The sequence below is a fragment of the Eschrichtius robustus genome, chromosome 21, assembly GCF_028021215.1.
Source record: "Eschrichtius robustus isolate mEscRob2 chromosome 21, mEscRob2.pri, whole genome shotgun sequence".
NCBI lineage: Eukaryota > Metazoa > Chordata > Mammalia > Artiodactyla > Eschrichtiidae > Eschrichtius > Eschrichtius robustus.
This window is the reverse complement of record NC_090844.1, coordinates 7,607,003-7,679,091: the sequence shown is the minus strand read 5'-3', so window position 1 is coordinate 7,679,091 and position 72,089 is coordinate 7,607,003.

Below are 72,089 nucleotides of genomic sequence, written 5' to 3'. Positions count from 1 at the left end.
TGACTAATGATAGCGAGAATCTTTTCATTGGTTTATCTGCCATCCATATGTATTCTTTGGTGGCGAATCTGTTTAAATTTTGGCATTTAAAAAAATGAAAAAAAAAATGTTTTTTTTGAATCATTGAGTATTGAGAGTTCTCTATATATTCTAGATATATCCTTTATAATATGCGTGAATTAAAAATATTTTCCCAACCTGTGGCTTGAATTTTAACAACACTGTCTTTTGAAGAACAAACATAATTAATTTTCATGAATTCCAATTTACTGGTGTGTTATTTTATGGAGAGTGTTTTGGCTGTCATGTTAAAGAAATATCTACCTCATGTAAGTTCACAAAGATTTACTCTTAGTGTTATTCTAAAAGTTGTCTAAGTGAAGGTTTTACATATAAGTTTATGACCAATTTTGGATTATTTTTATATAGTGTGAAATACTCATCAAAAATCACTATTCTGTATATATAAATCCAATGATTCCTGCATCATTTCCAAGAAACACTATCCTTTCCTTTTCCCTCTGATCTGGCTCTGTACCTTTGTCAAAAATCAGTTGTCTATTCAGGTACAGATCTATTTCTGGACTCATTAGATCTAATCCATTTATCAATTTCTCTAGCCTTATCCTAATGTCACACATTTTCATTACCTTATCTTATAGTAAGATAAAGTCAAGTCAAGTCTTAAGATCAGGTAATGTTAGTCCTTCAAACTTCTTATTCTTTTCCGTAGTTGTTTTGGCTATTCCAGGACTTACTTATTTGGTGGCAGGGGTTTTGATTGTGTTCATTCTAAGATCAATTTGGGAAGAAGTGGCAGCTTAGCGGTACTGAGTCTTCTGACTGGCAGTGTTACTACTAATCATCTGGGTGGTGCGTTCCCCTGATTGGTGTAGTTCCCTCACACACGTGAGTTGACCCCTACTCAACTGAATACTCAAGGCACCTTCTGCCAATATCTGGAGTTATTTCCCTGTGCGTCTCCCTCCTCCCAGTTCCTCTGCCCTGCAAATCTAGGCACTCTGTCCCTTCATCAACGCACCTCAACACAGAGACTCCGCCAGGCTTGACTTCAGTGCCCTCCACCTGCACTGCAGGCTGGAAACTCTTTCAAAGAAGCAAACTAAGAAAATTACAGGGCTCTCCTTATTCTTTCTGGTCTCTCGATCATCACTGTCCTTCATGATTTGATATCCAATGCTTGCAACCATGATGTCACATTTTGTGTTCATAGGAAATATTTTATTTGTTGATCTGGACCCTGTATCTCCATCTTAGCCCTAAAGATTGCTTTTGCTTGACACAGAGCATTGCATTTGAAGTAAAAAGACTTTAGGCATATTAAATTGCTTATTCCCTACATTTATAGGGCAGGGGACTTTAAGTGTTCTGTGCCACACCTTATTTACCTGTGAAATAAGAACACTAATAACTGCCCTGCTTAATTCTGGAATGTTTGGCAGATGCAATGAGTGATGTTGTGGGACAAAACTCTGAACTGTAACACTTTATGTAACTAAGGATGAGGATAAAGAAAAAGTTAATAACAATTTGTACTCTAGTCACTCACAAGGGAGGGAGAGTTATGATCTTCCTGTATCCCTCTCAGCTTAAGCACAGAGACACTCTCACCCACTGTATAAGAAGACTGAAAATGTTATTCAGTATAATGAGAATATCAATGCTACTTTAACAGCTGGTTTCCATGTGAATTAGATATACTTGGGGGAATAAAATAATTCCTTTGGGAATTAAAAGAAAATATGGCTCAAAAAAATGCTCTGCAGTTTAGGAAAGAAAACACACACACACACACACACACACACACACACACACACACACACACACACACACACACACACACACACACCCCCGAATGAGCCCTTTGCTTCTGTGGTGCAAAGAAAGTAAAAAACTAGATAGGATGTATAGCACAGGGACCTATATTCAATCTCCTGGGATAAACCATCATGGAAAAGAATATAAAAAAGAATTATTTATGTGTATAACTGAGTCACTTTGCTGTACAGCAGAAATTAACACAACACTGTAAATCAACTATACCTCAATAAAAAAAATAATTAAAAAAAAAACCAAGAAGATGAAGACAAAAGAAAAGTTAGTTGCTAAATACAGTAAAGATGGGAGATTTGGAATTATTCCATGAGACCAAATCATCTTAAAACTTCATCAGGTGGAGCTCATCACCCTCACTTTCATAGAGGGGAAAACTGAGAGTTTTATTAAAAAGTCTGCTATATGTCACAAGCAATAGTGATGGGTGAAGACCTTCTCCCAAGTGTATCTAACTGCTGGGACACTCCTTCAACCATGGGATTGAACCCTTTGCTCACTTAGGACGGAGACACAAGTTGTGGAAAGAATATCAACTAGCTTGAAAATTCACATGATATTCAGAAATCCCCATTTATTTTTTTTACTTGAATCAAAAATCAACCCATATGCCAGAAAATAAGGTATTTCTTATTTTCTTTAAAACACATCCACAGCAGAAATTTATCTTCATATGTATTCATTTAGCAGAACCTAACGTAAAATAGGTACATAACAAATGTGGAAATTAAGAAAAGTAACAGCAACAGTGTATGCTGTGGGGGCTTATAATCATCATGGACTTGCCTAACTTTTTAAAATCCAGATCATGCAAATAATTAACTAGAGCTTGAATCTCTTCTGAGATTATTTTCCTGAATTATAACTATCTCGTTCAGCAATGAGTGCTATATTTTGACTTAATGTGGAATTTCATTATTTTCTTCCCCTGACATAAGACATATAAATTTTAATTTTAAAAGGCCACAATGTTAAACAAAACATTCACTACAAATCTTTATATGAACAGAACCTAACCACAGCTCTGGATTCAGCTCTAACTGTACTCAAATAGCTGTTCTGCTCTTCTTATGTGTTTGTGTTCTTGAGTTTTTAATTTAAATTTTCTGCCCTGAGGTTTTCTCATTTGTATATCTGCCTTACAATATTGCTTTGATGATCCTGGGACATGGAGAGTGTTTACTCAAAACTGGTCCCCTTTCTTCCTTTTGTGAAAAAAATCTAAACCACAGAAGATCTGCAGATGGCATAAAAACTTTACAGAGCAAGACCACCAAATAGCAACTTCTTCCTGGCAATTCTGCTTTCCTGGATGTGAGAAGAATGAAGATACGATTATTTCTCAAGATAAAAACCTAAGTAGATAAGTTAGCAGATAAGGCAACAAAGGGGATGTGTATTATAGGGGAGCAAAACGTGCCACCCCAAAAGGGCTCTTTGGTATGAGGATTATTTAGAGCCGAAAAAAATCACAGCCCAAAAGACTCGAGAGGAAACTCTGACCTTCCCGACTGCCTCAAGGATGTAGACAGAGGACCTGTTCCAGGAAGGGAGCCATCACCAGAGACAACTATAGTGTGAACCAGGCATGCAGACAGGGAGGAAGGCAGCAACGACTGCTGGAATCCCTCTCTGTGGCCACTGTCGGGCCCAGCAAACCCTCGCTCACCAAACACGTCTCCATCCCCATGCCAACTGCTTCCCTACCCCTTGAGCTCTGGAACTGCCACCTCCAACATCCTCTATTGCCTTTAGCTGAAAATGGCACTTATGGCGAGGGCTCCAGATATTCCAATGAGCTGCCTGGTTTCCCTGGGTCTCTCCCATGTATACATGGGATTAAACTTCTTATTTTCTCCTGTTAATCTGTCTCAGGTCAATTTAATTCTTAAACCAGCCAGAGGAACCTCCACCTTGAAAATATGGAGACGCTCAACTAATAAGAAAATAATGACAATAATAATAATAATAATGTTGTTATTTGCTAAATACTTATTGGAAAATCAACCGTTTTGTCGTTGTGATACATCTGAACCATTTTTGGGGGGCAATTATCAGCACTAGCATAAGGGCATGGCACACATGACTTCTGAAGCCAAATCCGATTACATGATTGAGGTTTTACAAATTACTACTACTTTGCAAATAGAGGAAACATACATGAAAATATTGTATTTACTTTATAAACAATACAGGGAAATAGTTACATGAAATTTTCCATTTGCAATTCCACAACTTTGTAGATAAATATGCATTCTACCTCTAATTATTTTTTAAAAATTAATATAAATTTGCCATTATTTGTAAATAAAAAATGGCAGCTTTCCTTCCATATCTTTAAACCTAGAGCAGACACGATTACCCTAGAGTGCCTATGTCATTTAAAATATATGTACATTTGTTGCTATATTCAGATAATTAAACTATTTAAAAACTTTAAACCTGATATTATTTACTATCTTCTTTCTGATAACGTGCCTATGTGCCTTGTTTCTCGTAAGTGTTAGGTTTACGAACAGAACATCTTCTCATTTTAAATTAAGTGGCAAATGTAATATTTTCAAATATTAATATAATTTGAATTCATGGGAATAATTTCATTTTAACACTGGACTTGCACTGACAGTTTACTGTTTTGAAGTTGATGGTCATGTTTTTTTAATGGGAAAAGGAAGCTAAACAGTGAAACATAAATAGGCAAAGAACTACAAAAATCACGTAATCCACTTTACAGTATTCATTAAAGTAAGAAAAACTAGGCACTAGATACTGTTCAAGAAAATATTCATATCCACATAAAGACTTGCATGCAAACGTTCATGGCAGCAGTATTCAAAAAATAGCCTGAAAGTGAAAGGAACCCAAATGTCCATCAACTGGTGAATGGATAAACAAATTGGGGTACATTCATACAGCGGAATATTATTCAGAAATGAAACGGAACAAAACACTGATCCCTGCAACAATGTGGAGGAACCGTAAAAGAAGCCAGACACAAAAGACCACGTAGTACGCGACAGATATATATGAAATGCCCTGAAAGTGCCAACCTACTGAGACAAAAAATAGGTTTGTCATGATCTGAGACTAAGGGTGGGAACTCCAAGTGGGCATGAGGAGCTTACTGGGGTGATAAAAACATTTGAAAACTGGATTATGGTCACAGTTGCACAACTCAGTAAACGTATAAAAATCACTGAATGGTATATATAAAATGGGTAAATTTTATGGTATGTAAATTATACTTCGATAATGTTTTTTAAAAAGTTAAAAAACTCATTCAAAATGGCCGTATTTCTATGACTGGTTACAAAAACTACTGTAGGGATTTTGTTTGTTTGGGTAGGTTTTTTTTTTTTTTCATCAAAATATGATCTTTTCCTAAGTATGTTCAAACAATTTTTTAGGGCTGATAAACACAAACTTCGATTTGTATTAACATGGTTTATTTATCAATAATGAACTCTTCTGCAATCTAGAAATGTCTAAAAGAGATCTGAGAACACCTTTTTTTTACGTCAATAACTTCTTGAAACTAGCATTCAACATAATAAGTATTAAATAAAAAGATAATGTCTAATACTGTATGTGAGAACATTTCTTAAACTACATGTATAAGAATCTCTAAGATTCTGAATTTCAACAAGTGAAAAGAATGCTAAAGAAATCAATGCAGATGACTAATGTGGAAAACAAATACCCACACCGTAGAGTAATATTTCTGAATTGCCTTTTTTTCTTTAAAACAATCAGATCATATCGAGTGATACTCTATCCTAAGTATTATGCAACAGTATATTTGAATCTGATAGACAAGCTATTAATTCAACAAACATGTTATTTTTCAATAACCTTTACTCAGCCTCTCCGAATACCAACATCTCACATAGCCACAGTGCAGTTATCCGTACTAAGGAATTAGCACTCATAAAACACACACAACTACAGACTTTACTCATCTGACATCCATGATTATGATTTCTGACTCTCCCATTCACAGCAGACGTTATACCTGATTGGAAGAGCGAAATTCAGGTTTTCATACAGAAATAGAAGGCAATATAGTATTTAGTTAGATCAGAGACTAGCAGCCTTAAGTGCACTTTGGATATACAGGAGAATAATTTAATGTGTAGCTATGGTTTGTCAATAATTCTAGCTTCTATAGACCTTTAGTCAGTCTACTAACGTATATGCATACAAACAAAGAGTATCAATGAAGATTCAGAGTCTATATCAAGTATTGATGCAGTCTGGTTTCTAAATTATCTTTCCTGTAAAGAATGGTACTTAAATGCCCAAGGAACATTTTCCTTAATTTCAATATTCTGTCCTAGTTTTAGGGTTACCATCTTAGAGTAATTGCAGCCACATCCAACTATAATGCTGGAAACCTCTAAGGTTTTTACTGAAACATTATTGACTGTGTGACTGACACCCTTGGACACTGGGTTTGTAATTCACTAATTATTTGTTTGTAATTAAACAGATGTTTATTAAGCCCTTGCCTACAAGGGTGGTGACTGGGGTATTATCATCTTGTTCAATCTCTAAAGAATCCTGTGATAAAGGTATTTTCTTCATGCTTTTACAGCTGATTGAGTCTCAGAGAGCAATGTAATTACCCATGCCATGTCCATGTCGTTGGCATGTGATAAACAGACCCAATACTGAATGTTGGCAAATCCAATCCTCATTTAACTGCATCACAGAATCTGTCTGATCTTGTAACACTATTACAAGGCACATATCAATTTTCCAGGTCACTACTGTCCTTTCTTGAAATTATAAATTGCATTTTTCACCAGGATCTCTTCTTAGGTGTGTTTCCCAACTGTATGTAGGAAAGAGTTGTACATAACACTGAAAAAACAATGCAATTAGCATAGATGTCTCATTTTTTGCACAATTCTTTTTTTTTTTTCCCCCCACTGATGACCTGAAAAATCACACCAGTATTCCTCTCCTCCCTCTTCCTTTTCCCTGCATGCGTTTTGTTATTCTCTTGTCTGGACTGACTGTCTTTTATCAGCATCTTCCTTTTCCTCTGACATTACTGTTTCCATGATCTCCCTAAATCTGAGGCCAGGCTCTCTATCATCTTTCAGCTTATCTTGTCTTTCCTTTTAAAGCCACCAAAGCCATGGTTTTCACCTGCATATTTTCTGTATCTTTCTACATTACTGATTCTTACCAACTTTTGTTTTTCTGCTGTTCATTTCACACCCTGTCATGTCTCTAAACGGCACACACTCATTATTTATTGCAATGTGACTGAATAGTATTTTTCAGGAAAAATCCAGTAATGATAACACAGGTAATCAAGATCAAGATCATTTGATAGATAATAAGCAAACACAGGTGTTCATGTATATACTCTATGAAAATGAAATTAGGGGGAAATACTCTTAAAACTGAATATGAATTATAAGATTTTTATGTATTTTACTATTTATTAAGCATAAGAAGAAGATGAATTTTTTAAAGTGGGAAAATACAGGTTCAAAGAACTCTTGTCCCATATGGAAAACAAAGTAAGAAATAATTCACTATTATTATATGCTGAGTAGTACTGCCTAAATAGCACATGTGCAAATATGAGATTGCCACACAAAATATGCTATACATAAAATTATGCTGTATAAAAACGTTCTTGCCAATTTGAGCAATTTTTCAAAATCAATACTGGGGGGAAAAGGATTTCTTCATGTGAACACTGATATATCCTATTATTATTAGTTCACAGAGAAAAGTGAAGCCTACTGAGATATTCTATATCCAATAGTAAATTGACTTTTTAAATTAATATGTATTAAATAACTTAAGTGACTTCATGTCTAGAAATTAAAATCCACAGATTATTACACATGACACCAATAGCTCAAGCACAAAAGAAAAATTAAATAAATTGGATTTCATCAAAATTTTAAAAAAATCTTTAATGCTTCAAAGGACTTGTTAAGAAAGCAAGGACAATGTGCAGAATGAAAGAAAATATTTTTAATTCATGACATATATCTAAAAGGGAACTGTATCTGGAATATATAAAGGACACTCACAGCTCAGTAATAAAAAGACAACCCAATTTAAAAACAGGCAAAGGATTTGAAAGACATTTCTCCAAAAGATAGGCAAATTGCCAAGAAACATGCACTAGCATGGCTAGAATCAAAAAGTCTGGTAATGAAAGTATCGCCAAAGACATAAAGACATTAGAGCTCTCATGCACTGCTCATGGGAATGTAATATGGTGCTGTCAATTGGCAATAAAATCTGGAAGTTCCTCAGGTGGTTAAACATGGAGTCACCGTATGACCCAGCAATTCCACGCCTATCTACACGTCTATCTCAATAAAGCTGTTTAAAAAAACTCAATTCAGCAAGTTTTAAATGTCCAGTATCAAATTTCAATATATACAATAATGTAAAGTGGAGCTCTCACTAATACATTTTAATAGATAATTTTGTTAAGTTTATTAAAATTATTTCACTAGATCAATCTAATGAAAGCAACAATAATAACTAACACCTTTGGGCTCTTAGGTGGCAGTCACTATCCTAGAAATTATGAACATAATAACTAGTTTAATCTGAACAATTACATGATACTCCATTTCAAACAAGAGCCTACTAACGCACAGAGAGCTTAAGAAACACATATTTCAACTGGTGGAGTCTTGAGATTATTAAAAAAGATACAATTTGACTTTTTTGCATTTCTTTCTATTCAGAAGTTAAGTTTCATTGAGTTTTTTCAACATTACCAAGTATTTGACGTCCATGGTATATTAAGCCATAGGCATTGTAAGTCTATATTTGCCAGAATTTACATATTATCTGGATAAACTGGCTTTATGGAAGTCATTTTAGATAAATATCTATTATTGACACAGCTGCATATGTCAATAAAATGACACAGGTTTTCAAAACAAACTATGATATTTTAAAAGACATCAATATAAAAACAAGTGAATACAAACCAAACAAAATGGAGAAACATTTCAGAATCTGAGAAAAAATGAATTGCAATCCAGAGTTTTATGGCAGGAAAAATTATCAATCAAATATAAGACAGAATAAAGACATATTCAGTTCTGCAACATTCACACTTATATATCCCCTTTGGGGAAGTTATTGGCAGCGGTACCTCTCCAAAATGTATTAGAAAGCCAGGGAAGAGTAAGTTACAGGATCTAGGCCCTAAGAGATCCCTGGCAGGTCAGCAACAGAAGGAATTACAGGATGTAAGTGAAAGGAAATATAAGGATGACAAAAATTCAGCAGACTTGGAGAACAGCTGGTCCAAACTGAGACTGAAATGGAATTGATTCCATTGATTCCAGAAACCTGGTTTCTCCATGATATTCAAACTGAGAGAAAACCCAAAATTTGAAACAAATCAAGGAGGGTTATTTTTCAAATAGATTTGTTAGGAAGGATAAATTATTGATAGCTACGTAGAAAACACATACATGATTGCACACACACACACACACACACAAAATGAGAGAATTCTATACTACACAAACAAAATTTTTAAAATTAAATGAATTGTAGTACATTACATAACTCACCCGTGAATAATATTTACATAGTCATAATAGTAAAAATATTGTATTATTGTCAGCAAAAATTAATGTAAAATATTAAAAGGATGGGATTAAAGACGATGCATGCGGCTATTTTTACTGGTATGTGTGACGGGGGAAAGGTAAAAGAGAGCTAAATCCATACCTCCCACTGTAGGAAGTCAAATGATAATGTATTTAACTGAAAAATCAGTAAATCTCAATATAATCCTGTTCTAGGTATATGGATGGATGTGTGTGTGTGGATATGTGGATATGGTGATATGTATGTGGGTGTGTATCAGCTATCATAGCCGAAAGGAAAGACTTCTGAAATTGGGGGTGAGGAGGAGTAGGAGAAATAGGTTTTTTTCATTATATGATTATTTAAAGTATTTGCCTCTTACATCTAAGTATATTTATATGTTTGATAAAAGTAAACATTTACAAAATCAAAAAATGAAGTTGTAGGAATTCACAAAGAAATATGCACTCTCCCTCAGAACTGGACAGTTTTTACATTTTTGTTTGGATACTTTTTAGTTTATTTTTTTGTTTTGCTTTTAAGAAATAAAATCTTAACAGATAAATCTGAGGCTCCATCTCTTCTCTCACCTTAGAGATGGCTATTATCAGGAGGATAATGTGTGCCCTTCCTAGTCATAGTTTTGTATTTTAATATATGATCTATCAATATATAAACTATAGATTGCCATATAATTTTTAAATTTTTGTGTGAATGTTAAACAGTTACAACAGCGAATCAAAGGTTTTCTCAAGGAACTAACAGATTGAGTTATGGATTTTGAAAGCCTATTTCAAGTATTTAGCACCAAATTTCAACTATGGTTTCATGATATTATACTATATAATAATTCCACGCATTTTATTTATAGTGAGAGCCATGATCTCTCACTTTATACTTACTAATTCTTATTTTATGCAATGGAAATATCTTGCTGACTTCATTCCTGAGCTCAAGAGCCGATTAGCACCTAGGAGGGCTGTGATAACAGCAAGCAATAACAAACCAACTGTAAGAAATAAGACTGATAAATTACCCAACAAAGGCATGAGAAATCTGTTGTCTGGAATCATTTAGTGCACAGGCAAACAGCCCTAAGCGCCACAGTAGGAACTGAGTTCCTGCCAAAAGTTATTTGATGTCCAATGATAACAGAATCACCAGTGATAAAATGAATGTAGTTCCACACACTCAGGGGAGATAGAAAACTGTGTAACCATGTTTAAAATGAAGGATCGACATTTTTAAGTTGATATTCCCAAGGTAAAACTTCAAGGTAGTTTTTCCAAGAATGTCAGAAAAACAAAATGTCTCTGTAACAGGCAGGAGTTTTAGAAAAGAAAATGCCAACTGAAGAATACAGTGCATATGCATAAGATCCAAGGCATGAAGTAGAACACTTAGAAAGACCTTGTAAAAGTAGGAAACACGAATCTTTGAACATTCTTAAAGTATTACAAAGCAGGCCAAGCCTGTGAAGTAACATGATCCATAAGAGCAGATCCATGGAAAAAAAGATGCAGTTAGCTTTGTGAAAAGGTATTTGTTATAAAGCATTATTGCAAACAAACCCAATTCACATGTGGAAATAGAGAATTACCTTAAAAATCAGCCTTCAACTTCTTATTTCTGTTTTATCAATGTCAACTTCTATCCTATGTTTCCATCAAAAAGGACATCAAGAGATTGGCTCAAGCAGCCAGACAGGGATCCCATTCATGGCTCTGGTGTCTAACCCTCTTCTGCCCTGGAACTGTCGGAGAATCTGAAGAAGGTGTAAAATCCCAACCCAGAAACTATACTATCACTAAATTAAACAAAATACGTTTTCATATAAATTCAGGCAAATCAAGAACTCGCCAAATGCCCCCTGCAGATTCCAGGGTATCTTCTTTCAGCTTCTGATGGTTGAAGTAAAGTACTCCCCTGATTTAAAAGCAGTATGGTTTATTAGGGAAACTTCTGTTTGACTTAATACTCATTTTTTATTTTGAACAGTGAGAAAGCAAGGGGACACTGCTCAGGCACAGAATCAGCTACAGTATCTTTACTCTTAAACCCTTCTTGCTTCCATCTTCACAGGTGTTAAAGTCTTATTTTTTTTCCTTGTTGAATACTGTATTAAACGGCTAGTATACTTTCCTGAGCTAACTGAAGAGATGAATACTTTGAACAAATAATATAGATCCATCTTAAAAGAAAAAAAAAACGGTCAGCCTATGTAATTGTCATACTCCTCCATCACGTGTTAACCAAAGCTTACAAAAAGAACCATGGAATTAACTTGAAAATTTCTAATTACTTTTTGCAACTGAGCCTCTTCTGTTTGTCAGTGAAATGACTAAGACTGGGAGGGAGAAGGACAGAAGCGGATGAGGAAGAGGAAAGGAAAGCGAAGATAAGGAAGAAACAAAACACTCGCAGCATGCACACCCCCAACCTTCTAAGGGTCTCACACCATCTTACATAGAAAGCTCCACATGGTACAGTAAGAAAAAATACAGTGAACAATACTGACCCTTTTTAAAATTACTCGGAGCAATACACACATGGATAAATATATGGTTAAATAGAGATTTATTTCCAAACGGCAAAATGACTAACATGTGCAAAATGGCAGTGTGTCTACATAGGGGAATCACACAGGATTGTTTCTGTCTCTATTTCCTAAATTTTATTTATTCTATTCCTTTTTTTCATTTAATACAAGATGGAGAAAACTTATTAGCAATATATGAAAAGCCAGGCACTTCAATAATCATAACCAAATAATAATCTTTTCTAATGACTTTTCATGTAAAAAAAATTTTAATATGTGAAATAAAGTATTTTTACCAATATTTTTTAAAAAGAAAATGCTCCTACTTAGGCACCCTGAACTGTATGTAGTTCAAAGTTCATCAACTGATGTTGAAAAAAAAGGGTCTCAGAGTAATTTCTAAGGATAATACACAGTACACAAAAATGGATATGCCTAAACTACATCATTCTGTGGAATATCATATCTCTTTTTAAGATTGTATACATGGGTGCTTCCCTGGTGGGGCAGTGGCCGAGAATCTGCCTGCCAATGCAGGGGACACGGGTTCGAGCCCTGGTCTGGGAAGATCCCACATGCCGCGGAGCAACTGGGCCCGTGAGCCACAACTGCTGAGCCTGCGCGTCTGGAGCCTGTGCTCCGCAACAGGAGAGGCCGCGACAGTGAGAGGCCCGCGCACCACGATGAAGAGTGGCCCCCGCTCGCCGCAACTAGAGAGAGCCCTCGCACAGAAACGAAGAGCCAACACAGCCATAAATAAATAAATAAATAAACCCAAAGTTTAAAAAAAAAGTTGTGCCATTTAAAAAAAAAAAAAAGATTGTATACATGGCTGAGTGTAGCTCTGAGTAAAATATAATTTCTGTAATACATAATTAAATGTGGATGATATCTTCCTAGGATTTGAAAATTGAAACTTTCCACTGGCTTTGAATTATGCAAGTCATAAGCATCTTAAATTGCTTTTAAAGAAAAATATATTGACGTCAAAGACAGATTTCCTTGCTTTTAAATGAGTAATATTTCAGAAGGTTTTAAGCAAATACAATGAAAGTGGTATAACGGAAATCAATATTCAATATTATATATGCTAGTGTAACCTACATATCTCATAAACATCATGCATCTGGAAATGTATACTTATATTTATAACACCTGTTCCTTTCTCAAGTGAACAGGAAAAAAAAGATACTAGCTATAAAAGGCATAAAGTTAGAACGTAAAAAGTAAAACTAGGATTTTACTTTTTAATAATATTCAGAACATGGCTTGTAGATCATGGCTCTAGCTTCAGAACTAAAGGCACCCATCCTCCACATCCACGTCTCTCACTGATACTTTTCTACTAACCTAGTATCAAATCCATTAGAATCCTGAAATAAATCTAATTCATTAATGGTAATAAAAACTTCATTCATAAGAAATAAGGCGAGAAAATTCTGTATTTCTCCTACAATATATAGTGCTTACATGGATCTTATATTCTTATAGTTTTATGGATTAAATTAGATCAGATACTCTGGTTTATTCAGAGATTAAAGAAATTACGTTTAACAACTGCACAATTGTTCTTACTCGCCAACAAGTTGATAGAGTTTTGTTATTTTGATAGAGAAGCTTAAAGTTTATCACCCCATGTTATTAATACAGTGTTTTCCAGTGGCCATTATACAGTGTAAACTCTATGGGATATAAAAAGTTGCAAAAATAAAATAAATTTTTAAATGGCAAAAAAACTTACATCAAATAAATAAAACAGAAGTTTGTTACCTAAGCTAAACAGGTCTCAGAACTTTAACATGTCAAGAACCAGGAGTTTCTAAAAGGAGCCTGTTGTATTCATGTTCCCATAACACCCATGACTACAGTCACCTTTTTGCCAGTAGGATTGAGCAAGACTCTCTTTGTGCTTTAAGTGTAAGTGTTTAATAAAGCATCTGTTTCTTATCCACCTCTTAGTCCTCAGAGTCCAAGTCCTTAATATCTAGTAAGCACCTACTAAATTTCGATGAATAAGTGAATGTACTGTGTGTCTATATGGGCCCATAAAGTAGGATAATCACACGTTTCATACTTTGATTCTCTGTATTAAAGGACTTCACGTACCTAATGGCAAAGAAGACCATCAATTTGAGCACGTATTGCTTTTCTTCTAAAAAAAAAAAATTAACATCCACTTTCATGATTTTTGGGGGGACACAGAGACCATGAATTAAATAAGAAGCTGGATTTCAGAAGTGTTTAGTCCATGGTTACATGTGAATGGACAGATTTATAAAGGAGCAAAGACATTAGTTATAAAGTCATACACCTTCCTAGATCCACAACCAGAAGATACTTAGATATATTTTGCTATTATAGTAAATGTACTAATTTTATCCAATACTATGTGACATTAAAATTTATAGACTGTTACAGAATTATCTATGATAATCTAGTTTTACAGTAAATTCTTACTAAACATGGATTAGGAGGTAAGGTTTATTATTTGTTTGCTTGATGGCTTGTTGATTCTCCCCCAAACAGGTGTCAATAAAGACTGCCAAGAAAGAATCAGATATGTTTGAACTATGCTATTGAAATCCATTGATTTCTTTATATATTATTCATTCATTATACTCTTCCCTAATAGGTGTTATTTATCACATACTATCCTAGGTGCTGGGGTGACAGAGATGAATGAGATCAAGTCTCCGCCACAGAGAAGCTCACAGATGCCAAATTAGGCTGGAAAAATTGGGGCCAACATCTCAAAGCACCTGATTTGCCAAAATAAAACTCTGGAGAGGTTAGAGAGAGATAATAAAAGATTCGGACTAGGGGAGTTTGGATTGAATGGCACGATATATTTGAAGATGATAAAGACCCGAGTTAAAATGATGGAAATGAAAATAAAGGTGAAATGGATTTATGAGAATATTTAGGAAAAAGAAAGGACTGAATGAGATTGACATTGTGTGTACCTAATAAGAAATAGTTGCAGATACTAGGGTTACTTCTGAGCTTCCAACTCGAGACCCTAGACAGATAATGGTGCTGTGAATGAAGTAAGGATCATAGAAGACTATGATGCATGTAATTGTAAATTTGCAGAAGCCATCTTAGGACAGGAGGCTACTAGCCCCGGGCATCTGGAATTTATGGGAGAATTCTAGACAGGAGAGAAGCATTTAGGTGTGTAGAGGTAAAAGCCACCAAAAAAGTGAGATTCTACCAAAAAGATGAGCAACAAGCAACAGAAACTTGTGAAGCACTACCACTGGTCAAGTGAGAATACGAATTTTAGAAATTCAAAATGGAATTCACTCCAGGTGGTAGTCAAAGTTTAGTATAAGATGCAATACTGATTATTAACGATATTGTTTTTCTCGATGATGTAGAAATAACGTCACAGTGAATTCTGGTCTTATGATTGTAAACATTAATCTTCAACTTTATCTATCTATAGAAATTCCTATTTAGGGAGGATTAATAATTAGAAGAGTTTTGGATAACGCAAGGAAAGCAATGTCCAAAATGTTTATAAACATAGATATTCACTATATTAATTTGGAAAATACATTTTCCTCAACAACATTTTACATTTCAGGTATTGACAAAGTAAAATAAGTTATCCAAGACTTGATACCATTTTTAGGAAAAATGTGAATGGGAAGAAGAGAGACACGTCAGCCCATTTTTAAGATGCCCGCTAGGATTAGCCACACCTGCTCTTTGCTCTTTTCTCCAGGCATACTCACACTGTTCTTCATTAACCTATTCTTCTCTGAAACTGGTTTGGCAGGCATCAGCTTGTGGTGAATAAACACACAGACTTCTGCCCTCCCTAAGGCTGTAGCCATGGGCGAGACGCTTGACCCTTCTAAACTGCATTTTCATCCTCTTTTAGGAGACAGAGATCATTAATCTCCGCAAACCTGTTTTAAAGATGAACTATGCACTTAGCGTAAGACTTGACCCAGAATTAGCAACACTGACAATTAGTGCATTCCTCAGAACTCTAGATTTTACGCAAACATCTCCTGTTTCTCTACGTTTTGACGTTATCCTCTAAGGCCAGGTTTATCCCTTTTAGAGCAGATTTAACCTTAAAACTTGATCCATGGATGCAACATCACAGAGTCCCAGATTCTCCATCAGAGATAAAGAACCCTTTTCACATTAGACTCTCATTTTCTAAATCCCAAGAACAGGCTGATTCAGCTTAAAGTAAAGAAGATGAGGTACTTTAACTGAGAGATGCAACAGGAAGCATTGAGTTGTATTTGAGAGAATCATTTTTTCAAGAAGGAAAAGGATGCCAGGCAAATAAAACAATAGTTTATCTATTAGCAGAAATAGTAGAAAGAGTGGAATTAGATGTATTAATTGCATATACATGCTGATTTACTAAGTATTAGATATTAGGATAGGGATAATGATACTATTTTAAGAAAATCATTGTCAATATTTTACCTAAATTTGATTTAGAATCTACATTGTTTGTTGTGCAGATGTTTTAAATCAATTTTGGGTATAATTTGGATACATTTCAATGAATTTGACAAATTTATACTGACCAGTAACCTCTGTCACAATCAAGATATAGTCTGTAAGCCTAAATATTCTGTCCCAGGTAAGAGCCCCAATCTCCATTCAGTCAACACAGACAATATTTGTCTTGGGTAGAGCTTCATACAAATGAAATCATACATTATGTACTTTTTCATGTTTGGCTTCTTTCACTTGAATATCATTTTTGATATCCATTCATTACACTGCATATACCCGTAATTAATTCCTATCCACAGCCATTGCTTAAGAGTATTCCATGGTGTCAATCTGGCACAAATCGTTTATCCATTCACCTGCTGATGGACACTTGGGTTGTTTCCAGTTTGGCATTTTAAATAAAGCTGCTGTAAACACTGATAAACATGTCTTGAGAAATTACCTGTGATAACCCAGGTCCACTGAGAGGCAAACACCAAGAGGAGATGCAAGACATACACAAGACTAAGTGGGGGAAACACATGTGAAGGAAAACACAGAGGGCACCAGGAGGATGTAGAAAGCCATCAGCCCATGCATGAGGCAGGTCGGATATCTGAGCAAGAAAGAGAAAAGGACTGAAAGAAGGTCTTGTCTGTCATGCAGCTCTAAGATCATTTTGACAAAGCTGTCAGAAAATCTTTGAGCCAAATCACCCATGAGAGATTGTCTCTCTCTCCTGAGAGTCCCCAAAGCCCTAGGAATTAGCCTGCCTTAATATCTCCATCACACTCACGCACTGGCAAAGAACAATTCATGACAACATGGTGCCCACACAAACCTGGAGGTGGATTTCTGAGCACAGTAGCTGGGGCCATGGGTCAATCACATTTTTCACCGCAGGAGGTCTGAGAAGCGATTTTCATGACCACCACAATCCCTAGAAGTTAACTGCTGAATCATAGGGTAAGACTATGTTTCTTTTTATAAGAAACTTCTGAACAAAGGGCTCACACCACTGTAGATATTCACCAGCAATCTATTCTAGCTGCTCACATCTTCACAACACTTGGTTTTGTCAGTATTTTAAATCTGGGGCCATTTTAGTGGGTATGCAATGGTATTTCATTGTAGTTGCAATTAACATTAAATAAACTATATATACTTAAAATGCACAATATTATGAGTTTTGACTCATGTATATACTTGAGAAACCATCACCACAATTATAATAACATTTCCATCATCTCCCAAATTTCATTGTACCCCTTGTAATCAATCCATCTACACTTTTGTGCCCATCCGCAGGAAACCATATTTCTATTACTGTCACTAGTTAGTTTGCATTTTCTGGACTTTTATATCAATGGAATCATACAGTATGTACATTTCTTTCACCTGGCTTCTTTCCCTCAGAATTATTATTTTCCTTCCTTTGGGGTATTTGTTTATAGGTGTTATGCCTTCCTGATGAATTGCCAGCTGTATCATTACGGAACAGACTGCAAAACTAGAAGATATCTAGGACTTATAGTATCTATCATTAACCTATCACAGCCCACCTTTAAAATGATACTTCTTTATGTACAGCATTAAGATGCTCACAACAGTATACACACAGTATACACACATTTTCCATCCTCAGCTTTTGTGTCAACAGTTGGCATGATTTTGCCTCTATGTATGCTAGAAACCATACAGTAACTATTATTATTATTACTGTAAATAGTAAGCTATTTTTAAAGAAAAATTTCAAATTTGATAAATATCACTATTTACTATACCCAGAACTTTTCATTCTTTGGTTTAGATTCAAGTTTCCATAAGGCATAATTTTTATTTTGCCTGAAGAACTTTTTAAATGTTTCTTGTAGTGCAAGTTCACTCTTGACAAATTATCCAAAGTTTTATATGTCTGAAATGTGTTTATTTCACCTAATTATTTGAAGGATATTTTATCTATGCACAGAATTCAAGAATGACTGTGTGTGCGTGTGTGTGTGCGTGTGTGTGTGTGTGTATGTGTGTGTGTGTGTGTGTGTCTTTCCCCTACTTGGGTTTCATTGAGAGTCTTGGATCTGTGGGCTTGTTTCAACCAAGTTTGAAAAATTTGGCAATTATTTCCTCCCTTCTTTTCCTGCTTCCCCACTCTGTGACTCCACTTACACATGTTACAGTGCTTGATATTTCCCATGGTTCCCTGAAATTTTGTCTTTTTTCTTTTTCTTTCTTTCTGATCTCTTTTCTTGATGTGCTTCATTTTAAGGAATTTCTATTTTAATGTCTTCAAGATCACAGATTTTTATTAATCCTATGGTATCAAATCTGCTGTTAATATCATCCACTGATATCTTCATTTCATATATTGTAGTTTTCAACTCTTAAAATTTCATTTGTTTCTTTTTTATATCTATTTAAGTCCTTTTTATGTTCATATTTTCTTGTACATCCTTGAACATATATAGAACATAATTATATGTTCTTTTTTTCCATTCTTTTTCTACTAGGCCCATCTTCTCTTTTTTTTCTGGTTTTATTTTTAATGACTAATATTTCCCCAGGTTATATATCTCATTTTCTTCCCTTTTCATTAATTTTTATTAGATGCTGGACATTTTTTCTTTTTGAAAGTTGAGTTTTGTTGCATTTTTGACCCTACTTTTATGGTGTCTCCCTACTGGGGCTCTACTGAATGTCTCTGGTATCAAAAAGGTCTCTCTCCTGAGGCTTATTAGAATCTGAATAAGCCCTGACCCCGTGTGAGCTTGGAGAATATTTTGTCTCACAGCTCCTTTGTAATTTTTCTTTCCCCCAAATTCTTTTGCCTACCCACTTTGGATTTCAGTCTAAGATTCTAAGTTAGCCAAAAACTCAGTGGTGTCACCTATAAAGATTTCTCGACCCAACTTTTCCTGAATGGCTTCCTTTTCTTAGGTACTCCAGGCTTCAAATTAACTCACTGCTGACTTCCTAAAGTCTGATCTGCTTTCCTGAAGGTGAGTGAAATTTCTGTTGTCTACCTGGATTCCTGTTCGCTGCAGGACACCGCAGCACTTGTCTACAGGCAGAAAGTGTACATGAAGGCCACACACACCTTGTTTACTTCCTTTCTCCCAGAGCCTTGTTTGACTGTCATCCAATATCTGAAATAGTGTTCCCTGCACTTTTCTAGTTGTTTATGGTGAGAGATTAATTCCTGGCCTATATCTCCCATGTGCACAAAGCAGAGGCTTTGTAATATAGTTTTAAAGTTAAATAAAAATCCTCCTAAGCGTTATATCTGATGGTCTACAAGATTAAAATATAACGACTTTAAAAATTCTAAGATTCTAATATCAATTGATGAGTTACAGTTAAATTACTGTATTCAAAAGTTGTTATACAAGCCCTGCTTAATGTGATCTAGCAAAAGTAGTTAGAAATAATAAGAGGACATTTAATTTAAGAGAGAAATTTCAAAGTCACTGTAAAGACAAATCATTCTGTATAAGCTTTTTATGTTTTGAAGATCTACAGTCTACCTAAAAGAACAGGAAAAATATAATTATATTTTAAAGGCTACATTACATCTGGAATAAAAGAAGCACAGAAAAAAATGCCTCCACTACTGTTCTTCCCATTAGATCAAAGCACCTAAAATTTTACTTCTTACATTTAATACCCTTTTAGTTTAAAATAAATGTCTTCACTTTTAGAGACCTAAAGATTTAAGAATAATAAATAAAGTACTGGTAGATTAATAAATGTTCGACAAGGATATATGTTGAAACAAATTGAAATGTTATGTACAACAATGCACAAATATAGAAAACCCAATCTGCTGTGCTGACATGTACAGTCACGAAGAGCTGTGTTTCTCAACCAGGAAGCAGGATGCTAAAGAAAAGATTATTGAGTGACACTTGCTAAAGCATGGTGAGAAAGACTTTTTTCAAGGAAGGACTACCTTGATAGGTACAGAGACCACTGTGATGGAATTCTGCAGTGGGGGAGAGAGACTGGCCTCCACTATGAATACACATAGACAAGTGGGGATTTGTAGCCCAGGAGAAGGGTGATGTTCAGTAGATGTAAAATTACTACCAGGAATATCAAGAGCAAGGGAGAGAGTCCCGCTAAACCGCCCTACCAGGATTCCTAGGGAAGGCAGGCCAGGGTGATCACACATCACCTGGGGGGGGTGGGGTGGGGTGAGGAATCCGTCAGAATTCAAGGCTGAGCAGAATGGAAGACAGCTAAACTGACCTAGCAGGATCCTTGGTAAAAACGGTCAGTACACAAGTGAACACAGAAAGCAGAAATCAGGCCTAGCTGAAAAAGAGCTCAAAAGAGCCTGAGCAGTGTTTGGTCAATGAGAGAATGTTTGTCAGGATGGTGGGGGCTTTCTCTCTCTCTCTCTCTCTCTCACACACACACACGCACACTCGTGCACACATGCCAGAAGACATCTGAAAATGTCCAATGTCGGGAGGTATTTTCAGTTGTCACAAATGGGGGAGGTACTGCTGTACATCCCCTGTCAAATAAACGCGTGAATGAAGGAATAAAGGATGCGAATTAAACCACTGTTCTATGCTCTTTTTCATGTATCAGAGGTGCCTTTGTCATTACAACTCATTCAATAAAAAAATTAAGTTAAATAATGATAGCTTCCTCAAGCCTCACAATTCCTATCTTCTTAAAATATCACAACTGTTTACAACAGAACGTATTACCTATAAAAAAATATATATACAAGTACATTTATTTTTAATTTAAACTTAGTTTAAAGGTAAAGAACATACTTTCCAAATACTTAATAATGTTTCCAAGTTGGAAAAAGTCATGGATCAATTATAAAACATACTGATTATGGGTGTTAGGTGATCTCAGATCTCAACAGTATGAAAATTTTCCCAACCAAAACAGATTCAAGAGAAGCTCATGGGGTTTATAAATTCCTTAGTCATGAGAAAATGTTCTATAATTCAGAAGTGGAAAATGAATACAAAGAGGCACAAATGTTGCAAAATTCTGTAGTGCCTGAAAGTTCTCAAAAGTACTCTTATTACTATATGACTTCACCTTAACCATGACCTTCCTCATATTTTCTATTCAGGACCACTGACTTTTTTCTCTATGATCATATAATTTGATTATATAATAAAAATGCATATAAAATAGACTTTTATCAATTAATAGTCTTTATCTTCATTAGCAATTATTTCTTTGATATGCATACAAATTGCTCAGGTTTGAATATTTTAGAAATAGAATACAAATATATTTTAAGAAAATATTTCATTTTCATTTAACAAAATTTGAAAACAAATTTTTCAAATTTTCCTCTCCTGACATTTCCAAGATTGTCTTTTAATTCTAAAATGAGTCTCTTAATAAATTTGGTATTTTCTTTACTAATTAATTACCTGAAAAAATGTAGAGGAATTGTATTGACTTCAGGTTTCAAGGGGAAAAAATCAATCATTCTTCAATTAATATTTATTTACTTAGTAATTATTAATCAGAAGTTTAATGTTGTCTGTGGACTCACAGCCAACTGGGTTTGAGTTAATTGAATATTTTTAATTAAAGTAACTGAACTATATCTATCCAAGTTTAGATGGAGCCCCAAAGGCAGTACTTGCTTAGTTAACCTAAATTAACATTTGAAGGATGCACATACTCAATAGTTTTGCAAGGAAAATTAGTTTAGAGGTTAATAATAGTGACTTACAATACAATGGCTTGAGTTTAATACTGCTTTTTTGTTAAGCTTATTATTCAAATTAATTGACTCTAGTACCCAAGCATAGAAAAATTAGTGACTTAATTATAAGTGAAAACATTTCACATTGTGAATACTCATATTTTAAGGGAACAGAAAAATCAAGAGATAGATACTTTGGTCTCTTGAGTTTTAAAGTGTGTTTTATTACTTCAGAAGATGGCCAGATGGATTCTGTGTACAAATCAAAGTGGTTTTTATATGCTCTGAAAGTTTCTAATTTCAAATTTCTCTTGACTTGCAATCTAAGCTTGAAAAAGCTGAAATGTATTAGGAAATAAAATATGGCAGGCCATGTGGTCACTGCTGATGAATGATGGGTCTCTGTTACGTGAAGTAGCAAAGCCCAGGACATGGGTTCCACCAGAGTCGTTAATCAACATATTTACCCTGTCTGGAGTGCCTGACTGTAATAATAAATGGCACATAACACATTCCAAGTTTCAAAGAGAAGATTAATTTTATTGAAATCTACCAGTAGACCAAAAATAGACGGGCCATCTAAAAATAATTCTGAATTACAACGGGATTGCCAGTGACCTTCCTTAGTCACTAGCTGGGGCAACATTCTACGTACAGAAGAGCAGCTGTTTGAGTGATGAGGGTTGAATGATAATGTGAGGTGAGATGCAAAATAGATTCTTTATCATCCACCCAGGGACGACTACAATGTCGACCATTGACTAATCGAAACTGTGGTTACTAGAGGTGCTCTAGGATCCCAGGGGAAAACAAAGATACCAATATTAGGACAGTACAAATTATGCTATTGAAGATTTTCATGTCAGATAGTTAAATTCATTTTAAGATTAGTTTTCAGAACACAGTCTTATTAGGGTAAGACGTAAGATTGGTAAATTCTGAGGATAAAAAAAAAAAAAAAAAACACAAAAATTTTGGAATACAGTAGATCTCACAAAACAGGCTGGATATGGTGTGTTGACATCCAGAGTGAGGATGAGGGGGTCCAGGTTGGGCTATGTTGAGGGGGAGGGGAGTAGTCTCTTAAGAAAGGACTTAAGATGATCTTTTACTGTTTTGAAAAAGGTCAACCTAAGAGAAAACCACAACAGCAGTGCTATTGCTACATATGAGATCTATTTTTAATGTGGGGTAATATGATCAGCTCTCAGATGATAATCATGGAACCAGAGGAAACTTTAAAAACTGTTAATCTTTCAGGATCTATTCAAGGTCACAACTGCCTCTCAATCCTCATCTTCTACGATAACCCTCAAGCACACTCTGCTGCGTGCCATGGCCACTGGGACAAACTGACATTTCCAAACATACATTTTCAAGCTTCTGTGAAATTGTTAGTAACACAAAGGTGGGGGCCAGGGCGTTCCTACCCAGGGACATTAGGAACAAACGTCTCTCCAGGTCAACGCTGCTTCTTTTGGGAAGCTTTCACAGACTCCCCAAGATGTAATGATCTTGCTCTCTGTGCTATTCCAACATTTGTATTGTATTTAGTTCAATATTTAGGGCTTCCTTATGTGTCTCTCACCTCACTGAGCTCAAAATGCACTCTGTAGTCAGCAGGGGCTGAATATACGTTTGCTGAAGTGAACTGAAAGGCTCCTTGGGGCAATTTGAGAGGGGATTTGAAACTAGGCTGAGCACACTTTTTCTGCCTCATAACTAGCCTATTCTTCGCCAGACTGGTCTCTTTCACCTAGATCTGGTATAGAGAGTCCTGTATAGAACAACTTAACTTGCTCTGTTTTTTTGTCAAAAAAGAAAGATATGTGTGGGTTGATATGTGACTTCAGAGGCTTAATGAGGAGGCACCAGTGTGTATTCCAAGCAGGCAGGGTTGCTAACTACTGCCTCTGCAAGCAATAGCAGTAATTGGCTAGCTATCGTTATTGGCTATCATTTACAGCTGTAAAGATTACTTTTTGTCAGTGGGAACAAGAGCTAACATTTATTAGGCAATGCACTTAGTTCAATATGTTAGTGGCTGCTTGGTTTGCAGGGGAAAGGAAGATGGCAAAGTACAATCTTTGTAGTTAAGAACTGAAATGTAGCTGTGTGTTGCAGTTTTTAATAATGGAGAGAGTTTTGTTATGTTTCCATCTTTTCACTGTGTACATTTACACATGAATACATGACATGACATGACATACTGACTGATAAAACAGCTTGAAACAATTCAGACTGAAAGCACTAAGCTGAAAAAGGAAATACAGGATCTAAATTGAAAATGAAAATGAGACCTTGGTTTTATAAAATTAGATAAGTACTATATTTTATAAACTTAACTGGTAATTAGGATACAAAAATAACTTATGGATATAGTTTTGAAATTCCTATTTTTAAAACATTTCACTGTGAAGCATTTTACAGTCAATAAAAAGGTTATGAGTTTTGACACTGTGAAAAATAAGACAACAGTTCAAAATGGAGGCACTTATGCTAAGTCCCATATCACTAAACTGAGACCTAATTACAGTTTCGGCTCTCCCGGAAATGGAATCTTAAACTAGTCAATCAGGAATCATCTGATCAGCACCTGTTAGGTTATCTGCCTGACAGACCCTTGTCATCCGCTAAAGGAAAGGAACTTTGCAATAACAAACCGCTGGTATAAATTTCTCGTTCTTACCCCCCTCTGCCTGTAAAAGTCTTTCATTTTGCACAGTTCCTCAGAGCTCCTTTCTATCTTATAGATTGCATGCTGCCCACTTCAAATTGATTTTTGCTCAAATAAACTCTTAAAATTTATAATATGCCTCAGCTTATCTTTTAACAACATACATATTCACCCATGTGACCCTAATACAAAACGAGCCACAGGACATTGCTGTCACTCCAAAGTGTGCTCCAGTCTCTCCTTACAGTCAATACCACCCGTCTGGAAGCAACACTATCTGATTTCTATCAATACAGATTAATTTTATCTATAATTGAACTCCCTTCATGAAACATATTAGTGAATTTTTCCATTTTCCTCCTGTTACCAATTTCTAGTTTCATACCATGCGGTCAGAAAAGCTATGTGATATGATTTCAGTCTTCTTATATGTGTTAAGTCTTGCTTTGTAGCCCAACATATGATCTTTTCTGCAGAATGTTCCACATGCACTTAAGAAGAATGTATATGCTGGCACTATTGGGTGGAATATCTGTATATGTCTTTTATGTTAATTTGCTCTATAGAGTTATTCAGGTCTGCTGTTTCCTTATTTTGTTTTTTTAACATCTTTACCGGCGCATAATTGCCTTACAATGGTGTGTTAGTTTCTGTTGTATAACAAAGTGAATCAGCTATACATATACATATATCCCCATATCTCCTCCCTCTTGCGTCTCCCTCCCACCCCTCTAGGTGTCCACAAAGCACCGAGCTGATCTCCCTGTGCTATGCGGCTGCTTCCCACTAGCTATCTATTTTACATTTGGTAGTGTATATATGTCCATGCCACTCTCTCACTTCGTCCCAGCTTGCCCTTCCCCCTCCCCATGTCCTTATTAATTTTATGTCTGGATCATCTATCTGGTGTTGAGAGTGGGCTACTGAAGTCCCCTACTATTGCATTGCTATTTCTCCCTTCATTTCTATTAATATTTGCTTTAAACATTAAAACGGTCCAATGTTGGGTGTATATATATATATTTACAATTGTTAAATTATCTTGGTGAATTGACCCCTTTATCACTATATAGTGACCTTCATCGTCTCTGGTGACTGATTTTGACTGAAAGTTTATTTCATCTGTTATAAGTATAGCCCCTCCTGCTCTTTTTTGACTACATGAAAGCAATATCTTTTTCCATCTCTGCACTTTCAGCCTATGTGTGTCCTTAAAGCTAAAGTGAGGCTTTTGTGGGGAGCCTATTATTGGACCCTATTTGTTGTTGTTGTTGTTGTTTTTAATCCATTCAGCTACTCTGTGTCTTTGGGTTGGGGATAGCAGTCCACTGATGATTAAAATAATTATTGATACGTAAAGATTTACTATTGCCATTTTGTTGTTTCTGAGTGTTTTTGTTGTTGTTGTTGTTCTTTTCTTTCTTTCTTCCTCTCTTGTTGCATTCCTTTGTAATTTATTTTTTGTAGGAGTATTCTTTAATTCCTTTCTCTTTACTTCTAGTGTATCTAGTATAGGTTTTTTTCCTTGTGGTTCCCATGAGGCTTACATTAAGCATCTTACAGATATAAAAGTCTATTTTAAGCTGATAACAACTAGCCTTCACTCACATAAAAAAACTCGACACTTTTCTCCTCCACTTAACATTTTATGCTATTGATGTCTTTACATCTTTTAAAAATGTGTATTCATTAACAAATTATTCTAGTATAGTTATTTTTATAATATTACTGTTTTATCATTGTTACTGAAAATTGAATGGACTTGAGGCCTTTCCTCCAGAAAACAAGGACTTGATTGTCAGGCCTATATTAGGTTCTGGACCTTAATGCCATGTATTTGTTCTTATTAGAAATTGTTTCATTGAAAAGTAAAAAAAAAAAACAAAAAAATCATTGCTTTATAACATTTACACTAGATATAAAAGTGATTTACAAACCACCATTACAGTATTCGGGTATTCTGAATTTGACTATGTATTTAACTTACCATTGAATTTTATACTCTTATATATTTTCATGTTTTACTTAGTGTCCTTTCATTTTGACTTGAAGAACTCCCTTTAGCATTTCCTGTAAAGCAGGTCTAGCAATGATGAAATCTGTTAGCCCTTTTTTTTGGGGTCTGTGAATGTCATTATCTCTCCTTCATTTGTGAAGGACAGTTTTGCCAGGTCTAGTATCCCTGGTTATAAGGGGTTTTTTTCTTTTAGTATTTTGAATACATCATCCCACTGCCTCCTGGTCCTCAAGTTTTCTGCAAAGAAATCTGCTATTTGCCTCATAGGTATTTCCTTGTATGTGATGAGTTGTTTTTCTCTTCATGCTTTCAAAATTCTCTCTTTGTCTTTGACTTTTAACATTTTGATTAAAATGTGTTTCAGGGTAATCTCCTTTGGGTTGACCTTATTTGGGGTCCTTTGAGCTTCCTGTAACTGGATGTCCATGTCTCCCCCAAGACTTGGAAAGTTTTCAGCAATTATTTCTTTTAATGAGCTTTCTGCCCCTTTCTGTCCCTCTTCTTATTCTGGGACTCCCATTATGCATACATTCATTTGCTTGATGGGGTCCAATATTTCATGGAGGCTTTCTTCATTTTTTCTTTTTGTTCTTCTCACTGGTTCATTTCAAATGATCTGTCTTTGAGTACACTGATTCTTCCTTCTGCATGATCAGGCTTTTTTTGTTGAAATTCTCTATTGAATTTTTCAGTTCTGTCATTGTATTCTTCAGCTGCAGTATTTCTGCATGGTTCTTTTTTATGGTTTCTACTTCTTCATTAAAGTTCTTATTATGTTCATGCATTGTTTTTCTGATTTTGTTTAGTTGTCTACCTGTGCTCTCTTGCCTTTCGTCAAGTTTCTTTAAGATGATTATTTTGAACTCTTTGTCAGGCAAATTATAGATCTCCATTTCTTTAAGGTCAGTTACCAGAGCTTTATTAGTTTCCCTTGATAATGTCATGTTTACCTTAATTCCATCATCCAGGTACTTGTGTTGCTATCTGTGCATTTGAAGATGTAAAGACCGCTTCCAGTCTTTACAGACTGGTTATGGCAGGTAAAGACCTTCCCATCTGATGAGATTACATTTGGAATTGCAGTCATGCTGCATTTGAGCCAGGGGCTCAGGCAGACATGGATCACCTGGTCCCCTGGTGGACAGGACTCCTCTAGGACCTTGTTAAGAGCTATATTCTTTGTTATGCAGAGCCTATCAATAATTTTCTCATTTTTATCAGACTTTCAAAATATTACTAAAATAAATAATTACTTTAGTTTTTATATTTTCTCCTAAGTATCTAGTTCTGTCATAATGTTATTTCTGGTTAGCAAAGAAATGCCTCTTAAAGAACATAAAGAAAAACTGGGGGGACTTCCCTGGTGGCGCAGTGGTTAAGAATCCACCTGCCCATGCAGGGGACATGGGTTCAATCTCTGGTCCGGGAAGGTCCCACATGCCACAGAGCAACTAAGCCCATGCGCCACAACTAGTGAGCCTGTGCTCTAGAGCCCGCAAGCCACAACTACTGAGCCCATGTGCTGCAACTACTGAAGCCCACGTGCCTAGAGCCCATGCTCCGCAACAAGAGAAGCCACCGCAATGAGAAGCCCGCACACTGCAACTAAAGAGTAGCCCCCATTCACAGCAACTAGAGAAAGCTCCCTCGCAGCAACAAAGACCCAGTGCAGCCAAAAATAAATAAAATTTAAAAAAAGAAAAACTGGGGATCATCCTTGGTTTAATTTGAGAGGCATGGAAACTTTCCATTAATTTCTTGAATTGTGATTCCGTACTGTGATATTAATTCATCTGGGAACTGATGGCATTATAGTATTTATATCTAGAAAGGTCCACAGAAATGATCTAATTTTATTTTATTTTTAACTTTTCTCTATCACTTAAGTTTTTTAATGTTTTTCCATTGGCTCTTTGCTTTTAAAATAATATGTCTATCAAAATAGCATAAAAAATAACAATAAATTTTAAGGTTTTGAAACGTGTTTTCATCAGATACCTACAACTACTAATCAGATATTGTGTTTAACATATGTAACATGTTTAACATGTTACATGGTTATGTTTGACATGATATAAAGAGAAATCAGAATCTATATATTTGCTACACTGTGAACCAATTATTTGGGAATGGACAGGCAATACCAGTCTGGCTTTTTGAAAGACTTAAATTATTTTTCTGAATTCATTTAATTTGAGAATCCAGACTTCAAATCCACTAAATTCCCTACTTTAAAAGCGAGAGAACTGAATCTGAAGGAAGTTAAAAGAATTTCCTGAGCTCTTAGAGCTATTTAAAAATTAATTAACTAAACTTATATAATCAATGTAATTATGCAAGAAAGAAGTACTCCTAATATTATTTGATTCAGACTTTTTCAATGAAATGTTTTATATAAAATAAATACAGGGGCTTCCCTGGTGGCGCAGTGGTTGAGAGTCTCCCTGCCAATGCAGGGGACACGGGTTCGAGCCCTGGTCTGGGAAGATCCCACATGCCACGGAGCAACTAGGCCCGTGAGCCACAATTACTGAGCCTGCGGGTCTGGAGCCTGTGCTCCGCAACAAGGGAGGCCGCGATAATGAGAGGCCCGTGCACCGCAATGAAGAGTGGCCCGCACTTGCCGCAACTAGAGAAAGCCCTCACACAGAAACAAAGACCCAACACAGCCATAAGTAAATTAAAAAAAAAAAAAAAAAAAAAAAACTGACTCAGTAGAGTCTTTGTAAATTTAAAAAAATAAAAAAATAAAAAAATAAATACATACTCATATTTACATTTAGAATGGATGTTCTTGCCATACTTAAGACAGTCTTTTAAAGGGGATTATTACTGTGTCATGAAGGCTAGAGAGAGCTGCAATAATCTACATGAGAAAAACATAAATTAGTGTAAGGAGCAGAAAAAGAGAATGAATGACAACAAGGAGAGTGTGATATAATAAGCAAGGCAGAGGAGATTTAATAAGAAAAGTGTAGTGAACAAGGACATATGCAGGAGAGAGGTCAAGAAATATGACTGCTGAAATATTTCTGAGGACACTCGGTAGGTATCACTGTGGATGGTGGCAAAAATCAGTAGAGTTGTCCCTCAGTATCCATGTTGGATTGGTTCCAGGACTCCCCACAGATACCAAAATTTGAGGATGCTCAAGTCCCTTATATAAAATGACACAGTATTTGCATATAACCTAAGCACATCCTCCTGTACACCTTAAATCATCTCTAGATTACATGCATACCTCAGAGCCACTGCAGGTTCACTTACAGAAAGTATAATCAAGCAAATATCACAATAAAAAGAATCACAAAAATGTTTTGGTTTCTCAGTGCATATAAAAGTTATGTTTAGTCTACACTGCAGTCTATTAAGGGTGCAATAGCAATCTGTCTAAAAAAACAATGTACATGCCTTAATTAAAAATACTTCATTGCTAAATCAATCAATGTGATACACCATATTAACAAATTGAAGGAGAAAAACCATATGATCATCTCAATAGATGCAGAGAAAGCTTTCGACAAAATTCAACACCCATTTCTGATAAAAGCCCTGCAGAAAGTAGGCATAGAGGGAACTTTCCTCAACATAATAAAGGCCATATATGACAAACCCACAGCCAACACTGTCCTCAATGGTGAAAAACTGAAACCATTTCCACTAAGATCAGGAACAAGACAAGGTTGCCCACTCTCACCACTATTATTCAACATAGTTTTGGAAGTGTTAGCCACAGCAATCAGAGAAGACAAAGAAATAAAAGGAATCCAAATCGGAAAAGAAGAAGTAAAGCTGTCACTATTTGCAGATGACATGATACTATACATAGAGAATCCTAAAGATGCTACCAGAAAACTCCTAGAGCTAATCAATGAATTTGGTAAAGTAGCAGGATACAAAATTAATGCACAGAAATCTCTTGCATTTCTATACACTAATGACGAAAAATCTGAAAGTGAAATTAAGAAAACACTCCCGTTTACCATTGCAACAAAAAGAATAAAATATCTAGGAATAAACCTACCTAAGGAGACAAAAGACCTGTATGCAGAAAATTATAGGACACTGATGAAAGAAATTAAAGATGATACAAATAGATGGAGAGATATACCATGTTCCTGGATTGGAAGAATCAACATTGCGAAAATGACTCTACTACCCAAAGCAATCTACAGATTTCAATGCAATCCCTATCAAACTACCACTGGCATTTTTCACAGAACTAGAACAAAAAATTTCACAATTTGTATGGAAACACAAAAGACCCCGAATAGCCAAAGCAATCTTGAGAACGAAAAATGGAGCTGGGGGAATCAGGCTCCCTGACTTCAGACTATATTACAAAGCTTCAGTAATCAAGACAGTTTGGTACTGGCACAAAAACAGAAATATATATCAATGGAACAGGATAGAAAGCCCAGAGATAAACCCACACACATATGGTCACCTTATCTTTGATAAAGGAGGCAAGCATATACAGTGGAGAAAAGACAGCCTCTTCAATAAGTGGTGCTGGGAAAACTGGACAGCTACATGTAAAAGTATGAAATTAGAACACTCCCTGACACCATGCACAAAAATAAACTCAAAATGGATTAAAGACCTAAGTGTAAGGGCAGACACTCTCAAACTCTTAGAGGAAAACATAGGCAGAACACTCTATGACATACATCACAGCAAGATCCTTTTTGACCCAGCTCCCAGAGAAATGGAAATAAGAACACAAATAAACAAATGGGACCTAATGAAACTTAAAAGCTTTTGCACAGCAAAGGAAACCATAAACAAGACCAAAAGACAACCCTCAGAATGGGAGAAAATATTTGCAAATGAAGCAACTGACAAAGGATTAATCTCCAAGATTTACAAGCAGCTCATGCAGCTCAATAACAAAAACACGAACAACCTAATCCAAAAATGGGCAGAAGACCTAAATAGACATTTCTCCAAAGAAGATATACAGATGGCCTACAGACACATGAAGGAATGCTCAACATCATTAATCATTAGAGAAATGCAAATCAAAACTACAATGAGATATCATCTCACACTGGTCAGAATGGCCATCATCAAAAAATCTAGAAACAATAAATGCTGGAGAGGGTGTGGAGGAAAGGGAACCCTCTTGCACTGTTGGTGGGAATGTAAATTGATACAGCCACTATGGAGAACAGTATGGAGGTTCCTTAAAAAACTACAAATAGAACTACCATACGACCCAGCAATCCCACTACTGGGCATATACCCTGAGAAAACCATAGGTCAAAAAGAGTCATGTACCAAAATGTTCATTGCAGCTCTATTTACAATAGCCAGGACATGGAAGCAACCTAAATGTCCATCGACAGATGAATGGATAAAGAAGATGTGGCACATATATACAATGGAATATTACTCAGCCATAAAAAGAAATGAAATGGAGGTATTTGTAATGAGGTGGATGGAGTTAGAGTCTGTCATACAGAGTGAAGTAAGTCAGAAAGAGAAAAACAAATACAGTATGCTAACACATATATACGGAATCTAAGGAAAAAAAAAAAAAAAAAAGGCCATGAAGAACCTAGTGGCAAGACGGGAATAAAGACACAGACCTACTAGAGAATGGACTTGAGGATATGGGGAGGGGGTGGGGTGAGATGTGACAGGGTAAGAGAGTGTCATGGACATATATACACTACCAAATGTAAAATAGATAACTAGTGGGAAGCAGCCGCATAGCACAGGGAGATCAGCTCGGTGCTTTGTGACCACCTAGAGGGGTGGGATGGGGAGGGTGGGAGGGAGGGAGATGCAAGAGGGAAGAGAAATGGAAACATATTGTATATGTATAACTGATTCACTTTGTTATAAAGCAGAAGCTAACACACCATTGTAAGGCAATTATACTTCAATAAAGATGTTCAAAAAAAAACAATACTTCACTGCTAAAATTGCTAATCATCAACTGAGCCTTCAGTGAGTTATCTTTTCACAATAGTACCATCAAAGATCAGTGATCACAGATCACCATAAGAAATATAATAATAATGAGAAGTTACAGAAATAATTATGAAATGAGTGTAAATAACATTTTCAAAAGTTTTGCCATGAATGGGTTTAGAAAGCTAGGGTAGAAGTCAGGGGTAATTGTAAGGTTAAAAATTCTGGTACCTGTTGTTGATTTTAGGATGAACAGACTTGACGTTATTTAGATGCTGGTATAAGTGAGTCAGGAAATGAAAACTTAAAAATGTAAAATAGGGCTAGTTAAGGATACAAGGTATTGATAAACAGAATAGGATACGATGCTGGGATAAATCTCATTACACCCTTGTACTTACACATTATACAACTTCACAAGAATCTGCCTTAAGCCCTCCATCCAGCTCTGCTACAAATACTTTATAAACAAGTTTGTAAAATATGTGGTCATTTCCCTCCCCTCATTCTTTGCTTTTGGAACTCAACAATGAAACATTACTATGAATTTTTAATCATGAAATACTGAAATTCATAGAGACGAAATATATACGCTAGTCATAGAACACAGTAAGACTTCTAAACTAACTGTGTTTTTAAGGCTATGGGGGAACGTCATGGGCATTCAGAACAAGGAGCAAGTGTATCCTGGGTACCTGTTTACAGACATAGGTAACTACTGACTTGCAGGAAATGCCTCCATCACTTATGGGCTGCCCGGTCTCCCTTCCCAGCCACTCTCAATGTCTCTTGCAGTCTTGGTTCTTCTTGACTAAACTTCTGTGATAGTCATGGCTTCATCCTCACAATTTCAGCTTATACACTGTTTTAGTTTACACAGCCCTTCTTTTTGAACAACGTATCACTGACAGTTCTTCAGATAACCAATTTCTAGTTTGTGGAAAAGATAAGGTTAAGGTTCATACCACCCAGATGAAGGTGGTTTATAGCAAAATAAGCAAACAAACAAAGCTGGTGTTTCTAGAATTTGTTTGGCCAAGAAAATGTTTTTAATGAGGATGTGATGGGGCAAAATAATGCAGTGGCCAGGAGTTTGCTTTATGGAATCAGACAATTCTGGGTCAGATCTCTCTTAGCACTTACCAACTCTCTGATGTTGAACAAATTATTCTCTGGGCCTCCGTTTCTTCTTCTGAAAATTTGAATAATAGCAGTGTCTAATTTATAGACTCATTTTTGAAAATTAAAAGTGATCATGCAATAAAGGACTGGACATTGCCCTTAGGATGTAAATACCGATTAAAGATGAGGTATGATGATGATATGATGATTACAATGAAAATAACGATTATACTATCAAATTAAAATTATATCATTGAAAAGTTATTTTATATACATCTGAATTACAAACATATTTGCAAACGTCACTTCAACTTGAAGAAGAATTTCTTCCCTAATTACTTAAAAAATTGTTCTTAAGACATTCCCTTTAAAATAACTAACTAGACATTTCAGGTGATTTCAGTAGAATACAAAGTACAGAAGATAACATAGGTCAAACTATTTAGAATAAGAATTAAAGAATAAGTCAACTGCATTATAATTGGGAAATTCCAAGGTTTAAACAATATTTTTACAGACTTTATTGCATGTCACCTTCAGCATTATGAGGGACTAAAAATTATATTTATTAAAATTTATAAATAAAATTAAATAATATTTTAAATATATAAACAGGTCTCTATTTCAAGGGAGTTACTATATGCAACAAACACCATTTAAGTTTATATTTTGTTAGACATCATAAATAATAAGCCATTAAATATTTCTATAATGTTCTCACATTTTTTAAAAGAAAGACCAGAATGAAGTATAATTCATTTTATACCAGTAATAATTACAGCAATATCAATAATCAGGAAATGTATACTATGAAGTGATTTTTATTTTTATTGTATACTTAGCATGAAGTGAAGATATGGCTATTTCTCCTTCACCCCGCTGAATGCCACTACATTCAGTGTTGGCTAGAAATCACTTTGTTTTATTCTAGGCAAACCGCCTTAACTTTATGCAAGTTTATATGAAAAATAATGCCAATGACCAAAGGAAAAAAAGAGTACAAATTATACCATCTTGATGTTTACCATATCATGTTGCATCCTACATAGAAAGTTACACCACCAAGAACACTGGTGCTTTTTCCAAACGTTTTAAAACCCATGTATTTATTCTTCCAAAGGTGATACTGAAACAAAATACAACTTAGGAAGGGAATACGTGAGAGCTCCAGAACCTAAAATAACTTAAGAATATGACCCCAAATTAATTCTTAATGATAAAAGGTTTCAAGCATTTCTTTTAAAATCAAGAAAAAGTCAAGAAAGCTGTATTAATCTCTACTTTCTGTAGAGAGTATATAAAGGATGATATATTTACAATTCATACAAAGAAATACAATTCATATAATACAATGCAGATGTTACATCAGACTTGTTAATATTTCTTTCATTTCTACGTATACATTTATATATATATATATATATACACACACACATATATATGCATATAAATATGTATATGTATGTGTATGCCTACACACACACACACACACACACAAACACACACACACAGAGAAAGAGGGGCTGGAGAGCCTGAAATCTGTAGGGCAACTGGCAGGCTGAACATTCAGGGAAGAGTTAATGTTACAGTCTTGAGTCTAAGGCTGGAAACTCAGGCAGGGTTTCTACACTGCAGTTTGGAGGTAGAATTCTCCTTTCAGGAAACCTCAGTCTTTGTTCATAAGGCCTTCATCTGAAGGCCCATCTACATTATTGAGGGTAATCTCCTTTACTTGAAAGTCAACTGATGGCAAATGTCAATCGCATCAAAAAAATCTTCACAGCAACATCTAAACTAGTGTTTGATCAAACAACTGGGTACCTTAGCCTGGCTAAGTTGACATATAAATTTAATCATCACAGAAGAAAGAATACAGCCTTTACATATTACTACATAGAAACTCCAAAATATTCCACAAGTGATTAAACTAATAAGATGGTTGAGCAAGGTCCATTAATTATTTAAAAAATCAATTGTATTTCTACCCCCAAGACATGCAAACCATTAGTTTAGCAAGAGTTTTAAACCCACCTCTCTCAATTCTCAATAGATAAGGCTGACATAAAATCAGTGAAATTATAAAAACTGAAATGAAATATTAACAAGCCTAATATAAAAATCTGCTTTACACCTACACTGTATAAATTATATTTCTTTGTATGAATTATAAATATATCATAACTTGATTTTCAATCCTTTATTTTTGGATAACAGAAATGCTGCAAAAACTAAACTTGTTCATTTGTCACTTTTGTATTTGTAAAGGTCTATCTGTAGAATAAATACCTACAAGAAAGACCATGGTGCCAAAGGGTAAATGCATTCTTTATTTTCATTAGTATTGAGGAATTTCTCTGCATATGGGATACACAATTTTTCACTCTGCCAAAGATGTACGAGAGCACTCACTTCCCCATTCCTGGCTAACAGTAACGAAACAGTCAAACTTCGGATTTCTATTAATCTCATAGTGGGAAAATAGGAACTCATTATCATTTATTTTATAAATAAAAGGATTAAAATTTTGTAAAATTAATAAATAATATTACATTTAAGATAAAAATACAATAGAAATATTGTATTTATTTGAGACTATTTCTCTATGTTAGGATTTATTTTGTTTCATTGCTCTCACCCTATTCATGGAATTACCAACTTGTTTAATGGCTTCCCTCAGCTCTGCAGAGGTGGAACCTGACAGAGGCTGGCCTTGGCCCTGTGCAGTAAGCCTCTCGCTTTCTCTCACTAGGGAACCCATAGGAACAGATCTGTACTCATGCATGTTCAGCCTAGAAATACAAGGGAGTTACACCTAGTAGGTTACCCTGGATTAATGAAGAAGCATGGGAGCTGAAGATAAATACTCCCCACTTTCTTGCCTTAGGGGAGACACAAGAGATGTACTTCATGACATTCCTTAGAAGCTCTTTATGGTCAAGCAGCCAGTAGCCACGGGCAATCACTGAGGAAACAGCACACAGCTACCACCGAACCCATCTTCCATCCTCTTGTTCTCACTTCTGTTCCCTGGGATCACATCCTCATATAAACTATTCATAGTTCCCTAAACTATTCATTTAGGGAAACCAGAATAAAGTAATGATAGATTATAGGTATGTATTTCCTACTAGTGATATACTAATATTTATAAATAAACTTCAAAAGCAACAGAAGTTGGGACTGTGAATCTTAAGTGGATATAAAAATGGGCAATAGAATGTAAATATCTAAAGAGAGCTCTGACAAGAAGACAAATCTTTAAGAAATATTAGCATGAGAATGAGATGACACAGAAAAAAGTATAAAATTGAAATGCAGAAGCCCAAATCCTTGGAGTACAAATATTTAAAGGATAGGTTAAGGTATAAAAAAATTTGAGTAAAACCACAACCTCCTTGCTACAGAGAGAGACTCTTACACCACCCCTACTCCTTTGTGATACTAGCTCCTGACTCAAAGTCTGGGTTGAGTCACATGGGTCATGCGCTTGCTACCCAGCTACAAGAGAGTCTGGAAAAGCAATACATGGAATTGTCAGTTTCTGTAACAGGAGGCAGGTTCTGCTTCTCCAGAGATTCCTAAGTTGAAGGATTTTCCAAACATAGAAAAGAGATTCATATGCTTTGGCATCTGCTGAAATGATTCTACGTTTTACTTTCTTCAAACATCAATGACCTGAATTATGTTAATCCATCTTCTAATTTTGTATCTTTGAATGCTTGGGATTAATTTTACTGGGTCATCACGCACTACTCTTTCAATATAACTCTAGGTTGATTTGTTCACATTTTGTTTAGAATTTTGCATCTAACTTAGAAAATAGAAATGGCCCATAGATTTCTTGGACGGACTTTATCTGTTTTCCTGTTTGTTTTGTCTTGTTTTGTGTTGTTAACAGGGTTATGCTAGCTTTGCAAAAACAAGCTAGACGTTTTTATATTATCTGGAAGAGTTAAAGATTACAGGGATTTTCTCTTCTATGTAGGTTTGGGGGAATTCACCTATAAAACTGCCTGCCTGGACTTGATGTCATTTGAGGGGCAGCTACTTGAATATCTCTCCAATTCCTACTATAATTCCTGGTTTGTTGAGGTTTCTACTTCTTGAGTTAAATAATCTTTCTACTTCTTGAGTAAACTGAGTTAATTTAAATATTTTCTGATAGAAATTTTGAAAGGAAGAATGAGTAGACAGTAGAGAGGTCATGAGGAAAGAAACAAAAAATAGCTTTACATGCAGCAGGTAAATCAAAAAGATAAACGTGGAAAATATTACCATAAATTTAGCTATTAAAGATTTTTTAATCTTAAGGAAAACCATTTCATTAGGAAAACAAACAGTGGGTTAGGGAAAGAATACATGGTGATGGGTTGGCTCTGTTTAGTACTGGTTACTCTTAGAAATACTTTGAATAAAATGAAAGTGGAGAACCAAGCTGGTGGTTACAGGGTGAAGGGAGCTGTTAACTCTTTGATCATGGGCAAAACATGACTGTTAGTCTGGGTTGAGAAATGGAGCCAGTAAAGAGTAAAAGGTTGAAGATACATCAGAGAGAGTAAAGGATGAAATAAAGTCACAGGGAACAAAACAGGAGAACCTAGGTGCACAAGACAAGGTGTATACCTTTTGCTGTGCTACTAGAACCTCAATATGCAGACCTCGAGGAACACTCCTCCATCTGGTAAGTAGGACGGGGTGAATGAGATCTCATTAACTGTAGCAGCGTCAGCCTACCTGTTATGGTCTGAATATCTGTCTTCCCTAAAATTCACACACTGAAGCCCTAAATCCCAAAGTTGATGGTATTATCAGGTGAGGCTTCTGGGAGTTGCTTAGGTCATGAGGGCAGACCTCTTATGAATGGAATTAATGCCCTTATAAAAGAGGCTCCAGAGAGCATCTTCAGCAGGTGTCAGGGTCATTTATACTAACTTTGAAGTGTGGGCATCCACGGAGTATTGAGAGGTAGGGAAGTGCTCCAGTTAGCAACTAACTGCCAGAAGGTAGCTCATCTCGAACACGGAGAAAGCAGAAGAGCAGTCCCTCCCTCCCTCCCAACTAATTACCAGAGTTAAACCACAGCAAACAGAGCAAGCATTCAAAACCATGTAAAATCATAGAATACTTGGGGGGACTCAACACACAAGAAAACATTTCCCAAAGATGTAAATATTTAGATTGAAAATACCTACTGGGTGTATGTAGTTACATATTACTATCCTCATTAAGTTGCACATATTTGAAATCATACTGCAAATGTTTCTTGGCCACCGTGCAGTCAATCTAGCAATCAGTAACAGAAAGTGATCAACAGATCAAATATAAACAAAGTCTTTTCAACAAACAGTGACAGATAAACTGCAAATGTTAATGGAAAAAAATGAATCTTACCAAAATAAGGGGCCACTCTATGCCCAGTGAAATGGAAGGAAGGAAGGAAGGAAGGAAGGAAGGAAGGGAGGGAGGGAGGGAGGTTGGGAGGGAGGGAGGGAGGAAGGAAGGAAGTGCTGAGTGAGGATGTGGAGAAACTGGAAACCTGGACGTTGCTTGCAGGAACGTAAAATGGCTCAGCCATTGCGCAAAAGAGTTTGGTGGCTTCTCGAAAAGTTAAACCTAAAATTACCACCTGATCCACCAATTCTATTCCTAGGTATATACACCCAAGAGAACTGAAAATGGATGTTCAAATAAATACAAGAATGTTCACACTGGTGCTATTCACAAGAACTAAACAATGGATGGAAACAGCCCAAGAGTCCATCAAGAGATGAATGGATAAACAAATTGTGGTCCACCTATACAGTAGAATATTACACAGCCATGAAAAAGAATGAAGTACTGACACATGTTACAACGAGAATGAACCTCAAGAACTTTATGCTATGTGAAAGAAGTAGGGCACAAAAGGTCACAGATTATATGATTCCATTTAAATGAAATGTCCAGAATAGGTAAATTCATAGAGACAGAATGCAGACTGATGGTTGCCAGGAGCTGGCGGGTAGTAAGAACAGGGAGCAACTACTTACGGACAGGAGTTTCCTTTGGGGGTGACAAAAACGTTTTGAAACTAAATAGAGTTGGTGGTTGTAAGACATTATGAATGTACTTTTCTGTTACGTGAATTTCATCTCCATTAAAAAATGAACTTTTACCATTTTTTTCTCTGTACACAAAAATTCAAGTGATAGATCATAGACCTCCGTATAAAAACGAAACCTACCAAGGCATCGGAAGAAAACTTAGAGGAATATCTTTATGACTGGAGGATGAGCAAAGCTTCTTAGAGGGGTCATGAAAATCAGCAGAAAAAAGAAAAATTAATCTGACTAATACAAAATTTAAAAGTTTGCTCATTAATTCACCATAAAAAAAGATTATGCAAGCCTCAGACTTGAAAACATTCACAGGTCACATATCTGACAAAAGACAGGTATCTAGGATATACAAAGAACCCTTAAAGCATAACATTCAAAAGAGACAACCCAATTAAAAATGGGAAAGGAGTTATTCAAATGAGCAATAAACACCCAAGAAAGCTCACATTATATTACCATTCATTATAAAAGTGGAAATTGAAACCACTGTGAACTATCACTACCTAACACCAAATGTTGTTGAGGATTTCAACAAGTGGAACTCATATGTTACTAGCAGGCATGCAAAATGGGACAAACACGCTGGGAACAGATCAGGCAGTTTCTTATTAACACAGACGCGCCCTGTAACCCAGCGATTCAAATCCTAGGGACTCACCTAAAGGAAATGAAAACACACGTTCACAAAAAGACTTACACAATATCCATGGTAACTTTATTCATAATAGAAAAAACCTGGAAGCAACCCAGATTTTCCCCAATACAAGAATGCATAAAAGCACTGGTTATTCATATGATAAAAACTATTCAAAACAACAACTAAGAAATTGGCATGAATTACGAATACACGTAACACCATGAATGAATTTCAAAAACATTAGGCTGAGTGAAAGGAGTTTCACACAAAAGACAGCTTACTGTATCACTGCATTTACATGCATTTCTAAAAAGGTAAAACTAACCTGTGGCAGAAAAATAATCAGAAAAGTAATTGCCTTTGGAGAGTGAGGATGGTGTTTACCTGGAGGAGCCTCGTGGAACCTCTCTGAAGTGGTGGTGATCTATATCTTGATAGAGGTTTAGATTATAGGTGTTACGTGTTTGTTAATACTCAGGCAAAGTACACTTACATATGTGCATTTGTTTGTATACATATTTTGCATTAAAAAGATGAAACTTTAAAGACGTGCATGCTGAAAAATTTAGACCAGACTCGACTGATAACTTGTAATTAACTTAGAAATTTTTGAACACCTGATGACTGATGGGTAACTAGAAGGGTACATAGCTATACAGATAGACACATCATAAAATGAGTACAGTAAACTATTACTGGTAAGAGCTAACTGGAAGGTGGATTCTTCCAAGCATTTAAGGAAGAAATTATTCCGATTTTATGACCATGCTTCCAGAAATACTAAAAGTGGACTGATTATCTGAGAATAGCATAAACTTGATGCCAGAATTCACAAAAATTGTATATATATCACTAATAATGAGATATTTTTAAAATAATACATAACTTTGGTGAAAGTGTAGGAAAATAGAAACCTTCATATGCAAGTATTGGGCTTTTAATTGATGCAAGTTTTTTGGAGAGTGATTGGGGAATATTTAGCCAAAAACGACTTTAAAATGTGTATATTAACCTGACATGTCCAGTACCTATAATTTATCAAGAGGAAAACTATATAATTTTTACTAATAAAATAGAACTTCTTAAACTGCCTTTGTTTACTGAATGTCAATGGAATATCAAATGCTTTGAAAACATTTTAAAGACTTTAATTTTAAATGATAATAAAATAAATGATTACATTTCATCTTCCATTGATTTTTAGGATTAAGTTGGTTTCCCTGCACTAACCAAAAAAGAAAGCTATGAACTTAAAAAATTTCAGGATATGTGTGTGTGTGTGTGTGTGTGTGTGTGTGTGTATCTTTCAAACGTGATGTTTACTGAAAAATCCTTCTAACAATCTTAGTAAGTCTGACTAATGAGGAGGAAATATAATTAAAAACAACAAAATTTCCTTCCACCCCATAAATACTTTCCACAAAGGTAGAAGAGAAAGACAACAAATGCATTATTGAATAAGCATTTAACCAGAATGTTATGTGCATCACAGATTATTTACTAAGAGATGCAGAAGCAAAGAAATCTCACCTTCTTACATAGCCAAGCATGTACTCAAGATAAACAATAACTAGTTTTCAAGTATAAGGACTCAACAGCATCATTTGTCACACACAGCTCATCCTAATTCTCTTGGTAATTAGAATGACCATCTGTGTTAGCTAATTGGTTTTAGGAAAAATAAACTTTTCCTATCTTTATGAAGAAGGGTAGTTTTATAGCTAGGAGCCAGGTGCCCACAGAAGCTCTGCTCCTCCCCCGACAGAGACTGGGAAATGAGGGAAACATTTCAAAGGGACAGTACCTATTTTCTTAAGAAAGGCAGCCTTGGACAGTAAAACTGGTACGTGGCTTTGAGATTTACATCTCAAAGGGGCAGAGAAAGAATCAACAGTTACAAATTTTCAAAGAAAACTCTCTAAGAAAAAAAGAGGGGAGCCGTCTCCTCTTTGCATTAAAGAATTTTTTTTCTTTCTTGACTTGTATTTACTTTTATACTAGCTGGTTATCAGTATGTTCTGGGATGTATTTTTTCTCTCAGATGATATTAAGGAGGGCCTGAAAAATACAGGTTCTTATTAGTAATCTTTCCAAATTAATTTTTCCCTGCACGTTATCAGAAATCGGTGACTTAATAGATTGTTTAAAGTCTATGGTCCTGTGAAGGATCAAAAACAATTTCTCTAATACATTTCTCATTTTAAAAATTCTAGTTAGTATTTCTCATTTTAGCTACCTGTACATCTCAGAAAAACAAGGGCCAAATTTAGAAACGCTACTTATCTAAATATTTAGCATCAAATGTGAAGTAGATAAATCCTTAATTCACTCAAGAACAGGAAAAAAAAGTCCAGATCTAAATTCCTTGAGAGTGAATGCCACCACATAAAAATACAAGTAAGGTGGTCTCTCTAATGACAAAGATCACAAACTAAACAGTAACCGGGAAATGCAGAACTCGATACACATGAGGGATCAGAATAAACTCAAGCTCTAAAAAACTCTCAAATTCTGCTTTAATTTTTCTAACAAATTTCTAGGTTTGTTCTACTGTCAAGAAAAGTAAACATATTAGTTAAATCATTCTCCACAATGCATATTAATTATGATGACTAATACTATTTAAGTACTTTCCAGTTATGAACTTTTATAAATAGGTCAAGCTGTTTCAGCTTCACAATCAACATGCAAAGCAGGTACTATTACCCTGATTTTACAACTGAGCAAAGAGAAAAACACAATGTGTGTAAACACTGCCCACTTGCACAACTATCATTACAAATGTGTGCAGAAAAGATATATATACACACACGTATTTTGTGTGTATGTGTGCATACATTTATATACTCACACACATATTATGTATGTGTATACATGTATGCGTATATATAGTTATTCACTACAGCATTATTTGCAATAACAGAAAACTAGAAACCAAAATGTTTATCAATAGAAGACAATCATACCAAGAGATTTTAGGCGCTTATAGAAAAGAACGAGGGCAGTTCATGTACAGAAATGGAATATTCTCCAAGAATTACTCATTGAAAACACTATGATCCAGAAGAGCATTTTGCTTCCCCTGGAGTCAATTCAGATGATGGCTAAACTGGCCACTAAAAAAAAATTGTATATCAGAGAAACACCTGGCATTTGATGGAGAGACATTCATGATACTGCATATTCACTGGAAACAATCAGCTCATGATTCTGCATCAAAATCAGGTGACTTGGAAAAGCTCCCTCCATCCCATAATCCAGGGTTATCTGCATGCAGAAGCCAGCCAGATGGATTCTACAGGTGTTAACAATTAATTGTAGATATACTTTGGGAATATTTAAAGACGGATTATAAAAAATAGAGTTCTTATCTATATCAGATGGACCTAACATGTAGTGATTAAAATTTATATTTAGCTACCACTGTTAAAAAAAAGTATTAAAAAAATTTAACCATTTTGAGAGATACACGTTTAAATACTCCACTCCCATTGTTACTGTGTGTGTGTGAACATGCTTTAGAAAGAAAGAATGTGTGACCATCTACTATGCTTTTCATAAAGCACGTAATGTATAAAAGGAAACAAAATGTGTGATGCAAGAGCAAACATCAGAAGTTATGGATGTGAGGGGAATATTTTTGTGGCTTTGCCATTCACTAGTTGTAACTGCCCTCTGACAAGCTAACATGTTATGATAGTTTGAAGTTATTAAGCTAATTTTTCTTAGATTTCATTTAAAATCAGGAACACTATGGCTTCCCACCAAGTGAGTCAATACCACACACTGACTCAGATGTACATTACAGAAAAATTCCTAAGCTTAGCTTTCCAACACCCTGAAGAGAAATCTGAAGCCAGAGTGTTTGTTAAGAGGGCAAATGATTTTCTGGGTTCCAAATGTTTTTCCTTATTTATGTATCATGTGAAAATTTCAGACGTCTTTGAGTAATTTTTAAATAAACAGGAGCACAGGAGGACAAAGGGAAGGTGACCGGTCCATGGGCAGAGACGGAGATCCACAGCCCTCCCGGCCAGGGAGGCAGAGGCAGAGAAGGGAAGGGAAGCCAGTGGGAACGCCAACCACCAACCGAATGCAGGGGTCTTGAGGGAGAATCCAGGAACATGGAGACCCAGATTAAACTTCTCCAGCACGCCCAAGCCGGGATGTGAGAGGAGCCGGTTAGGACCCAGCAGCCCGGCCCTCACCACTCCCAGGAGCTCGTGAGTTTACCTCTGTCCTGTGTAACCCTCACCTGCCCTCAGACATCGACTTCAGGAGGATCATGAAAGGTGGAGGATGCTGAAGAGTGAGCACTCATCAAAAGAAACTGAGTTAACATGAAGAGTAGCATTTTAAACAACACAAAAATATATTAAGATAATGCCAGTTTTACACGGAGAAAAAGAGTCACCTTGACTTTTTGTACATTTGAATTGTAACAACAAACTGTGTTACCCATGTCACTGTACTGCACTGAGCCTTTGTTTCCTGCACAATTAGAATATTACATGTTTGCTCTGCTGTGCTTAGGAGAAGTAGCTGATTGGAGGATAAGATGCAACCACTGGAATAAAGTACTTTGCAAACTGATGAGTGTTCTACCAAAGTAAGTGCTTAGTACCATCAGGAACCCAGATAAAGAAAACACATTTCAATTGTCTGAATCCAATATTTAAAAAAGAACAAAAAACAAACTCAACAAAACAAATGAAAAATGTGATTTAGCTTATTTCTAGCCCAGATTTTTAAAAACAATATAGAATAACTAAGCTTTAGAGAGGTTTTTTTTTTTTTAATTAGGAAAAGTACGGTAGTTGGATGGTGGCAATCAGCAATAATTAATGGGAGGACTAATTTAATAATATGTGAAAAAGTATAGCAATATTTTATAATGTTTCTTTCCGTCCTCTGATGCAAAAATTTGTTTTAACTCTTTAAACTCCTCATTGGATACTTAAAATCTGTAAGCTCTATTACTGTATATTCTTAACACACAAAAATGTATGTCTTTGGAAAAGGAGACTGTAAATACAATAGGATATTTATGCATTTAATTACAAAGTAATCATGGCATTTCTTTATGTCCCATGATATAGGTGAAAGTTTACTCCTTCTATTTCCTTTTGCAGTAATCTGGCACCTCCTTCTCTTTTCCATGGTGGTAAACTGAATAGTCAATCAGCTTGAGTTCTGCTCTAATCAAGGCCACATTACACTGATTCCTGGTGTCAGTCCAATGGGATGACATCAAGCTAAATTCCTCTCATAAAAGCATTTGAGCAGGGGATACTTAGGAATTTGCTTACTAGCATCACCATATTTTTGACTTGTAGTAATTGGTCTCCAGTTCTCCAGAAATATCCATCCACTTTGTATCTACAGGCTTGTTTTGGCCAAACAGCTATTTGTCAATCAGGACTTTGGCATCTATAAATTCATCATATAGACAACCCACATCTAAAATGTCAATCATTTGTAAACACTCTGAAGCACACTGGATGCCATCAAAAGTTAAACCCCCTCTTTCTCAGGGAAAATGGTTTTAAAGCACAGATACAATCTGAATTTACGAAAACTGAAGTGGTTTCCAAATACTTAACAGCTTTAATGAAAAAATTTAGAATGTTCTTCTAATGTGGCTGCCCTTTCCTTGTGAATTTTTTTGAGTTCTGAAGGAATGCTATTTTCCCCAAAAATGAGGTTTGTTTTTTTTTTAACTCAGTGAGTTTTTGTTGGAACCTATACATAACAGCGAATTAAATAAACATCTCATGTGTAGTCAGTTTATCCTTTTCTAGATAACTTAGGGTCTTTCTGAGACCATTTAACAGTTTTAGAGAAACAGCACACACGTTTCTGATTTCCTATAATTCCTTCCTCCTTTATCATCCTCAATGTCTTGTTGAATTGAAGAAGGATAGTTTTTCCACACACTTTGAAGACATGATTTTACGGCAGGTCAGTTTGTCAACATCTTTTCTACAGTCAGTAACACTGCTAACCATCTAGTATAAGGTTACTGTCTTCCATCTCATTAAAGCCAAAAATCTCATTAAGTGCTTCTGCACATTTTGAGGAAACTGAAAAATGACCAAAATCTTTTATTACGAAAGACTCAATTATCACAGGTAAATAAAGAACACACCTTTTAGCCACACTGTGCAAAATGTGTGCAGGATATTTTGTGGGTAACACCATTTCATTTTCAAGGTGAGAACTTTACAGACTTGATGGAATCTGACAGATTTTTACCATTGTACTGTCTGCTGAAGATGCCCACAGAGGAGCAAAGTCTAGCTTGCATGAGGACAAGATATCAACAATCTGCAGTTTCATCAAATCTTCATAGAAATCAAGACGACACGTTGAAAGTACAGTTTTCAAATCAAAGCACCTAGGGAAAACTTGTTATTGCTGTCATTGGGCTCATTCCTTGATAACTACAATCATGCTTTCTGCCGTGTAAGAGTCAACAGAATCTATTCTTCACTGTACGAATCCAACATATCTGTTATCAAAATGGTTCACCCACAGGACATTTAGTTGCAACCTCTTAACCAAGAAATGCAACTTTACTCAGTTTCATAGATCAAGCAAGGGAATACAATGGTGAGTGTTTGCTAGTGAGGAGTGCCCAAGCTAATTCAGAGGTCACTACTTCCAAATGAGCAGTGGTGCCTTCTGGGGAGATGAAAACCTCAATTGATTTAAATGTACTTGCTGTCTCTCCTGCGCATGTGACAGTCTCCATATGTGTTTTACGCCTGTTCTCCACCGCCACACCCAAACCCCAATTCTTCCCTGTCTCCTGTGCTCTGTTTGGGTTATTTTCCTCTCTAATCAGGTACCTGTGACCTTCCCTCTACCATTAAAATAACACAGTGGTTTGACCGTCGTTTTCAGTGATGTCTGGGTCATGAAGATATTGGTACTGTAACCATTCTAATTTTCATTATCTGAACTCTCACAAAACGTGGTCACCATACTTAACAACGCTGAAGGTAAACTAGCATTAGCTCCATGCAAAGCATGGCAGCTAAGCTACAGATAAATCAAGGGTGGATTGTTAACACTCATGATTACAGTGCACTTAATCTGTTTCACTTGAAGTGATGCAACTGTGGATGCTTTGTTATGGGAAATAGCAGTTGTGGTTGTCAATATCAGTGGCTACAGGCAAACACCAACTGTCACCATGGAAGACCATCAGAGGAGAAGCTGTGCCCATCAATCTGACACTAAAACATTGTTCCTTTCCGTAACACTATTTTAAGGGCCACCTTATGGGTTTTGCACTTTTTCCCAAACTTCTGTACTCATCACCCCAAACTGGGACTTTCGACATCCCAGGAGGGAAATTGCCAAGACACGGGATTTTTAGCGCCAGAACCATGACAGCTCTGGAAAAACCAGGAAGGTAAGGTCGGCCTCCCACAATGGCAGTAACACAGAAGTCAGAATGTCTTGGTATGACATGCTTTCAATCTATCTCCTGAAATGTGCAGGTCCAGAGCTGACACCCAAGGAAAAGAAATACAGAACCTTAATTGGAAACAGGTTACAGTGTTTTGCAAAACATGTCTTCAACAAGAGTTTCTTAGTATCTCAATCACACGAGTAGATTGAACCTACCCTCCTTTCCCTTATTCTTCCTGGAAAAGCACACCCACCTCATCCCTGCCATTTATGGAGCAGGCACTCACACAGCAAAAGGCTGCTGGCTGCATTCTTCGTCACTGTGTATTGACTGTACACGTGAGTTCAGACACAGACCATCAGCTGTTCTGATGAGCTGCTGATTTATTCCCAGGGTGCGCCTGTCGTATTTTCTTCCATGTGACACAGTCAAATTGGAATATCCTTTTTTTTCTTGCCCTTGAAAAGAGAAGGGGCTACTTGTGTATCCTTGAAATCATCGTGGGCTGGGACTAAATTCTGATAGATTGCAGGAGGTGGAGGTGCTCCTCCAAATTGAAATTGCAGAATAGTTTCAAAATTCTCCCACACATACAGCATCATCTCAAAATAGCATAGCTGCCCCTTGAAGCTCTTGAGACTTGAAAGCATCCTTCTCCTTCTGCACCTTCCCAGTGGTTTTCCCAAACAAGGACACTCAAGCTCTTTCCCAAAGTAAATGCCAGGGTATTAGAATGGATGTTTTGGTGTAACATATTAGAGATACTTCAGTCAGCTTCGAGAAAAGGAAGTCAAGACAAAACACATGTATTCGTCATGTTTCATTCTTGAAACGTGTTGTATACGATTCAATTATCACATGACAATGGCCATATCAGCTGCACCCTTTTATGTGACAGAAGTTTAAAGATACACTAGCAAATGCTTTCTAGTAACAATCAATAGACTAGAAACTTGCAAACTGACAGAAGATACACACTAGGTGTGGCTTGTTAGTAAGTTTAATAAAATATTGAGCTTTTAATTTCATTTATATCTAATCCTTTAGGGTCTTCACGTATTAATCATTTCCCCCCCTTATACTCCATATTAGGTGCTATAGAAGACAAACTGAATATAGTGCAGAATATATGAAGCTAGGGGATGTACAGGGTTCAATGGGAGCAAATAGAATTTGAACAGTAAATTGATATTATGTTTGTAAAGAAATATTTCTAATATTTTCTACTGTTAATTCATTTGCACGTACTGCTGACCAATGCAAATATGTTACACCATCAAAGTGTTTAATATTCCTTGAATTCCTTAAGAACAAAGTAGGCTATCTTATTTTTCTTCAAATTTTAATTTACTGTGTATCTAACTTTCAACTGGTACAATTTTTTACAAAACCAAGCTGTAAAATAAGGACAACAGTGAGTGGTATTGAGGCCACATTTTTCTTGATCTGGGTTTTGTGGTGAAACACAATGACCTGCTCACTTATATATGGATATATGGACTTATATATGGATAAATATCACATATATATGTGATAAAGCCAAGTGTGGGTACAGTTAGATCTACACAACAAATCAAGAGGTTTATAGGATGACTACTTCTGCCTTGACAGCTTTCCTTTGGGGACAGAAGAAAGAAAGACCTGCAAAAAATTACATTGAGCCAATGTTAAAGTGCTTTGGTTTGAAAATCCAAAGAATATAGAGAATTATCTGAAAATTTAAAAAGAGTACAATTGAAAAGGCAATTATGTTCTTAAACTTGAAATCTTCACGCCATGGTACGGAAGCAGTTCGATCACCTACGATCACCATATTCACTCCTTCTGTCCCTACACATGCCTGGACCCTGGCCTTCCTGCTTCCTGTCATGATGCAAACCTTCCAACAGCTTTGGCCCTGCTGTGCCCGGACGTGGCCACCTCGGAGGGTCAGGGGCACCATGCTCTTTACTGCTGTGGGATCCTTATCAAAAAATGAAGCCTCCTCCGCTGGATGCATTTTCATAGCCGCTGGGATAATTTTAATGTGTTTTTGATGCATGGGACATTTATATTGTCAGAACAACAGTTTTGCATGATTTGTATGAGAGCTTTTATGGCTTTTAAAAATGATTCTAAAAGCCAAAAGAGTTTTTGTGTGAGTGATGGGTAAATGGGCCCAGTAGGAGAAATTGAGTATTAGGGAAAAGTATTTTCATGTGTGAACGTAATTATTATAACTTTGGTAAGGCCTAATCCGCTAGTTTTTAAGCAGAAAACTAGAACTGGCCATCGGATTACAGTTTATAAATAAGTGATATATTCTGAGTGTAAAAATAGACATTGGAGCATAATAATACATTACATTTGTACCTAACTTGTGGATTTCAAAGCACTGTTACCCGTTGTTACTTAATCAGACTCTCACAGTCACCTGGAGGTTTAGGCAGAAAAATATTTTTGTTCTCATACCACCGAGGAGACAGAGGCTCAGGTAGGACAGAGATTTGAGCAGAATCCTTACAGTCTTTCCTTGGGATGTTAAGGGTCACTTCTGCACGGAAGAAACTTCACCAATTAAATACCCACAATTCTATAGTGGGAAGGAGCACGAGCTTAGTCCATCCAGAAAGGTGATCCTTGCAAAAAAAAATCACTCAACACTCCACAACTAATGTCTATTTAATAGAGAGTTATATGGAGGATATGGGGGCACCAGACAGAAGCAACAATTAGAAGAGAGGGGCAAAGCCATGGTGTAGAAACGCTTCATTCTAGCAGAAATATCATCAAGAGGAGGTTCATAAACTGTAAGAGTGGGCAGGTGACACGTGTTTGCTATGGTCTAAATGTTTGTGTCCTGCCAAGATCCATGGGTTGAAACCCTAACCCCCAAGGCGGGGGGTGGTTTCTAGAGCTGGGGCCTTGGGGAGGTGATGGAACATGAAGACAGAGCCCTCATGGATGGGATCAGTGCCCTGATAAGAGGTCTGAGAGAGCTGCTTCATACAGAATCTACTGATATTCTATCTCATTTAACACCTTCTTCTACTGAATCGAAGTGGTACTTTCACTATATACAGATGACAAGTACAAGGTTGAGTGTGTTTCTGCAACCTTAATGTTGCTCCACTGGATTATTTGACTATTACTGTACTCTGATTTCAGTAGATTCATGTATTCATGCTTTGATGTTTTAAGCAAATTCCCCTTCTTGACTTCTTTATATCTGTCTTGGCTTCTTTCGGTCGTGATTTTTTTTTTTTTTTTGGTCGTGATTGTTTTATATGAACATTAGAAGGAGTTTTTCCAATATTTTTCCAAAAGAGTTCTTGTAACTCTTTTTCTTGAAACTGCACTGAAGTTAAATATTCGGTGGGGGCTTCCCTGGTGGCGCAGTGGTTGAGAATCTGCCTGCCAATGCAGGGGACACGGGTTCGAGCCCTGGTCTGGGAAGATCCCACATGCCGCGGAGCAACTGGACCCGTGAGCCACAACTACTGAGCCTGCGCGTCTGGAGCCTGTGCTCCGCAACAAGAGAGGCCGCGATAGTGAGAGGCCCGCGCACGGCGATGAAGAGTGGCCCCCACTCACCGCAACTAGAGAAAGCCCTCGCACAGAAATGCAGACCCAACACAGCCAAAAATAATAAATAAATAAATAATTAATTAATTAAAAAAAAATATTCGGTGGGATAAGGTTCTTTATGGTAAAGTCTGTGGTATATCATGCAAGTATTAGATCATCATCTTACGTCAGTATTTCTCCATAAGGACTTACATAATTTTCTTAGAATTAATGTTATGACTGCTATAATTTTTATCAGTACTTTAAGTTGGAAGTATTGATTTCATTTTTTTAAACAAATTTGGTCATTTATGTTTTATAGAAAAGTTACCAAATTTCTCTTTCTTGATTTTTATCTAAGTACCATGCCAAATAAATTTATAAGCTTTATTTTTAAATTTTAAAATTTAAAATACAGAAAATCCAGTTAAGAATAAAAAGATTTTTTTTTAATCCATCATTCCAAACTTCATACAGACGTGTGTGTGTGTGTGTGTTTATATGTCTTATTGCTTTGGCTAGGCTCTCTCATACAATGTTGAGTGCGCACAGTGATATCAAGCATCCTTGTCTTATTTTTGTCTTTAATGGAAATATTTTTTAAAATTCACTATTGTTTTCTGTATTTTTTTGTTGGATAAATTAAAGGAGCCATTTTTATCTATATACATATAAATTCCTGATAAATTTTACCAAATACATTTTCTACATCTACTGGAAAAAATAACAGAGTAATTTTTTACCTTCAAAATGCTAACTTTGGGATTTACTTTTTAATTTTAAATTATTTTAAAAAACATACTTGCACGGTACTTTATTTCATGATACGTTATTATACACTATTTCTATAAAGCATACTACTTTGGGAATCAGCTATCTGTAATACATAAAGGTTATTTTTTTGAGGTTTTAGTGAAATGTTTATATATAACCATCTGAACCTGATGACTTTTGTTATATCTGAGCGTGGAGGAGTAAAGAAGTTAATTTTATACCGTTTTATATTTTATTAGATATTAATTAAATCAAATTCTATTTGAGTCTATTATGACTTTATACAAAATTATCTACTTTTACTAAAAATTATACTGAATAAGTTGTTGAAATCAAATTTTATATATACATTTTTTTATATCTCTACTCTTTTAGCTCATGTGTCACCCTTGCATTCATATATATTTTTCTCTCTTTTCTTCTTCAGTTTTCCTAAATATTTACGTTTACCTACCTTATTATTTTTTGAACAAATGAACTTGTGGTATTATTGGTCTTTGCTGTTATTTGTTTCCTTTCTAATCAATTTATCTTAATTGTTTATTATTTCCTTCCTTCAACTTGTCTTCCATCAAGCGTTGTTTTTCTAATTTCTTAACTCTTTGGTTATTAACATTCATTCTTTCTTTTGTTCTCCTTCTTGATTTCAAATTTTTAATAAATCCTTTTATACAGTACTTTAACTGAAACCTACTTGGTTTGAGACATAGACTCTTCATTATCATTTAATTCCAAAAAAGTGCTATTTTCATTAATGTTTCTTTCTTAACACATAATTTAATTAGAAGTAACTACTCAAGTTTCAAGACATGGGTTTTGTTCTATTTTTAAATCATTTATTTCTAATTACACTGCCTTATGACAGAAAACAAATTAGTTTTATCTTTCAAATTTAATGAGACTTGCTTTGTGATGCAGTATATTGTACACACAAATATAAATAATATATATTTAAATTTATAATTCAAGTTTCTATACACATTACTTTTTATATACATCATTCATTTCTGAGAGAAGTTTCATATGAATTTCTCTGTAATCTTGTATGACTGCCAAATCTGTCTTACACATTTTCAGATTACTTTCTAAAGTCATATTTACTGAGATACAATCTAGTACTGGGTTGACCAAAGAGTGCCTTTGGTTTTTAAGTAAAAATAAAAGACACATTTTTCATTTCCACCAAGAACTTTATTGAACAAACGTATTCACCCTTGTGTTCCATTACCTTCTGCCATTTTTCAGGCAGCTTCATAATTCTGTCTTCCCAAAACCTTTTATCTTTTTGAGCAAAGAACTGTTCCAGGTGCCTTTTACAGTCTTCCAGGGAATTGACATTTTTTCCATTAGAGAATTTTGTGAAGACTGAAATAAATGGAAATCCAAAAGTGCAATGTCTGGTGAATACAGCAGATGAATCAGAACTTCCCAGCCAAGCTGTAACAGTTTTTCCCTGGTCATCCAAGAAACACGCGGTCTTGCATTATCCTGATGGAAGATGATGATGCGTTTTCTGTTGACTAATTTTGGATGCTTTTCATTGAGTGCTGCTTTCAGTTGATCTAATTGGGAGCAGTACTTGTTGGAATTAATCCTTTGGTTTTCCGGAAGGAGCTCATAATAGAGGACTCCCTTCCAATCCCACCATATACTCTATACTCAACATCACCTTCTTTGGATGAAGACTGGCCTTTGGTGTGGTGGTGGTGGTTCATTTCGCTTGCCCACGATCTCTTCCGTTCCACGTTATTGCACAGTATCCACTTTTCATCGCCCGTCACAGTTTGTTTTAAAAATGGAACGTTTTTGTTATGTTTAAGTAGAGAATCACGTGCGGAAATACGGTGAAGAAGGTTTTTTTCACTTAACTTACGTGGAACCCAAACATCAAAGTGATTATCACAACCAAGCTGGTGCAAATGATTTTCAAAGTTTGGTTTGGATCTTTTGAGTACGTCGACTGTCTCCCACGTGGTATAACACTGATTGCTCTCAGTTAATGTCTCGATTTGATCGCCGTCAACGTCAACTGGTCTACCTGCCCATGGAGCATCATCCAGCGAGAAATCTCCAGCACGAAACTTCGCAAACCGCTCCTGACACGTTCAATCAGTCATAGCACCTTCTCCATATATACTGCATAAATCTTTTTACGCGTTTCAGTTGCGTTTTTACCTTTCTTGAAATAATAAAGCGTAATATGCTGAAACTGTTGCTTTTTTTCTTCCATCTTCAACATTAAAGTGGTTACGCAAAAATTCACCCATTTTCATAAGTCTTTTTTTAAAGGCACGCTGATGTGACAGCTGTCACATACAATCTAACAACATTGCTTTGAATGTAGTTAAAGACAACCAAGTGCTACTAGAGCCATCATATGGAAAAAAAGGAACGAACCTTTTGGCCCACCCAGTACATCTATTTGAGTGCGTAAGTCAACGAGCTTTGGCAGATAAATATAGCCATGAAACCACCACTACGGTAAGAAGTGAGAGCACTTCTACCAGCACCCAGAAAGTGTTCCTTCCACACTGAAGTTTATCCCGTCTTCTGTACTTCCAGCCACAGTAGATTTGCTTGCCGTCGCTATAGATCAGCTCTCATTTTCTAGAATTTTATATGAATGGAATCATCTAGTACAGACTGTTTGTTGCATTTCTTTAATTTAGCACTGTCAATGAAAACTTAATCAGTTGAGCTAAGTAAGAAATGGAAAATTTTATTCGAGCCAAATTTGAGGATTATAACTCAGGAAGAGCATCTCAAAAGCTGTGAGAACTGTTCCACACATTTTAAAGTCAAAGCACAATTATATAAGTTTTTTGAGACAGAGGGATGTTCATTAAATAACAGTTTACACAATCCAGATCTAAGCACCATGTGACCCCTTATCAAGAAGGAACGTTACCTTTAGGGACTTGTCTTACTGATGCTAAGAGAATGTTGCGCTTTATGGTTGAGCAGGTATTTCTTCCTATGGAGGAGTTTTGGTCCATGCCTAATGCAGATACCCAAAGCACAGTGCGGGGAGAGGAGAGGCCAGAGGGCAGAGAAAATTTTTTATGTTTAAATTTTTTCTTGTCTTGCCACAAAATATGAATTTTATTTCACAGCACAATGATTCTGAGATTCATCCATACTTTTGCACATATTAGTAGCTCCTTTTTATTATATGGATATGCCACATTCTGTTGATTAATTCACCTTTTGGTAGACCTTCTGGCTTTTTTCAGCTTTTGGCTATTGTGAATGAAGGTATTACAAATATTCCAGCACACATTGGTTTTTTTAACAGTAGTCATCCCATTAAGTGTGCAGTAGTACTTTACTGAGTTTTCAATACTCTCTGATGATTTACGATGGTGAGCACCTTATACGCATTTAACCATGATGGATGTGTCTCTTTTTGTGAGCTATTTGTTGCATCTACATTTGTCCTGGGTCCTTCTGGTTCCTCCAGAAGGTTGACTTTTCACTTCCCAGGTCAAGCTGTGACTGTGGGTACCCTCAGAGAAAAAGCCACAAAGAATGGAAAACTCATCCCCGGTAGGATGATTGCTCCAAGTTTGGACTAGCCCTCCCCTCGACCCACCAAAAAGAAAAAAGAAAAAAAGCACCTGTTCTTCTTCGAACAGTTCCTTTGTTTGGTTGTTTTCATTGTTACTCATAGATTGTATAGAAGATGAGCTCCTTTGCTGGGAGCCTGCTGCTCCACACCACAAGTGGAACTCAGGCTACCATTTAATTGCACCTTCCTTCTGTCTTGAGGTGTAGGGGCTGAGACACCTACACCTCAAGACATGTATGGTTTAGAATTTATACATTTTCACATACACTATTATCATCGGTCTGCGAACGCTTTCTCCGTATATGAGTGAATGGGTTAATTAACACCCCTTCTCTATTGCCATTCCTCACTCCTATCTTTCCCCACAGGCAAACAGTATAATGTGTTACACATGTATGTGATGTAAATGAAATACATGATCTTGTGAAGCATGCATTATGGTTTAGAATTTATGCATTGTAAATTCATGTAAATAGCATTATATTATAGCTTTCATTGTATTTTTAAAATTCAGCTTTATGTTTTTAGCATCTAATTATACTGCAGTGTGCACACATAATCTGTATTTTCTAAGGACTGCCTAGTATCTTATACTTCCATCCACCACTTTCAATGTATCCACTCCCTCAGTAATAGATAAAATGATGAACTCCCCACTACATGAACAACATGTTGATAAATATCCTTGTAAACCTTGCCTTCTGAATGCATTTGAAATTATTTGCTGAGCTCTACACTCAAGAGTGGAATCTGTATGTCACAGAACATGCACATACTTGATTTGATTAAATTGGGTCAGATTGCCCTCTACAATATGTATGGCAGATGGTTTCAAATCTATATGATCTTGGTGTTTTGGATTAATCTATATGAATTATGTTCACCTTAGGATACCCTTTGGTTGATTTTAAAACTTGCTCTTATTTGCATGCCTCTGGATTGAATTTTCCTTTTTTCCCAATCTTTCTATATTATCGTCAATTATGTCATATCTAAACAAAACACAACTAGATTTAAAATCCAAGCTGAGAGCAACAAGGATTTACTGCGTAGCACAGGGAACTATATTCAGTATCTTGTAATAACTTATAATGGGAAATAATCCAAAAAATATAAACATGTGTGTGTGTGTGTGTGTGTGTGTGTGTATATATATATATATACAAAAACTGAATCACACACAAAAAAATCCAAACTGATAATTTGTTATCAGACAAATTTAAATCATTTATAGTTATTGTTATTATTGGTCCTTATTTACCATTTAAAACTTACTTAGATTTGTTTACTAAGCTTTATTAGTATGATATATCTTCTTCTTTCACACTCCACTTTTTGACTCCCTTCCTTCCTTCCTTCCCTCCCTCCCTCCCTCTCTTTCTTTCTCAGAACAGTGTTTTGAATGCACAAAAAATACATACATCATACCTACTATTTGTTACTTTTTTACCATTTCCTTCATTGCCTTGGATTTCTGCATATTTTGGATGATTATCAAAGGTCTGTTCACCTTTTCGTTGAGAATCCTTACTTGCCTGCCAAGCCTGCTTTTTGTTACTACTCAGCAAGTGTGTAATGTGTTTCTGATAGCCATGTTTCAGCAACTTGTCTTATGGGTGTAGGGACCCCTATCTCTAAGGGGGCTCTGCCCGTGGTGCTGCGCCATTTTTCTCCTCCCAGTGGCCACACTTACTGCTTTATCCTTTCTCAAACATTTACGCAAAACTACTCAGCCATATGGGCTTCCCTGGTGGCGCAGTGGTTGAGAGTCTGCCTGCCAATGCAGGGGACACGGGTTCGAGCCCTGGTCTGGGAAGATCCCACATGCCGCGGAGCAACTAAGCCCGTGAGCCACAACTACTGAGCCTGCGCGTCTGGAGCCTGTGCTCCGCAGCAAGAGAGGCCCCGATAGTGAGAGGCCCGCGCACGGCGATGAAGAGTGGCCCCCGCTTGCCGCAACTAGAGAAAGCCCTCGCGCAGAAACGAAGACCCAACACAGCCATAAATAAATAAATAAATAAATTTTTAAAAAAGCTACTCAGCCATAAAAAGACAACAACAAAAAAAGGAATCCTACCAGCTGATTTGATTACAGAAACCTAATTAATTTCTTCCCCACTTTACAAGAATTAAGAAGTCTTCAAGATATACAAAAGGCACAGTCAAATTCTTAGAATGGCCAGTCTTTGATCAACAGTTTTAACTGATTGTTATTTTTTATCTTCATTCAGTTAGTCAACCTGTAGTTTTTAGTTTTGTGCTCACAGTGTGGAAAAAAACCATATCACTGAGGATCCAATTTTGAAAATATAAACAAACAAACAAATTTTAAAGCTCCCTGCTAATAAAAGTAAAATCATTATAGAGAATTTATTTGAAAAAAATAATTTACCTCTCAGTTCTTGGACTGATTTTTAGAAAGATTATGAGGGTCAAGTGAATAACTGATCTGAAAAATACATACTTAAGACATTCTTAATAAAGATGAATGATGGTTGAGTTTATTAATTTCTAAGGGACCAAAAGACCAATACCGATATCAGTTTTCCACATACAGATTTTCAAATAGTCCTATACATTAGTCTAGTGTAAACAGTCACTTGTGCAAATATTTCTAATAGCTCAACATTTAGTATTACAGCTTTCATAAGTTAGATTAATTAACCTACTGATTCTCAATGTGGTAGTCCAGAAATTGGCATTCATTAAATGGTTTAAGTAAATTCACAGAACTAATCAGTAAGAGATTAACATCTATTAGTTGACAACTGAGTTGTTCCTAGGTCTCTGTTCAGATAACTAGGTTTGGATTAGACAAGACAAAGCATCACAGAATGAGAATCTGCTGGCTGTGAAGAAAAAGGTGACACACCAGCAGTAAGTGTAAGACTCTATTATACTGGGCAACAAATTTCAACTCGTAGCTTCCCTGACTGGACTGTAATGTGACCTGGGTGTCTCACAAATCTGTCTCAATGTCTGCCACAGCCAACTCTGTTCATTTGTCAGGGCTGACTTGCATGGTTGGTCCTGGCTATGTAGACTCTGACTGTGGTAAATGTTTTCTCTGTCACACTACTCCAATAATAACTACAAATTAGAGTTCTTAGATTTACACATTTCCAAAGGTTACAGAAGTAGCATACTAGACACATACCCATTTTTAAAATGAGCATAAAGAGTTTGAAAGAAATGATATTTCAGTTTTGCCATGTTCACTGAAAGAGCCAACTTGAATCTTACTGCTCTGAGCTGTAAGAATACTATACATTATTCATTCTTATTTAATGCCCAGAATGAGAATCAACCTTTACAATTTCTCTTAATCTGACTGACTTGGGTCAGAACTTCACACTTGGAAATTTAGCTTTAAATGTTTTCAGCTCACATCACTCTCCAGGGTAACTTCCCAATGGTGTCTTTATTGAGAGTATCTGTAAGCAATAGCAAAATTCCACTTATACATAAAATACCACCATCTTATCTCCTGCAGGTTAAGTACATACACCCACACACATGGGCTCCAGGGTCTCATGAGACTGCAAATACAGTGTCAGCCAGGGCTGGGGTCTTATCTGAGGGCTCATGCAGGAAAAGATCTGCTCACTTCATGGTTGTTAGAGGGATTCATTTCCTTCTGGGGTATTGGACTGAAGGCCTCAGCTTCTAGCGGGGTGTTGGCTGGAGGCCACCTGAATTCATTGCCATGTGGTTCACGCCTCTCTCTCTCCCCACGGAGCTACTTGCTCTATCAAAGCCAAGAAGGGCGAGGGTCAGGCTAGCAAATGGAAGTTACAGACTATGTAATGCAATCAGAGAACCCAGCACCTTTGATATATTCTACTGGTTACAAACAATACAGATCCGGTCCCTGTTCAAGGACAGGGGATTAGACAAAGCATAAACACAAGGAAATAAGGAACACTGGGGGTCACTGTGCAATCTGTCTGCCATAAAAGAAAAAGTTGAGTGATGAAAAAAAGACCTAGAAGATTCAAGAATTGAGATGATACATTAGGATACAATTACAGGTTTCAGATACAGTTTTCGATTAAATGAAAAGCTGAATAACAAGTTGGTAATAAAAATATTCCACTTTAAACAAATATATATTTAAGTTTTATATTAAATAGTATTCACACACTGACATTTCTCTAAATGTTATTCGCCATTAACTTGAACTAACACGTATGTATTGCATTGATAACAAATGATTATGACTTCATCGTTTAAGTTCCAAAATGATTCTTGAATTATTAAGAGAACAATACTGATTAGTATTGTTTTAGCATTGACTTTTTATTATTGAACTGTTATTTGAAATTGTTCATCCATGTGTAATATCCAATAGAGAATTAAATGATTAAACACACAGTGAGAGTTTTTCAGTATAAAACTTGCAGTTTAATGTAAAAGAAAAGAAAATGACACTAAGAAAAAGCTTGTAGTTAGGGGAAATTTTTATTGTTCCAATTCCTCTTTCCCAATCAGCATATTTAAGCACAAAACCACGGGATAAATAGTCTTTCAGTACAGTAAGAGCCCAAACTGAAAGACCTTGTGTGTGTGTGTGTATGTGTGTATTCTGACAGCATTTTGTGAAAACTTTTGATTATTCAATTTTTTAGTTTTCTTTGCTCACTGGAATAATCTGTACTCTCAATATTTATCAAATTGCTTTCTTTTTCAAGTATTTCCATGTCTCTTTTATTAAATTATCACCTTTAATAAATATTTTCTTTTCGTATGTATTACGTTTTTGCAATTCTCACTTAGATATCTGTCTCTAAAATAATATAAACCTGTACTAAAGATTACACCAGAAACTCTTAGAACTAGTAAACCAATTCAGCTAAGTTTCAGTATACAAAATCAACATAAAAAATTAGCTGCATTTTTACTCACTAATAACAAATTATCTGCAAGAGAGATAAAGAAAACAATCCCATTTACAATAGCATCAAAAACAATAAAATATTTAAGGATAAATTTAACCAAGGTAAAAGTATATACACTGAAAATTATAAGACAATGATGAAAGAAACTGAAGAAGTTACAAATAAATGGAAAGATATCCTGTTTTCATGGATCAGATTTAATATTGTTAAAATGTCCATGCTATCCAAAGCAATCTTCAAATTCAATGCAATCCCTATAAAAATTCCAAAGGAATTTCTCACAAAAATAGAAAAATCAATCCTAAAATTCATACAGGACCACAAATAGCCAAAGCAACTGTGGAAAAGAACAAATCTGGAGTCATCACACCTCCTATTTTCAAAATACAAAGCTATCATAATCAAAACAGTAGGATACTAGCATAGAAACAGAAACATAGACCAATGGAACAGAATTAAGAGCCCAGAACTAAACTCACACATCTATGGTCACCTAATATTTGACAAGGGAGCCAAAAGTACTCAATGGGGAAAGGACAGTCTCTTGAATAAATGGTGTTGGTCAAACTGGATATTCATATGCAAAAGAATGAAACTGGACCCCTATCTTACACCACTCACAAAAACTAACTCAAGATGGATTAAAGACTTAAATGGAAGACCTGAAACCTTAAAACTCCTGTAAGAAAACATAGGAAAAAGCTCCTTGACATTGGCCTTGGCCATGATTTTTTGGATATGACATCAAAAGCACAGCAACTAAAGCAAAAATAAACAAGTGGGACAACATCAAACTAAAAAGCTTTTGTAACAGAATAAACATCAACAAAATGAAAAAGCAACCTATAGGATGGAAAAATAATCTTTGCCAACCATATATCTGACAAGGTGTTAATATTCAAAATACACAACTCATACAGGAACTCATACAACTTAATAGCAAAAAAAAATCCTATTAAAAAATGGGCAAATGACCTGAATAGACATTTTTCCAAAGAAAATATACAAATGGCCAACAGGCACATGAAAGGCATTTAACATCACTAATCATCAAGGAAATGTGAGTCAAAACCACAAGCTATCTGGGGACTTCCCGGGTGGCCCAGCGGGTTAGACTCCGCACTCCCAATGCAGGGGACCTGGGTTCGATCCCTGGTCGGGGAACTAGATCCCACATGCATGCTGCAACTAAGAAGTCTGCGTGCCGCAACTAAAGATCCTACATGCTGCAACTAAACATGCTACAACTAAGACCCGGCACAGCCAAAATAAATATATAAATGAATAAATATTAAACAAACAAACAAAAAACACAAGCTATCACTTCACATCTGTTAGGATGGCTATTATCAAAAAGACAAGACATAACAAGTGCTGGTGAGAATGTGGAGAAAAGGGAACCTTTGTGCACTGTTGGTGGGAATGTAAATTGTCATATCCAATAATTATACATAAATGTTACATATATGGTTTATATTATAAAACAGAATATTATTCAGCCATAAAAAAGAAGGAAGGCAATCCTGCCATCTGTGACAACATGGATGAACCTTGAAAGCACTATGCTCAGTGAACTAAAATCAGGGAGAGAAAGACAAATACAGTAGCATCTCACTTATATGTGGGATCTCCAAAAACAAACTCATAGAAACAGAGAGCAGATTGGTGATTGCCAGGGCCCGAAGGATGGGGGAAATGGTTGATGGTAATCAAGGCTTACAAAATTTCATTTATAAGATGAATAAGTTTGAGGGATCTAATGCATAGCATGGTGACTATAGTTAATAATACTTTATTGTATACTGGAAAGTTGCTAAGGGAACAGACCTTAAATGTTCTCACCATAAAAAATGTAACGGTGAGAGGTAGTAAATGTGTTAACTAACCTTACTGCAGTAAATATTTCACAATATACACAGATATAAAATCATCACATTGTGTACCTTAAATTTAGTGTTACATGTCAAGTATATCTGAACAAAACAGAAAAAAATGAAGATAGGCAGTCATAAAAATATATATTGTACAGAACTAAACTTTTAGAAGTATTCAATAATCATAATGAAGAGAAGGTTTACAAAGGAAAAAGTGTTGAACAGTGAACAAGGCAAATATACAAAAAACTGTTAAAAATTCATAAGTTTAATAATCATAAGAAGCTTTAAGTAAACTAGTAAAAGGACATTAGAGATAATATATATGATGAAAGTTATTGTAAAAATACTACATATCTTAAAGCATTTTTGCTAAAAAGAAAATCAATTAAAACATAATTCTAAAATTTATCAGTTCAAATCCTCAGACACAGAGTTCCTTTCCTTAGAAATGCTACGCTACATGACACCCACAGTACGAGAAAGGAAAAGAGCAATTATCTATTAAATCACCTGCAAGCCTTTTTTCCATGGTCTCCACTGGGTACGTACAAGAAAGACTGGGGGGCAGATCTGAGGACGGGTGGAAGCCTGCAGCGTAACAGAGGGGTCAGGAGGCAACTGGCAGCTGTGAATGTGGGGGAACAGGGATGAAATGTGAACTTAATCTGGACCCTTCTTTCCCAGGATCAAAATATTTAAGATTCTGGGGGAGGGGCAACAAATCTAGCCCCTTCAATGTAATAAGAAAAATCCCATGGCAAGCGAGGTCCTGAAAATGTTAACAGTAGACAATGTAACTCTCCACACCAGCAAACTGAAAACAAAAGAAAACAAAACCCATCTGATCATCTTAATCGATTCAGAAAAAGCTTTTGACAAAATTCAATGCCCATTCTTGATTAAAAACTCTCACCAAACTCAAAACTTCTTCACCCTGAAAAAGAGCATCTACAGATAAATTATCAAATAATGGTATGATACTATAACTGATGAAGAAAAGACTGAATGCATGTGTCCTAGGATCAGGAAATGACATGGCCCTAACCAGTAAACAGGAAAAATAAGGCAAGAAAATAGATAAAAGACATAGAGACTGGAAAGGAAAAAATATATATTTGTAGCTGACATGACTGCCTATGTAGAAAATTTTAAAAGCCTGCAAAACGTAACTGTAGCTAAGATGTGAGCTAAGAAAGGGCACAGGATTCAAGGTCAATATATACAAATTCAATTGTACTTCTTGATAACAGTAATAGATAATTGGAAACTGAAATTTAAACAAGAGAGTACCATTATAATTTGCATCAAATATTTAGGGATAAATTTAACAAAATATGTGCAAGATTCACATGCTGAAAATTATGTAATCTTAATGAAGTAAATAAAAAACCCTAAGTATTAAAAAAAAAAAAACACACACACCAAATTTAGGAATCAGAAGACTTAAATAGATTCAATGCAATACTGATCAAAATCCCTTTAATTTTTCAGTAGATGTCAGTAAGCTGATTCTAAAATACACACTGAAAAATATAAGGACCTAGATTAGCCAAGATAATTTTGAACAAGAAAAAACAAGTTGGAGGATTTACATAATCTAATGTTCAGTTGCTACAACACTACAATAATTGACACAATGTGATACTGGCCACATGATATATGTATCAATCAATGAAACAGACAGAATCTACACAGAAATAGACCCACAAATATATGGTCAAATGGTTTGATAAAGGTGCTAAGACATTCAACAGAGAAAGGATAGTCTTTAAAACAAACGGTAGTGAAACAAATGGACAGCCCCATAAAAAAAAAAAGAAAGAAAGAAATAACAAACTTTGGCCCATAACTCAAATCACATGCATTAACTTGAAATACATCATAGGTCTAAATATAAATCTATAAAACGTCTAGTAGAAATCATAGGAGAATGACTGTGTGACCTTGAGTTTGGCAAACTTTTCTTATGTAGGACAGAATATGCATGAATAACATAAGACAAATTAGTATAACTGACTATCAAAAGTAAAACCTTTAGCTTTTCAACAGATACTATTAAGAAAATGAAAAGGCAAGCAACACACAGGGATGAAATATTGGTAAACACATAGGTGATAAAGGACTGTACGATGATTATATATAGCTCTTCCACAACTCAGAGTGAGAAAGCAAGCATTCCATTTAAAAACTGGCAAAACATTTACATAGACGCTTCATTGAAGAAGAGATACACATAGGAAAATGAGCACATGGAAAGGTCCTCAACCCAGCAGGGAAATGCAACTCAAAAGCAAGATGACCAACTGTCACACACCGATTAAAACGGGGAAATCCTAAAAACATGGCGCGCTGGAAAGACATGGAGCAACGAGAACTCTCAGACATTATTGGTGAGAGTATAAATATTTACAAAATAGAAAAATAATTTGGTAGTTTCTTATAAAGTTAAAAATATATTTACCATACGACCCAGCAACCCTACTCTTAGGTATCACCTAAGAGACATGAATAAACATGTACAGGAAAAACCTATGAGTGGCTACAGCAGCTTTATCTGTAATTGCCAAAGACTGGATAGTACCTAATGGCCATCCTGCGGTGAGTGGTTAAACAGCTAGGGTGCTTTCGACAGTTCAGGGATAATAAGGAATCAGTAACTAACATGTAAAACGTGTACGAATCCCCAAATCTTTAAACTATGTGAAAGAAGCCAGACTCATGAGGACATGTACTATATAAATTCAATTATATGACATTGTGAACTCTGCCAACTCACAGGGACAGAACTCAGATCAATGGTTGCCAGGTGCTGGTGGCAGGAGGTGATTTATTTCAAAGGAGCAGAAGAATCGTTTTTGGTGTGACTGAAACATTCTAAATCTTAATCATCATCGTGGTTACAGGACTGTCAACATGGGTCAAAATTCAGAGAACTATGCACCTAAAAATGGAAAATGTTATTGAATTCAGATTTTACCTCAATAAAACTGACCTAAAATTACTCAGATAAATCAGATTTTGCATGCCTTCAAATCATCAAGGAAGAATTATTCAGCAAATTTAATATGTACTACTAAGTTTCATCAAATTTATGTAACTTTGTTAGAATGCTCTCAATATTCATGGTACTTAAACGGTAATTTCAGTTACTCATTAACTAAAAACTACTATGCCACAAGCAAGCTGGTGTTACAAGGTAAAGTGAGGCACATTAGAATTTACAAGAGTTCATCTCAGCAAACATCCATTTAAATCAGGCAGCATCAAAACACGTGTGGTTAGGAGTGCTCCAGGGTCAAGCTAGGGGTAAGGTTTTTATAGAGAAGACACAGGAGCAAAGCAAAGCAGAGCAATCATTTGATGGGATGGACCTTAAGCTATATTTGGGAAGCACAGCTGGCCATCTGTGATCATTTGTTCTTAAGTTTCACGTTCTCCGTTGAAGCGCCCTGGCTTCAAGTCGGCCCAAGCATCAGAGCAACCCCAGTCTGATGGCCTCCTTGTTAATTACTGTAACATGAGTTGCCAGAAAAATGAACCATAGAATTAACGATGAATGAGGATTAACAATGTTATGCTTTTTCCATTATTTTTGACAAGAACACAAAAACCTGTGAGTATTCACAGCTTTTAGCCTTATCACCTGCAAAAGTGAGCCTGTTTTTATTTCCGTTTCTCTAGGAGGTGGGTCAAAAAGAATCTTGCTGTGATTTAGGGGCAGGACAGGAATAAAGACGCAGACGTAGAGAACGGACTTGAGGACACAGGGAGGGGGAAGGGTAAGCTGGGACGCAGTGAGAGAGTGGCATGGACATATATACACTGCCAAATGTAAAATGGATGGCTAGTGGGAAGCAGCCGCATAGCACAGGGAGATCAGCTCGGTGCTTTGTGTCCACCTAGAGGGGTGGGATAGGGAGGGTGGGAGGGCCGGAACAGAGTTAGAAAAGGTAAATGTGAAATAGTCTGGGAGAATTTACAGGGAAGGAACAAAGAAATGTAGGGGCACCTGACACGCATCTGTGTACCTCTGTGTGTGTGAACTGGATCCTGCTTTGGCGATCCTTAAGAGAATGAAGAAAAGGTACGAATTTCATCAAATATTGCTTTGTTGCTTCTTTATCCATCTAACAACTTCATTATTTATCTTCCATACTGGAATATCTTTGTATAATCTTTATTTGACACTGATTTGTAGTGGCTTAGCGTTGCACTGGTGATTCTGCCAGTAAACAAGGCATATGCACGACAAACATAGTATGCATACAAGACAATTCGTGCGTGCCCTGGAAGAACGTAGATTACACTTGCAGTGGAGAAGGTGGTTACAGACAAGGAACCAGGTGACACAATAAGGACAAGGATAGAAATAAGTACAGGATTCTGAGGGTTCTGTGGAAATGTTACTGCACAGAGAAAGAGTTCTAGAATGGATGCCAAGGGACAAAGGCAATTAGGAAAATGAGGAATTGATGAACAGCTTGTAGGCAGGTCCAAGCTCATGTCTAACACCTCTGGTCTGGACAGTATGACTGGATGGTAAGAGACGAGAAGGGACTGTTGAGATCTGGACAGAAGAGGTGAGTATAGAGGTCTGGTCATGGAAGGCCCTATGTTCCTAATAAGGGGTCCTTCTAAAGTCTGGGAGGACTCACTGAGAGATTTTAGCAAGGGAGGGACATGGTCCAGTTCTGTGTTTTAGAAACACCAAAGAGACACAAAAGGTATGGAATGGGATCCAGGAAATTGCTTCAGAACTGAAGTGTCCTCCCCCAAATTGGGGAGGGATAATAGGGCGGACTGGATGTGGGGCTGTGTGAGAAACAGTCCAGGACACCCACCACGGTGACAGAGGCAGTGGTGACGGTCCCAGTGACAAACCACTCACTACGCTGAGTGCTACCCTGGGCAGCGGGGACACTTCAGGGATATGTTCCCCTGAGGACACTATCATTAGCTTCACGTCCGGGGAAACTGAGCACAGAGACCGTCCCATACGTGGGTTCCTTCCCGAGAGCTGCACACCCAGTGCCGGGCGGCGCACCGCTCACCCGCACGTGCCGGGCGCACCTGCACACCCGGGACGCCGCAGGCCCGGATGCGGACCCCGGGCCCGTCTACCTGACGCCCACCCTGCCCTCTGCTTCCGCGTCCCCAGCCCGCCCGGCTCAGAGGACACTTTAACCCGGGGCCCCAGAGGTGAGTGGCCGCCGCAGCGGGTCCCCTCGTCCTCGAGGCCTGCCGGGCGACCTGCGCAAGGACGGGTGCCGAGGCAGAGGCTGCGGGGACCTGGCTGGAGCCGCGCGCGACCCACGCCCGCGGCCGGGGGACGGCGAAGGGCCTACCTGGAGAGCCGGGCCGGCTCCGCGGACGCGTCCCCGCCGTGTCCTCCTCCGGGGGCGGCCGGGGGCCCACAGCGCGGGAGGAGCTGGGCGCTGACCTGGGCCGACTGGGCCGGCCTTGGGCCCGGCTGGCTGCGCTGCACCAGTCCCCGGCCTGTGGAGGCCGCGCTGCCCCTCGACGGATGGAGCGAAAGCACTCTGAGGCCCGAGGAAGGGGCCTGCCGGGCCCAGCGGCCCAGCGGAGGGCCGCTCCTGGAGACCCCGGGGACCACTGACGCCGCAGGCGCCCCACTGGGCCTGCGCAGCCCCATCGCCGAGCGGCCTGTGCCGCCGCGCCACCTCGCGGCCGATCCCGGGGCTGCACCTTCTGCTGACAAAAATATTTAAAATTTTACTACCGTAGAGTGATTACTTCTAGTTGGTAAGAATTGGAATGACACAGACCATATTGGGCATTTGTAAACAATCTCTCCAAACTCCTGTATGACAATGTGAAATAATTTCACATATGTGAACATTTGATGCAAAACCACAGGTACGGGCCTGAGACTCCCATCCTTAGAAAGGCCCGCTTTCCTAGCCTGGCATATGGGCGTTCGACTAGGAATTCGAATTCCTTACACGGATGTGGAACTTTACCTAAATGATAAATATGGCTCACTGTGACTTAATTCTTTGTACAAACAAATGGTTTACACCAAGTGCCCGCTTTCCTTCCGGGAGTCTGGAGTTTTGGTACCTGCCTGGTGAAGGTGCCTATGGGCTCTGTACCCCGCAGAAACCGTGAGTTTCTCTGTCAGACACAGCTGCATGTGCTATCGCAACGCACTGCTGGAGGAATAAGCTAGTCCGTGTCCTGTGGGCTGTGCCACATGTGCCTTTTCCCTGTGCTACCTCTGCCTCGTAGCCTTTGGCTGGAACAGCATTTACCTGTAAGTGTAACTACACGGGGAGCTCTGAGAGAGCTTTTCACAAATCACCAAACCGAAGGTGACATGGGGACCAAAACGCACACACACATCTTTAACATTACTTGAAAAAAGAGAATAAGGAAACTAAAAGATGACTGATGAAAAAGCAGAAAAAATGACAATAAATACCAGCGCCTCCATCCCACATGCCCACGTCCAAACCCTCCCACCACTGAACACGACGCGGAGCAGAGATAGCCAGGACTCCACAAGCACGAGGAAGAGGAGCGGGAACACGAGTGAAGGGGCCTCGGGGGAGTTGGAGGAATCACCAGGACGATTAAATTCACCCCAAATTTGAAAATACTAATATATACACAATCTATACATATATTGTATCTATAATATGCATATACATGTATATTATCTGCCTATATTTATAAGCAGATCAGATCACAAACCGGAAAAAAAAAAAAAGGATTCCAAAGTCCTGATATCACAGTAGTATTTAAGGTCAAAGGAACTAAAAGTAAGCGGAAGTGATACTGTTTAACGTTAAATGCCGAAATCCACAATGAAGACAGAACGCCCGTGAATACTGATGCACTAAGTACCACAACAATGATCCTTCGGAAGTAAAAACTACAGGCAATGTAAGGAGACTTAGAAACACACTAACAGGAGACTTGAACATACTATTTTCAGTTTAAGACATCAACTGGACAGAAATAAGTAAGGAGATAAAAGATTTAAACAACATTATCACTAGGGTGGGTCTTATAAACATACACTGAATTCTACATTCATATAGTAGAGCAAACACATTATAAAATTTGATGCTATAACACAAAGAAAATGTAAGTAATTTTCATTAATTAGAAATATTACAAACAGCCCTCTCTGGTCACAAATGCAGTAAGTTGAGATGTACTAACAAAAATCATGGAAAGCTGCTTTATTTATTTTTTAGTAAATAATCTTTTTTACTAAAAAATTATTAAATACCATCTGGACAAAGGAGGAATAACAGCTAAATTTAGAGAATTAAAAATATTTTGTCCAGGATATACTATTTATCAGAATCTACAAGACACATTTAAAAAAATAATCAGAGGAAAACATACTGCCTAAGTACTTTGTCAATAAAAATGAAAGGCTAAAAGCAGAATTAAATTCCCAACTCAACATGATATATTAAAAAAATGACAAATTAGACCAAAGAGAGCATAAAGAATGATAATAAAAATAAACACACAAATTAATGAGGAAAATAATATAAAAGAGTAGATTTTATTAATAAATTAATTTTTTAAAACAGCAAAATAGACAAACCACTACTTAACTTAATCAAGGGAAAAAAGTAGAAAGCACAAATGCACAAAATAAGAAATGACAAGGTGAAAATAACTATTGAAAATGAAGACATTTTAAAGAGTCATGAGACTATTTTGATGATTTCTGTGGAGATTAATTGGATGTGTTCTAGAGGAAATGGAGAGTTTCCTAAGAAATTACACTGTTTGGGAGGTTAAACAGACCAGTTTCCACAGAAGAAATAGAGAAAATTATGAAGGAACCCCTCTACAATAAACACTAGGCTTAGAGAGTTTTTCAGAGGACTTCTACCAAAACTTAAAACAAATTTATTCCCAGTACCCTATAAATTAGTTTAGAACATTAAAGAGGAAGAAAATTTCTGTAGTTCTTTTTACAAGGCAAATATGACCTAACCCAAATAAAGACAGTACAGAGAAATAAAGCTACAGACCAATATCCTTCATGAATGTCAACATAAAAATTCTAAGCAAAGTCCTAGCAAATCCTTTATGACTGAAAAAATAATGTTCCATGACCAACTTGCGTTCCAGGATTAAAGTTTAGCTCAATATTAGAAATCCAGTAACATGATATAAAATATTAGCAAAACTAAGGAAAAAATATATGATCATCTCCATAGATAATGGAGAGAACCTTTGCCAAAACTCAACACTTATTTACGATAAAAACACTATGAAAATAGGAATTCTGGGATACTTTTTTAACATTATAATATATATTATTACATATGTGTGTATATAGATAGATGTATATACATATATGTGTGTGTATATATTTTTATATCTTAATCCTAAAGCTAGTGTCTTATTTGATATTTTGGAGAAAAAAACTGCTGGGTATTACAAATGATATTAGGAGCAAGATAAGATGCCCACTGTCGCCACTAGGATTTAACCTTGTAGGGTATTAGCTGGTACCATTGGACAAAAGAAGTTAATTAGAGACATGAGAATATGTAAAGAAACGGTGATGCTCTCTCAACTGCAGATGACATGAGTGTACCTATGAGATCCCAGGGTGTCCATGACAAAACTTACTCAACATTAAAATAATTCAGCGAAGTCGCAGACGATAAGGACAAAACTCCACAGCCTTTACAGAAAGAGTTTTAAAGCTTGATGGTAGAGAAAAGTACATTTACAGTAGCAACAAAGAAGACAAAAACTTAGAAAGAATAACAAGAATTGTACAAAATCGATATAGTGAAAACCTAAAAGGATTCCTGATAAGAATAAGATCTGAACAAATGGAAAGGTATTTCCTGTTTTAGGAGAGGACAATTCAACATTATAAAGCTGCTGGTTCTCTCTAAATTAACATCAATGCAATCCCAATAAAAATATCGACAAGTTATTTTATGGAGTTAGATCATTGGATATAAAGTTCATAAGGAATAATAAACATGAAAGAATAGCCAGATAAACACGGAAGAAGAAAAACTCTGGGGGAGAATTAACCCTGCCAAACAGTCAAATGTACTATAAAGTTTCCATTTCTAAAACATTATGGTGCTGGCGCATGAATAGACATAGAGGCAAGTGGAGAAGACAAAGTCCAGAACCAGACCCAAATATGTATAGACGTGTAGATTATAGCCAAAGTGGTATCCCAAATCACAGGGGTAAATATAGACTCTTTCATTCATGGTGCTGGGACAAACGGCTAGTCATTTGTAAAAATATAAACTTGGGTCCTTATCTCAAATTATCCATAAGAATAAGTTCTAAGTGGACTGGGGAGCTACATGTAAAAACGGAAACCATACAAGCACTAGGAAATAACAAGAATAAATTCCTCTTT